Genomic DNA, 72089 nt, shown 5'->3' on the forward strand with positions numbered 1-72089 from the left:
ACGCTTCTCTCTATTTAGTGTTGGAAAGTATAATTAATTCTAATTAATCGGTTCATTCTGTCAGTACATTTTAATGAACCGATAAAATAAAAAAAAAACACTTATTTGAGTCCCTTTGCACATTTTGTGTGGTTTTAGTTATAGTCAAATGTTTTGTTAAAGCAGAACTAAGCAAGATTCGCGAAGCTCCCCCTACAGTTTCCTTCAGTGAATGACACTGTCATAAATACTCGCCAGCGCAGTAGTTTTGCAAATACAGTACAAGAACGAGGAGGTGGGTAATTTGCAAATACAGTACACTCGATGGAGGTGGGTAATTTTCGAAATTGTCTTATAAAGTCATAATATATACATTGTTTTTGAATTACCGTAAAGCATTTTGTCACTCTCACGTGAACGTGAACATGAGGCGAGATTGTGTCGGGTCGATGCTGCTCAACTTGCAAGTGCTGTATTCTGGCGTAGACGTGCCAGAGGGGGTTAGTGCACATCTCAAACACACCACTACAAGTCAATTAACCATTGTAAGGACTTAGAAAACTATTTATGAAGGTAAAAAAAGTTACTTAGTTCTGCTTTAAATGCTGCTGTTCATTACTGTTTTAGATTGGTTATATTTTTATCTAAATTTTTATCTAAAATTCATATATATATATATATATATATATATATATATATATATATATATATATATATATATATATATATATATATATATATATATATATATATATATATATATATATATATATATATATATATATATATATATATATATATATATATATATTTACACTGCAATATAATATATTTACACTGCATTAACTGATTTCTTAATGGGGTAGTTCACCCAAAAATGAAAATTCTGTCATCATTTACTCTCACTTATGTTGTTCTAAACCTGTATGAGTTTCTTCTGTTGAACTAAAAAGAAGATATATATACATATAGTCGACTGACTTATATGACTTATACATAAGTCATTGGCTACTGTCAACTGTCCAGTTACCAACATTCTTCAAAATATCTTCCTTTTAGTTTGACAGAAGAAACTCAAACAGGTTTGAAACAACATAAAGATGAGTAAATGATGACAAAATTTTCAGGAGTGAAATAACCCTTTAGTTTAATTAATCTTTTTGACTTGTTTTTCAGTGTAAAATATAAAATATAAAAATATAAATATAAAAAAAAAAGTAAAAAGATAAATTTATTAAGCAACATTGCATAACATTTTTTGATGTTTTAATGGGAATGTTGGACAAAATTACTCTTTTTTTTGCATCTTAAAGGTGCAGTGTGTACATTTTAGTGGTATCTAGTGGTGAGGTTGCAAATTGCAATATAGAGAAGCTACGGTGGCCAACATAGGACAAATATGTCATGGACATTATTGTGTCTGAGACAGCAGAGAGTAGCTAGTCAAGCAAACATGCTCTGTAGAGCAATTTGTCCATTTAGAGCTACTGTAGAAAGATGCCGGCACAAAATGGTGACTTAACATGTAAGGGGACCCGCGGTGTATGTAGATAGAATTGGCTCATTCTAAGGTAATAAAAACATAACGGTTCATTATGTAAAGTCTTTATACACCACTGAAAACATAGTTATGTATATTATATTGCATTTCTGTCAATAGATCCTCCTATAATTTACACATTGCACCTTTAAAGAAATATTTTTCCTTTTATAGCTTCAATTCATTTAGCTTTTTTGTTAGTTGCTTGTAGTGTAACCACAACTACTTTTTTAGTAAGTGTTTATAATTGTATATAGATAATGAAAATTTGTAAGTGTTCATTTAATATGTGCATGATATGAGCTGCATGCAGTTGTAGCTTGACAGAAGTTTAACTACTTCAATAGCCTGTTACTATAACTTCATTTTCAAAGTAGATTCCCTAACAGCCAGACTAAAATATTTGAAGGGTGTATGAGTCTAAACTCTCACAAATAAAGCTGGCTTCCTGTAGCTTGTGTCTGGTTATGGCTAGAAGAAATTGGCTGATGGGGAACGATGCGCACACTGCTGTCATCTGGGAAATCAGCTGGTGGATGCATGGATGTCAACAGCATGGGGACGCCTGACGAACCCAGAATGCTCCCGCTCCCACTGCTATTCCCTGTGAAGCACTGTGATTCGGTGAAGGAAAAAGTGTGAGAGAAAGGTGAGAGTACGAACAGATGGAGAAGGGTGATATGTGTTCTCAGGAAGACAGAGACCCTGAGAAAGAGAGATGTATATATACACACATATATACACACACACAGAATCCCTCACTGATTTTCTTGCATTTCAGTTGTATTATGTTCCACACATATCGGTGGACATAAATAGATAAGCATACTGGCTGGATACATGACATTATGGTGGGCGTTATATTAATGCACTTCCATAAAGTCTCTTATAAAGGTTTGGGAGTTCACATCTCATTCTGCTGCATTTCCCTTCACTACCCACCACATATATACATTTGCAGAAAAACAAACCCTGTACACCATTACCAAGAGCAGCTCTCTGTGGAGTTCACCTTGGGAAATATCCTATGCCTGTGTTCATCTCTGTTCTTCACATTGTACTTTTCCATTCAAGGCAGACCTGAAATTGATATCATTTTTGCCTTCTGACAGAAAAGAAAAAAAAAACATGCATTTGAATTTGATCAGCAGCTAGCCCTGATTTGAAATCTAGTGATTCTCACTCTGAAATGAGACCTAGATTAAAATCCCATGTCGACCAGGCATATCATCACAGATTCATGACTTATTGAGCACAGGCTGATGGGGGTTGATTTTCTCTCAGCAAAAAAAAAAAGCGTTCTTGATTCCTCTCTGGGGGTTCGAGCTCCCTGTCTCCACGGGTGCCTCTGTGTTGCCCCCCAAGAGAACTAAAGGTCAGTTTTTCACACGATGAGAGACACCATCTCATCTCTAATGAAATATGTTTTGAAGAGAATCACTCTTCATTTGAAATGTAACACATCTGGATTGAAAAATCAGATCTACTGGCTCTTTGTTCCATGTTTGTTTGACAAAAAGCTCCTGTTTGCACAAAACGCTGGATGCCGTTTAGTTTGGTAATTGCAGCTGGCTTGGTTGGATGTTCTTCTACCTGCAGTGCACGTGGGGGGAGGTGTTTGTGGGTAGTGCAGATGGAAAAGTAAATAACCTGACACTCTGAAAGGGAAGAATATTTACAGAAGCGTAGGGGAGCATGAAAAGCCAGAGGTTGCGGCACAGAGATGGTTTCACTTAGAAGAGACATTTAAAGTTTAAAAAAATGAGAGAACCAGCCTTGACTAAAACAACTCTTTTTGATTTTTTTTTTTCCCATAGTGAGGTTGGATTTTGGGGATTAAAGGTTGATTATGCTGATCACCGTACATAATCCCATCATCCACCATGTCATGCTCGTCGTCAAACACAAGGTCCTTCCTCCTTTATCCTCACTGTTAATTCTAATCTGAAATGTATGTTAATGCAGCTTGGGATATATCCCTTTCATCCAATCATTGGCTGCTCCAGTTTATAGTAAATGGTTTCTCTCTTTCTCTCTCTGTCTCTTTCTCCTCCTCGCTTCCCAGTGTGTGTGTGTGAGTTTGCGACTCAGCCTTGAGGCATCCCGTTTCAGCTCCTCAGCTTCCAGTCAGAGGGAGAAAGGGGAGGGGGGTGCATATAAGAGTGGTAGGTGGGAGTGGGGTCTGACCGCAAAGTGTCTACTGTTTAAAAGAAAGGGACTTCACCCTCCCTCCCTCTCTCTCTCTTTCACTCATTCCCTCTCTCAGCATCAGCAGACATACACAGGCTGGATGGCGCACTCTCACTGAGAGCAGAGAGACAGGAGGGAATGACAGGACTGTCATCTGTCTAAAGAAAATTAAAAAGAACTACAAGAGTTCCTGATGGTTTCAACCTTTCGTTTGGCGTCACATTGCAGTTCCTAGACAGAGGCACGTCTCTAAGCCTGTAGAGGAGGACTGGTCTCACTAAGGTAAGCTGTGATGCTCCAAGTCCATCTACCTGTTAGTGTGACAGATTTGCGAGTTAAATGACTCTGTACTCTTTATAAGGGTCTCTGTGTTGGATGTGTTTAATGCTAAATCTGCAGAATAAAAAAGCAGACTGTTAATAAGTCAGACTTTACACTTGTGTACAACAAACATTTACACAAATTGTACCTTTAGGTGTACAGCAGCTTGTCACTGAGGAAGAATCTTTGTACCTTATTTCCCTTTAAAAGGTTTAAGTAGTACCTTAAGGGTACATGTTACTACTCTAAGGTAATAATGTGCAAATTTAAGGGGTAAATAAGGTACAAAGTTGTCCCTTTAAGGGAACTGCTGTGACAAGCTGTTGTACCCCTTAAGGTACATTTTTTTTCTGACAGTGTAAATGTTAGCCAAGGACTTTCAAGGCTGCTAGTGATGCATTGACTTGCTTTAGGCTGCTCATTATGGTTTATAGGGGAAGTGGTCCACATTTGTTTTAAGCTCAGCAATTATTCCAGCTCCGCTTGAGGGGGGGAATACAGTAGCGTGCACTCTGATAGTTTGGCGTAACTCTACACGTGGTGGGCTTGTCTACAGCTGTAGGTCAGCCGGTGTCCGTTACCTGGCAGGCGGTGTCATCCCTCCCAGGATCTCTGTCCTCTCTCCAGCCAGGGAGAGCAGCAGCTGGTTTGTTTTAGCACTTCTCTCTTTAGTCTGGTGCTCCTCATGTTGCTCCGCTGTCAGCTGCCAGCTCTTTTCTCTCGCCTCATCTACGGTGAGGGGGGGGTGAATGTTTCTCGGATCAGTATGCTGTCCTTACTGATGGGTTGTATCCGTTTAGGAGAATGGAGAAGCTGAGGTGATGAGAAGATTTGCGTGTGTGTGGTGGTAGAGGGAGGGGTCTAGGCTGGGAATGCAGGGGCTGAGAGATGCCTTATGAGTGCGTATATATGGGGGGGAGGGGTCAATGACAGAGACCCCCTGGATCCAAGGGTGCTAAATAGGAGGGAGGTTCTGCTTCGAATGAAGTTGTTAGTTGTTAGTTGTTAGTTGTTAGTTGTTAGTTGTTAGTAATGAAAGGCAAAGCTAATGATTGCATAAAATATTGTTGACTAAGTTTTCTTCTCTTTAAGTTTTAACTTTTTTTAAGTGACTTCAGAATGTGAGTAAACACATTAAACATTTCTATTTCGTACTATCTATGATATATTGAAATTTTTTGTTGTGTGATAATGTAAATGCCTCCTGGGTGGTTAATATCTCCTCAGATATTTTGCCATCATTATCTTGAGGACATCAGAAGTGCCAACCACACATGGTTGTTGCCTAGATGGGGTGTTTAAATGTTTTATGATGCTATGTGCAGTGTATTCACTGACAGTGCCACTCAGAACAAAGCTGAGTGGGAAACTAGCCTTTGTTTGAACAGCTGTCAGCTCTGTTCCTGTCCTGGCAATGCACTTGAAACAGATATTGTACCCTCTGTGTTTTCCTGTGGCTGCTATCTATCTATCTGTCTATCTGTCTATCTATCTATCTATCTATCTATCTATCTATCTATCTATCTATCTATCTATCTATCTATCTATCTATCTATCTATCTATCTATCTATCTATCTATCTATCTATCTATCTATCTGTCTATCTGTCTATCTGTCTGTCTGTCTGTCTATCTATCTGTCTGTCTATCTGTCTGTCTATCTGCCTATCTGCCTATCTGCCTATCTGCCTATCTGTCTATCTGTCTATCTGCCTATCTGCCTATCTATCTATCTATCTATCTATCTATCTATCTGTCTATCTGTCTATCTGTCTATCTGTCTATCTATCTATCTATCTATCTATCTATCTATCTATCTATCTATCTATCTATCTATCTATCTATCTATCTATCTATCTGTCTGTCTGTCTATCTGCCTATCTGCCTATCTGCCTATCTGTCTATCTGTCTATCTGTCTATCTGCCTATCTATCTATCTATCTATCTATCTATCTATCTATCTATCTATCTATCTATCTATCTGTCTATCTGTCTGTCTGTCTGTCTGTCTGTCTGTCTGTCTGTCTGTCTGTCTGTCTGTCTGTCTGTCTATCTGCCTATCTGCCTATCTGTCTATCTGCCTATCTGCCTATCTGCCTATCTGTCTATCTGTCTATCTGCCTATCTATCTATCTATCTATCTATCTATCTATCTATCTATCTGTCTATCTGTCTGTCTGTCTGTCTGTCTGTCTGTCTGTCTGTCTATCTGCCTATCTGCCTATCTGTCTATCTGTCTATCTATCTATCTATCTATCTATCTATCTATCTATCTATCTATCTATCTATCTATCTATCTATCTATTTATCTGTCTGTCTGTCTGTCTGTCTGTCTGTCTGTCGGTCTATGGATCTGTCTGTCTGTTTTTGAAATATGCTTTATAAAAGGGTTTTTTTTCCTCCACACTTAAAATTGGCCACAGAGGCATTCAGAATGATTTGTTGGCATCAGTGAACAAAGATTTCCTCGGTAGACTTCAGTGTGTTAAAGTGTCGCAGCCCCAGATGGCTGTCTGATGCTAATGTAACATGGCTAGGAAAGCCATAGGCTCAGAGCACAGACAATGTCCCTACCGGTGGCAGCCAAGAGATGAGCACACGTGTCTTCCAGAGGAACTCTGGTTAGCTGACCCAGCATGCTAGAATGCATTTGTCACTATATATCTGGGATATGAAGAGTTTTAGGTCAGGTTAGGTTAGCAGAAGTTTTAAATTGGGACGTTGTAAATGGGAAATCCACAAAGCTCACATTATGACACTTCTGCCTCCAATTTGAACAGGGAAAATCTATCTTTTAATTTCCCAGTCAATTGTCTTGTATTTCAGTGAAAACTGATTTTTCTTTCCAGAAGGCGAAAAAATAAAATAAAAAATTCAATAGGGTCAATAAGTTGAAAGAGCTTGTTGCTCAATCCCAAAAGATCATATTGTGATGAAGCTAATTACTATAGGTATGTAGAGTAAGAAATTGGATCTGGCAGGGTCTTTTTTTAAAGAACAGCCTTAGTAAATCAACTATACACACTTGATCATGGCTTATCTTTCCTCAGTCAGCAAGAGGAAATACACAATTTCTTGTTGGTGGAGAAAAAGCAATTTCCAGTTATACACAAACAAGAAACATGGTAGCTTTTATTCTTTCTAGAATAGGAAAGAATGATCAATGGCTTGCGATTTGGGAAGGGAAAGATGCTTTGTGCTTGTAAAAATAAATGACCGCTGTGTTCAAATAAGTCTTTTTACTCTGTAGCAAATTGACTTTTGGATTAAAATATGGACTTCTATTCTTTGCAGTTCCTGCCAGACCACAATATCCTTAAGAAAAAAAGGTAATTTATTTTTTATTTTTGCTAAGACCAAGATGTGAAAGGGACTGTCTGCACTGAAAAGTGTTTGAACTTCAACAAATGGGAAGCTCAGTAGTTTGAACTTTTAAGGTCTGAACACATGAGGCTGCATTTTCTGGCTGTAACAGAGGTTAAGCTAATAAACACGGGGTCACCGGTGCTGGAAATGTAAAATGAGACGGCAAGTAACAAATGTTCCTTCTTCATTCCCTCCATCTGGTCTTTAAGAGAAAGCACACATGGAAGCTGAAGTCAGGAATTATTCAACTTCATTCCCAGTAGCCTTCTTCAGTGTCTCTGGTCTCAAATGTTGACTGACATGTCCTAAACTTTCCATTTCTCCTTAATCAGCATGATAGAGTTCACCTTTGGCAATGTCACCATAGCTCTATCATGTTCAGTTTGAGTGCTTCTTTGGTGAAAGTGCAGCAATGTCAGCGAACCGCAGGTCCATCAGCGCAGTGCAAACACCTCTATCTCTGCTCATACGCCAGACCGGCTTATCGCTCTCTTACACACACACACAAACCTCCTATCGGTGCAATCAGATCTCCCAGCATCATTAGAGCTCTGTAAATGGGCCTCGGCTGTCATGAAACCCAACTTTTTCATCATGAAAACAACCTGCATTGCCTTTCACTTATCAGTCGGCTTGTAATCTTATGCCTCTACTATATGGAGAGAAAATAGCTCACAGGAATGTAATGATCGGTAATAAAAACAGAAAATTATGCCATTTAGGGTTGATTTTAAAATTGTATTACAGAATAAATACCTTTAAGCGTTGACAATGAAATCAGATGCAATATTAATAATGACTTAATCTCATTATTATGAGAATGATGCAGCTTGAAATATAATATACAGTGCCGTGTGTCCTTAGGTTCTGGTTTCACACCTCACTGTCAATCCAGAGATGGGAGAAATGCCAAGAGAATGTGTTGGGTGAGAGATCACATTATGTGGCATTTGAGAGACCTTTAAGCTCACATTGCACATACAGCAGTGAGACAGCACGTCTGCGTGTTTATGATTGCCAGACATATTCATTTGTTTGAATCTGCTCGGTCAACCCAGCGCTAGCTGTGACTGACTTCCTTTTGAAGCACAGACATGCCAAGCAAAATAGAGTAGTGCGGCATAGACACTCATCAGCTCGTTTAAGGCCAGTGGACAGTCACAGTGCACATTCCGCATTCAGTTCACAGTATAAAAAGTAACAGGATGTCAGAGAGAGGAAAAATATTAGTGTAATAGAGAAGAAGAACTGCAGAACTATAGAAAGAAAGAACAGAATAAAATGGTAAGTGTAATGGTCAACTGAGCCACTCCTCCTAAATGAGCATTGCTCAGGAAGGCGATGACTTCTAAATCCATTTATGAAACAATAACAGTGGCTGTATACTTTGCCATCGATCCAAGCACACACCATTGAGCGACGTTATGAGCTAGTCTGGAAATCCATCTCCGTGTTGGATGATTATGAGCTGCTTCATGGTGCTGGTTTCAGCAGCCCTCTGTCTGATTATGACCTTGGAAACCATGCAATCAATAAGCATCTACTTCTCAATGAGAGTTTCACAGTGTACTCATATTTATAATGTTTTTTAATTATGATTTATCAGGGTTTATTTGATCTTCAACCCAGACCAGACACCTTTGAGCCCCTTTACACAAAATTAAGTATTTTCTCAACTTCATCATATTGATTTTTAATGAAGTTTGACATGCACCACTGGAGAAATGTTGCAGTGTGTATACAGCATACCACTGGGAGATATGTTTCTTGACTCCTTCCCAGTATTAAACAAACTGTCAGGGCATTTTTATAGCATCTATTAAGGTGAATAGAGTCGAGACAATACCAATTCATTCACCACGGCAGGCGACCCATATTAAGGCATCCCAGTCAAGGCAAGTGCTTTCTGTCATGGGTGACCTACAAAACTAAGTCTGCTTGATGATTTCATAGGAATAACTGAGGAAGAGTTCCCCTCTGTTCAACAGACTGTGGATAAATGTCATCTCTAATCACTGAATATGAAACTCAACTTTTAAAGCAACCACAGCATTTTTTACAGTTCAATAACCTGATGTATGCAGAAGTCAGTTAGATGCTATTTAGCAGATAATTTTCCATTAACGAGAATTCACCACACCATCGGCCCTTGGAAGACAGGAAGAAAAGATTTGACCTGATTTTATTTTATTTATTTTATTTTAAATTCTGCCCACTCAACAGTTGTCATCTAAATATAATGTGTTACTAATTCTCATCCAGTTTAGAATAATATGTTTTGTACTTTTTAATCTGTTTTTTTTTTTGGCATATTCCTTTTATTTTTTATGTCTTTGTAGTATACATTTAATTGCAGCCAAATATGCCTCATTCCCAAACCACTTACATGCTAATTACTCAATTATGTAAACAGCTACAAACTTCTAATTTAACAAATAGCAAGTAAGCTCATTTGTTTGTGGCACATTGGTGTGGTTGAAGAATCGTTTTAACCGTCACTATATAATTTATGACTTACAAAAGTATTCATTTGGTCTCTGTGTGAGGTATTCTTCCTTTCACATGCTCTAGTCAGCATTCAGCACTTAGTACAACACAGGACCAATTTAGATCACTGGCACTAAATATGTGTGCCAGCAGGTTCACTCCCCATTGAAATTCCTCTCACATTAGACACACGGAAGCCAACTGGCCCAGCCAGAGTCTGAGAAAGTAACAATGTATAAAAACTAGACCTGGCATGAGAAAGCAGCAGTCACATTGTGTCTGGTTTATCTGAAAGTGCCAGTAAGCAGCAGCATTAGCATACTGCTCTGAGCTCAGCACTGTATTGATGGAGCTCTAATAAAAGAGACTGGCTTTGTCTATTTCTTGTTGTTCAAAATGCAAAAAAAAAAAAAAAAAATGATTTCCAATCTAATGATAATTACTGCACATTTTTTTCTTAGTCAAGCATGTCCATCATTGCTGCCATGGAGCCAAGCTGTCATCATTAAATTACATATAAAAAAAAAAAAAAAGAAATAATTAATTTACAGTCCACCCTTCGCCAGGGGTTAAGGGCAAAATCTTACACAAAGACCAGCTTGGTCCTTCAGAGTCATTTTCTTTCTTCGATTCTTGTGGCAACAAGCCAGGCTTCAAAGTGAAAAAGCCAGCTACCCATCCAGAACTAAAACCGCAAAGCGACTCAAAGCAATTTTCTGCCTATTTTGCTGATTTAATACCAGGGTTTAGATGTGAGGAACAAGAAGCGGGGTAGGTCCCGTCACCCCCAAGGGTCCAGATCGGGAGTCTCCCATCATCGAGCCCCCCTTAAGCTCTCAATCACAGAAGCGTTCATCCCTGTCTGTCTAATCACGGATGTGCGGCGGCAGCCGTGGGATCCCTCTCGCTGGAGCTCATCTGTCAGTACCGCTAATCACATGTCAAAGCAAGCTCTCCACTCACTAAACAGATCCTGGCAAGATATTACCTGCTATTGACCTTGCAAGCTGTGGCTTTGGGTTAGCCCCCTGCAGCCATGACAAAATTATGATCTGTGCAACTACTTTGTATTGCTCTTTTTTTGTATGGGTTTGCCTTAAAGAGATATTTCACCCCCTCATGTTGTTCTAAACCAGCAAGACTTTCTGTATGAAGACAAAAATATATAAAGTATATAAAAATATAAAGAATCTTTTAAAAAATCAATTGAAAATTATTATTTAGTTAAAGGGATACATGTGATTGAATGATGAAAATGGCTAGATAAGGTGAAATCTGGAAAATGCACACATAAATGTTACAAATTTTATATAAATATTGGGTGTTTTATGGTATTGAAAAAGTCAGCACTTTTGGAAGGTGGTTATTTCCATCTTAAATGGATCCCATATGGTTTTCATAACATTCAGAAAAAAAACTGTATGGAAAATGAATCTGAAATCCTGTAATTGGCAAGTATGTGACCATATGACATGCACATCAGGACTCTTTAAACACAGACATCCTCAATCTCCATACTACAGCACAGTAACATGCTTGAAAAGGTTTTAGAGCTGTTTCCATTTTATTTTAATTAAATTTTTCACAGACCAATGCACTTAAGTTACAAGCCTCCTGGGCCCTCTAAAAACTATACTTTTAACTTCTTTTAATGAGAAAAGTATTGTGTTTTAAAACAAAACTCTGCTTCTGTCTGGAGAATGGTCAAAGATTGCTAACTTTTATGAGAAGTGTGAACTCCGAACACCCACGCTAGCGGAAGCGCTGCAGATGGTCTCCTCCGCGCTAGTATTAATCTGTCAGCATGGGCTGTGGGCAGAGCGTCAGAGAGGAGAGTGCGCTCCTCAGATTCAGGTGTTGCCTGCTGTGTGTCATGGCAGCCTGTCGTAGGAAACGCTGCTGGAGCCCTCTCTCCTGAGCTGAAGTTTGCCTTGCTTTTATTGGCCAGAGTTGATCTTTGTGGAAGCCAAGGCAACCAAAAACCGAGTTGTGCTTAGTGTCTATCTTCCCTGCAGTGTTGCTGACTGCCAAATTGGTTTGGAGTTTTTTTGGGGGGAAATTTTATTCTGAATACGAACACTGCCTGTTGTGATATGGTTTTCTTTATTTAAATATGATTCATTCTAGCTGGAAAGGGCGCACAAGTCAGTGTTAAAAAGTTAAAACATTTCCCTTTTCTTTATTTCTATTGTCTATTAGCAACAATTGCTGTGAGAAGTATATGATACAAACATATTTTTCTATATATTGTATCCATTATGATAACAACTTGCATTAATTGCTTTAATGAGCTCATTGTTTCTGCCTAAATGACTACATGATGTTATCTAACTGCATGATTTGTATTATCTAAGAACTGTACATTCTGACATATTGGACATTACTTTCACACAGTGACCGCTGTTTACAGATTACTGTACATTGTAATGTACAAGCATGCATTTTCTGTAAAGCTGCTTTGGAACGATATTTATTGTGAAAAGCGCTATACAATTATCTTTAATTAATATAAATTGCTTATTTTCTTCTTAATATATATATTTTATTATAAATAATGATTTACATTTATTTTGATATATTATTTAAACAAACATTTATTGTCTGTATATTTAAATTGTGCTTTAGAATTATCCATGCATGTTTTTAAAATTCCTTAAATAGCAGATTTTTTCATCATTGATGTAATTTGATTCATTTTCCATTTTGTATGGGTAAGTGCAATCAGATCTCTATCTGTTCACACTGGACATGCAGTGGAATGAAATGTGCACATGTAATCTGAGTGACTCTTCTAATTTTCTTCTAATTCTTTCAAATTTTTTCCTCCAGGTTTTTCTCCAGGTTATATCCAGTATCTTGAAACAATTTGAACATTCACACAAGTAAAAAGAGTCCTGTGAGATCAAATCATGGGGTTGCGAGGTCTGCTACTGGCCTCTGTGGCAGTAGCTGTTTTAGTTCATCTCTCTAGTGCTGGCCTGGTTAAAAGAGTAATAAGACACAGAAGAGAATCATTGTCACCAGCCACTGAGAACTTGACCCTCCCAAGTCCTGACCAGCCTGTGGTTTTCAACCATGTGTACAACATCAACGTTCCCTCTGGATCCCTCTGCTCGGTGGACATGGATTCACCAGGAACAACAGAAATGAAGCCAAAATCGGAACAATCTGACCAGCACATAGAACACACCATGGACGGGGAGAATCAGATTGTTTTTACACATAGGATTAACATTCCCAAGCAAGCTTGTGGTTGTGATAACCAGATGCCTGACATGAAGGACCTCCTGAACAGGCTGGAAATGCTGGAAGCAGAGGTATCCAGTCTAAGGGAGCAGTGCACCAGTGGAACAAGCTGCTGTGGTGCTCAGGTTGCAGGTGAGGTCAAATATAACAGATACTTTGGCAGTCCATTAGGAGGCTGAGTCTCATTACAAATGTATTTGAAAGAAACATAACAAAGCTGAATAACTTAAAGTGATAGTTCACTCCAAATAAGTCATCACTTACTCATCCTCATGTTGCTCCAAACCTGTATACGTTTCTTTCTTCTGCAGAACACAAAAGAAGATATTTTAAAGAATGTAGGTAACCAAACATTTGGGAGGCCTTTGACCCTTGCATATGCATATAATGGAAAAATATAGATTTTTACTTTTCTTTCATACATGGTAGCCCAAATGAGTTTTAATCATTACATTAATGTTAGAAGAGGCTGACAGCAAAAGGTTCCACTTACTTAACTGACCAGTTAAATTAATATTCAAATTTGCTTCCATCCAAAAAGCGGCTGAAAAAGGCACAAGTTTTCACATACATAACCAATAACTGTCAGAGGTAACAATTCAAGGCTTTCTGTATCACATTAGTCTGCTTATGGTGAAGAGAAACTTTCAAATTTAGCAAAAATGTAGATGAAATAAAAAAATAATTAAGTATCCCAAAACATGAGACTGAATGACAGGGCCATATTGATTAATAATCGAGACTTATTAAAGATATTAAGGGTATATCATTTATTGTTTGTATACATGAGCGTAATTATTACTAAACATAAAATTCAAACCTGCTGCAATCTATTATTGGTTTGAACTCTATTAATTTACATATCAGCCTCCCCAATAAATCCATCTATGACTGCATGGATATAGATATTTTGATTAATTTCATCCTCACAAGCGACTCGAGTCATTGCTTAGTCTTTTATCGTGACCTCAAAGCAAATCTGTATAAATGGATTTTTCAGAAGTGGTTTCATATACAAAATGTGTTCAAACCATAACAAACCAATTCTTTTTAGTGATTAGAAAGCATGCAGCTCAACCAGTCTACTGTACAATTCTCATCCCTACCTAAAAATGCATGAGTGTGTTTTTCAGCAGAAGCCAAAAATGACTAAAACTCTCTTTCTCAGGTGAAGTCACAACCAAACCCTACTGCAGTGGCCGTGGCAACTACAGCACTGAGACCTGCAGCTGTTTGTGTGAGCCCGGTTGGAAGGGAGTCAACTGCTCTGAGCCAGAGTGCCCAAACTTCTGCCAGGATCAAGGCCGTTGTGAGGATGGCAAGTGTGTCTGCTTTGAGGGCTTTGGCGGGGAGGACTGCAGTATAGAGCTGTGTCCTGTAGATTGTGGTGAGAATGGAGAGTGCATCGACGGGGCTTGCCTCTGTGAGGAGGGCTTCATCGGTGAAGACTGCAGTTTAACCAACTGCCTAAACAACTGCCTTGGCAGAGGGCGCTGTGTGGATGACGAATGTGTATGTGACGAGCCTTGGACGGGGTTTGACTGCTCCGAGCTCATCTGTCCTAACGACTGCTTCGACCGTGGACGCTGTGACAATGGAACATGCTATTGTGAGGAGGGCTTTACTGGGGAGGACTGTGGGGAGCTTACCTGCCCCAAAAACTGCAACCACCGTGGCAGGTGTGTCAATGGACAGTGTGTCTGCAATATCGGTTACAGCGGAGATGACTGCTCCAAGCTCACCTGTCTCAATGACTGCAATCAGAGAGGTCACTGCTTCAATGGGAAGTGCATATGTGACCCCGGGTTCGAGGGCGAGGACTGCAGCATTCTCTCCTGCCCGGATAACTGCAAAAAAGGACAGTGCATCAATGGTGAGTGTATTTGTGATGCTGGGTATGAAGGTGACGACTGCTCAGAGCTTTCCTGCCCCAATAACTGCCACGATCGTGGTCGATGCGTCAACGGGAAGTGCATTTGCAAAATAGGCTTTGCTGGAGAAGACTGCAGCATCAAGACCTGTCCCAATGACTGCCATGGACGTGGAGAGTGTGTAGATGGCAAGTGCATTTGCCATGATGGCTTTGCTGGAGAACATTGCGGTATCAAGACCTGCCCCCATCACTGCCATGGACGTGGACAATGTGTGGACGGCAAATGTGTTTGCCACAAAGGCTTTGCTGGAGAAGACTGCAGCATTAAAACCTGTCCCAATCACTGCCACGGACATGGACAGTGTGTGGACGGCGAGTGTATTTGCCATGATGGTTTTGCTGGAGAAGACTGCAGCATTAAAACCTGTCCCAATCACTGCCACGGACATGGACAGTGTGTGGACGGCAAGTGTATTTGCCATGATGGTTTTGCTGGAGAAGACTGCAGCGTCAAGACTTGCCCCAATGACTGCCACGGACATGGACAGTGTGTGGATGGCAAGTGTATTTGCCATGATGGTTTTGCTGGAGAAGACTGCAGCATCAAGACCTGCCCCAATGACTGCCATGACCATGGACAGTGTGTGGACGGCAAGTGTGTTTGCCACACTGGCTTTACAGGTCATGACTGCAGCGAGCTGACTTGCCCCAATGACTGCCATAACCGAGGACATTGTGTAAATGGCCAATGCGTGTGTAAAAGCGGGTTCACTGGAGAGGACTGTGGTACAAAGTTGTGTCCCAACAACTGTCTGGACCGTGGCTACTGTGAAGATGGAAAGTGTGTCTGCTTTGAGGGCTACACTGGTGTGGACTGCTCTGTTCTGACCTGCCCAGCAAACTGCAATGACCAAGGCCAATGCCTGAATGGAATGTGCATATGTGATTTAGGCTTCACTGGCGACGATTGCTCTGAAAGTAAGTCACTATAATTCATACAGAATATGTAACATTGCACATGTATAGCTTACACTTAGAGTTTTGGCTATTATACTTTCTCAAAGATAAAGCAGGCGTAAATATAAATGACTAAAAGGGTTAGTTCACCCAAAAATGAAAATTCTGTCATTTATTACTTACCCTCATGTTGTTCCACACCCGTAAGACCTTCGTTCATCTTCAGAACACAAATTAAGATATTTTATTTGAAATCCTGAAAGCCTTCATAGGGAGCAATGACACTTCTCTCTCAAGATCCATAAAGGTACTAAAAACATATTTAAAACAGTTCATGTGAGTACAGTGGTTCAATATTAATATTATAAAGCGACAAGAATATTTTTGGAGCGCCAAAAAAACCCAAAATAACGACTTATTTAGTGATGAAAGACATGTAATTTCAGCCGTTGGCAGTTTGACACGCGATCTGAATCATGATTCGATACACTGATTCATTTGTGCTCCGATGCTTCATGAAGCAGTGTTTTGAAATCATCCATCACTAAATAAGTCGTTATTTTGTTTTTTTTTGGTGCACCAAAAATATTCTTGTCACTTTATAATATTAATATTGAACCACTGTGCTCACATGAACTGATTTAAATGTTTTAGTACCTTTATTGATCTTGAGAGAGGAAATTTCATTGCTCCCTATGAAGGCCTCATGGAGCCATTGGATTTCAACTAAAATATCGTAATTTTTGGCATGAGGGTAAGTAATAAATGACAGAATTTAAATTTTTGGGTGAACTAACCCTTTAAGGTGTATGTGTATTAAGATTACAATGTAAGTGACATTAACAAAAAAGACAGTTCTTTGCAATTATATGACAGTTCATCTTCAGAGAGTCACAACACTAGCATGATTAGCGTCACCAGACAAAATTTGCACCAATAACATTTTTCAAACAGGTTTCCCGGACACTCCTCCCTATCTGCCATTGGTCAGACAAACCCATAGTTCCTCCCCAAACTCAGATAATTGTTTGAGCAAGTGAGTTAGGCATTAGGCAATGTTTACACATTTAAGGAAATCAATCTATGAATGGCTTAGTCGTCTCTGCACATTAAACTGTCATTGGATAAAGCATTTATCTTAACATTTCTCTTTCCCACAAACTGTGGCACAATATCAAGTTGTCGTTTTCCAAGTTCTACGTGTTATCTTTTGAGTCAGAGGTTATATAATTAAATAATTTGATATGTTTCAATCAACAGTCTCCCCACCCAGAGACCTTACAGTGACTGAAGTCGACCCAGAAACAGTGGACCTCACCTGGGTAAATGAGATGCTTGTGACGGAGTATCTTATCACCTATGTGCCTACTGCTCCTGGTGGTTTAGAGATGGAAATGAGAGTCTCTGGTGAAAAGAAGACAGCCACTATTAGGGAGCTTGAGCCTGGCATAGAGTACCTAATCAGTGTCTTTGCTGTCCTGAACAGCAAGATGAGTGTCCCTGTCAGTGCCAGAATAGCCACACGTAAGTCACACATCATCTAATTCTTGGGAAAATTGCTTATTATTTTGTCCTGAGTATATTCTGCTAAGCTGCTCTATCTTACAAACAGATCTCCCTGAACCCGAGGGTCTGAAATTCAAATCGGTTAGAGAGACTTCAGTAGAGGTTGAGTGGGACCCTTTGAACATCCCGTTTGATAGCTGGAACCTTATCTTCAGAAACACAGTAAGTGTCCTGGCATCACTCATAGGGCTATGATCCAAATGTGTATCATTGCCCTCCTTAAAGTTGTAATATAAAAGGACTGTTCTGTTTGCAAGTCATAGTTTAAAATAAGAAGCTCCAAAGGCGTCCAGGGAAAAATAGCTGAGTGGTTCCACTAAGCAAAAAGCTACTGTCAAGAAGTCTGCGGTTTTGCAAGACAATACCCTCTAAGAAGCTCCTGGCAACAGCATGAGTGACCATGTGCCACAGAACTGTTATTGTCTCTGTAATGCTTTTTTTTTTTTTTTTTTTCTCAAGGGCTTTTGCAAACTCTAAAAAACAGCACCATTAGAACATGCAAACCTCCCCTACATCCCTCTTTCAAAACACAGCTTGGCAGTCTCATTCACACATCAAGTTTAGAGATGTCAATGCCAAAATAACTCTCACTGTGAAGTGAAACACTCATCCAAGTAGAATCAGCTAAAAGACCGAAGTGTTTACTCTCAGGACACCCTCTCATAACCCTTTAGCTCATAGGAGCTTGACTTTGTTTTCCTGAGGTTGCTTTTTTGATGATTTGTGGTGTTCTTTTATTAACAGAACCTTTGATCAGCGATCTGTTTTCAGATTTAATATATTCACCAATTCAATTCACTAAAAAAAATGTTTTTGAATGGCAGAAAGAAGAGGATGGAGAGATTTTGAATTCTCTCACCCCTCCTGAGACCACCTTTGAGCAGTCTGGTCTAGGACCTGGACAAGAGTATGAAGTTAAGCTTGAGGTTGTAAAGAACAACACCCGTGGACCCCCAGCCAGCAAGAACGTTGTCACAAGTAAGCAGCTGTCGACAGTAATTAACAGGCGGCCATGACCAAGCTGCTGTTTTTCAGGTTTTTTTTTTTTTTTTACATTTTGAAAAGACAGCACGTCTTCCCTTACCTTGAGAGCTAGAGCGACTGGCAATGTAAGTGTTAGTTCCTTGAGACCTTATTTTGCAAGATGATGGCACTTGCCATCTGCCTAACTACACCAGATCAACTAAAATATATACACTACCATTATAAAGTTTGGGATTAGTAAGATTTTTATTTGTTTGTTTTTAAAGAAATTCCATATTTTATTCAGCAAGGATGCATTAAATTGATCAAAAGTGACAGTTAAGCTTTATATTTCAAACAAATGCTGTTCTGTTCATCTTTCTGTTCAAAGAATCTTGTGTCACAGTTTCCACAAAAACATTAAGCGGCTCAATCATTTTTAATTGTGATAATAATAAATGTCTTAAGACCCAAATCAGCATATGATTTCTAAAGGGTAATGTGAAGACCGGAGTAAAGGCTGCTGAAAATTCAGCTTTGCCATCACAGAAATATATTTCATTGTAAAATACATTAAAGTCAAGAGTTATTTTGTAATAATATTTCAAAATGTTACTGTTTTCACTATATTTCTTAATTTAAAAAAAAATAATAATAATAATACAGCATTGGTGAGTATAAGAGACTTCTTTCAAAAACATGAAAATCTTAATTTATTACAGGGTCTGAAGTATTTTTCATCCTTAAATTTTACAACTGAGACTTAGAACAGGCTTAAACAAATTAAGTAACAGTGTCATGTCATACATTTTAAGGTCTTAGTAATGATATTGAATAATATATTTTTATTTGATCATTTGTTTTATAGCTTTTGTGATATACTGTCATATTCCTACTGTACATGAAACTCATATTCCATATTCCTAAATGAAACTTAAGTATCATTCTAAACAATATTAACAATTTTTATTGCGCCACATTTCTGAGCTCCAGTTAAAGGGACATTACATGCTTTTTCATCCTCTTTGACTGGATGATTTGCTTTTAAATGATTGTAGGATCAAATGTTATACTACTTGTTACCATTTTGACATTTCCCAAACATCCTCTCTCTTTTATCAATAGCTTCTTTTAGAACACCCTACAGATTATTGCCCTATTGGGAAAATATGTGCAGTTATAACATTGGCCTCTTATGCTGTCAGTACAAGAAACCAGAATTTCCCTTCACAACAAGCCGATTTTGCTGTCTTACAAATGTCTAAAAAAATCTCCCAGCATGCCTCTAATGCTCCATCTACTCCATTTCTTCGACTTGTGCCACATAGGATTTGCATTAAAGGAGGACTAATTGCTCAAAGTGAGTTCTCTCCCTCACTCTCAGTGTGTGGGAGGCACCACTCAGCAACATGAGAGGCTGTCCTCCCGTGAGATAACTGGTGCATTGGAGCATCTCACATGCACAAATCTGCTCTAAGCTGCATGCAGTTCCTCTATATTATCTTACGCTCACATAAGTATGTGCTCTCAATACACTTCCTAATGTGGAAAACTGATTTTACCATGAAAATAAAGACATAAATAGCTATTTTACTATCCTCTTTTTAGTCTTGGAGAAGGTGTACAGGTAAAATACCCAGGTCCTATCCTTGGGATATTGGTATGAATGCATTTGTATAATAGCAAATAAGGTCTTATCCTTGGGATATAGATATGAATGCATCTGTATAATAGCAAATAGTATATTTTTTTACAAACAGGACCCCCTGGGGATTTTATTTGCATTTAATTTACTATTATTTACCATTTTAATAATTTCTTTCGGTTTAAGCACTGTAAAAATATGAAACACAATTAATTAATTAAAATTAAATGAATAATGACAGTTTATATTTTTCTTACATAGTATAAATGGGTCTTTTTAATTAAAAATGTGTAGCTGGCATTATATTTTATGTGGGCGATCACCATATTTGATGTGCCTTGATATCAAAAAGTGTATAGATTGTTTGTATAAATTTTCCTATTCTGTAGCTTTTTTCCAAGATGTCACAGACCTCTCCTCTCATCCGCAGTGATTGATGCTCCTAGCCAGGTGGATGTGCGTGATGTGACGGACACCACAGCTCTCATCACCTGGTTTCAGCCTGTCGCTCAGGTGGATGGGATCTCCGTGTCCTATGCCCCAAGCACAGATTTGGACAAGAACACAGTCGAGCTTTCCTCCATGGATACCCAGTACCATCTGGCTGAACTATATCCTGACACTGAGTATGAGGTCTCTCTCATGGCCCGCAGGGGAGAGATGACCAGCTTTCCTGTCTATCAGACCTTCACCACAGGTACAAACTCCTTTCAACATCTAGAAATCCTTTCAGAACATCATAAAGTGAAAATTGTCTGCTTTAGCAGGTCTACTGATAATTGTGGTGTACTTAGACCTGCATTGAAGCAATTGTGTTTGTCATGCCTTGGAGGATAACCGTACGTTTACAAGGAGCCTATTCTTTCATCCACATGTTAATGTGTTTCAGACCTGGATGCCCCAAAGCACCTGAAGGCAGTTGAACAGACAGATGAGAGTATAACTCTGGAATGGAAAAACAGCATAGCCGACGTCCTCAATTACCGTGTTAAATACGGCCCACTTTCTGGAGGGGAGCACGGAGAACTGGTCTTCCCCAGCGGCCCGAAAGACACCACTCGGGCTAAAATCACTGGTGAGAGGCCAGTTTGAATTACACAGTAATTCCTCTCCAGAGATTACAAACCACATCAATTACAAACAGATCATAAAGATTAAAAACTATGTGTGAAAACAAAAAGAGGGGAAAACAATTAGGCTCAGCTGCAGTGCGCACCAGAAACTGGAGTAGTTTTCAGTAAACCCATTTTATTTGATTACTTGAAAATGACCCATATGCATGTCCAAACCATTTGTATCCAAACTTAGTTCTCAGATGTTGAAGTGGTGGAAGTCATATATTCACAAAGCATCCTCAAAAAGGATTTAAAACAATTATAAAGCTACTGTAGGTCTTTTTACTCCATACTTGTACTATTTAACCCTTATTTCCAAATGAGTGCCTTTGTTTTAGTGGCGTTAAATGTTTACATGACTAAAGGAGAATGAGATGCTACCCTTTTTGTTGATAATGCCTTATTCATGCTTTAAATGAAGTAACACTGGTGCTTCAATGTGAAAATCCCAGTCAAAAAGGAAAGTGGAGGCTTTCTTCGTCGCAGCAGCACTTCTATTATACACTTGCGCTTTGAGGCAATCTCCTGTGCTAATTCTTATTCTCTACAACCGTGTGTTACCGCAAGCAGGGATTATCATGGCTGGGAGAAAAAAAATATATTCAAAATGGATAATAGATTCTTTGTCTGGTTTGCTCCTTTGTCCTTGGGAGGCCTGTTCCCTGTAAATAAAGCAGACGATCTGTTCGACTAATAACGCAGAGCCTCTCTCTCTCTCTCTCTCTCTCACACACACACACACACATCTCACTAGTTGTCTCTTTCACACAGTTATTATCTGTAATTGCCGTCACGCCTGTGATTTTATTGATAATGAGCTTCCTCTGCATTAGGCGTAATTTCATGCTGGAGGACTCCTGCACAGTGACCTCTGCAGGAGCCAATACAGACATTAAGTGTGGGATTTGGGCTAAGGGCTCTTATGAACAGGGGCTGTGGGGATCAGAGAATCTCTTGTATGATGGTAAATATTGTTTCTGGCCTGTGGAGAAGCTCTTTGATGCGGCCACTGAAAGGCATTAGATTGATATGGCGCACAGATGAAACTGAAACCGTGCTGTCGCTAGTACGAAAACAATTGCCTACCATGGAGGTTCCAAAAACAACCAATGTGAGAGATTAATGGTTTCGTTTTGTCTGATGTTTTGAGAGAAGTTATTTTTGTTGGGTTTTCTCTTAGGCCTTAGGCCCGGGACTGAGTATGGAATGGGTGTGACGTCCATTAAGGAAGAGCGTGAGAGTTTGCCTGCAACGACCAATGCTGTGACTGGTAAGACTTAACAAAATGGTCATTAACTCACAGGTGCTTTATGTACATTTATTAAAGCTGAGTGAGTTGAAAGTTTATGTGAGATCTACTGTCATAATAAAGCTCGTTGTAGGATATATAATTCTGAAATAGTTCAATAGCTGGAATAGTTCAGAAAACAAACAATTTACTCACTCTCATGTCAAAAGTGAAAGGAGGACTGGGGCTGTCAAGTACCAAAATGACAAAAAGCACAATATCAAAGTGCTCATGTATCATAAAAATGCTCCATATTGCCACTGTGCCTTCTGCAACCTTTGTGTGACAAACTGACAAATAATGTAACTTGTGATTAAGTGAAAATGTATCTTTTCCATTTGTTCATGTCTCATTGTTTTGAATTTGAACTGAACTCCCATTCATTGTAATTGCATGTGAATAAGCGACCAGTTTCTTCAATCCAGTTTCTTCTCCTATTGTATTCAATGGAAGAAACTCATGCAGGTTTGGGACAAAATGATGACAGAATTGTCATTTTTTATGAAACAATCCTTTAATGTAATGTCCCTGTCCTCTTAGATCTTGATGCTCCCAAAGACCTTCAAGTAAGTGAGACCACAGAGACCACACTGACACTTGTTTGGAGGAGGCCGGTCGCTAAAATCGACACCTATGAGCTAGTGTTAGCCTCTGCGGATGGCGAGAGAACTGAATTGGAGGTACCTGGTGCTGTCAGTACCTACATTCTGAGTAACCTGAACCCTGGCATGCTGTACACCATCAGCCTGACTGCCAAAAGAGGAAGAAAGATGAGTGTGCCAGCCACCCTGTCAGCATCCACAGGTTAGAATGCATCATTACATTTTCATTGATATATTTAGAACGCATCTTCACATCCCCTTTTCTCTTGCTTCTAGAATGACAAAAGCAATATTGGTTTGGATCATGTAATCAGCTTTAAAAAATATATGATTTAAATCTAATTCGTATAATCCAAAACATTTATTCAGCAGGCCACTGAGGATCTGAAGGCAACTCTGGAATTTATTATCTTCACTATTTTCCTCTATAAATGTCAATATTTCTTTTGGAGTTTAAAGATACTGCAGTCGTTGTTCTTTGAATTTGAATTTAATATTTTGTAGCTCCTTATCTTGAGAAGACTTCTATAAAAATCTCAAAATATTTGTCAGTATGCCACCATGCGCTGGAAATTGAAGCCTAATATCCCAATTCTCTGCCCTCATTTATGACATGTGGGTTTATTTAATTTTTTTATAGAAAAACCAATGAAATGCAAAATCACTGTGGTCAGGATGCCATTTACTTAACTTCCAGAACTTTGTTACCAAAATGTTCTTGCTTATATAACATTGTAATCATTAACTAAAACCAAGGAGCTTCAAAATATAGCATCAGTTGTTTGCTTTGGTCGCCAAGGCAAGACAACAGATATAGTGTTTCTCAAGATCCCAAACACACACACACACACAAACTCTCACACACGCACAGAAAGCTCATTCATGTGATAATCATCAGAGTGAGCCCACTCCCCTTTTGGATTTGCGTGATTTGACCACAATGAACTGTGGGGCGGACTGATAAATAGGACACATGCTGAGCCGCCTGTTAAAATGTTGTCTCTGAAATCACCAGCACTATAATCCCAATGCATTTATTTCAGCAGCCATTATCGGTCTTAGACACAGCACACAAACATGGGCATACACTTCCCTCAGACCCAAAGGATTGGGGAAGGTGGGGGGCAGGGAGAGCTCTAGGTCTGGCTTTCTTCTGTTCACTAAATGCTTCCCTGGCATTATTATAAGAGTTTCAGCTTGTAACATGGAAATGTGGATATCTGATGACTGAGATCTCAAAGGAAACATATGAGGACATAACCAGGCCAAAAAGGAAAGCGCAATGCATGCACATAGTAGTTACACTATCTTGTGTTAAGGTGCGGTCACATTAGCGAAATGTAAAAAATAGTCTAGTGATGTATGAAGCACAGCTCAGACAGAAGTCACTTTCAAACCAGGCAGTTGGTCAGTGTGGCGAATATGCGTAACCAACATAAACCTGTTGCATTATCTGCAGTGGAAAAACTTTCGCCCTCATGCGAAATACCTAATTGCATGGATTCCTATTGAAATGATTGGATTTCACTTGTGACAACGGTAAATGTGATCGCAACATTATGGTGTAAAGAACATGCATGTCTTAAAGCTTATACAGTGTAGAGCAAAAAGGGTTGTGCATGCGTCCAACAATGGCTTTATCCAAACGCCCTTGAGGTGTTTGTGGCCTAAGGATCTCACAGCAATAAAGCCATTATTTTATTCTACCTCCTTCCATTCCTGTTTGCATGCAGTGAGGGCCACTCCTCAGACTCGCGTGGGCCGCTTTTCACTGGAAAGAACTGAGTGTGGAAAATGAAACAATTTGACCAAATTTCACTTCCCATGAATGGCGCAAGATGATCAATGAGTTGTTTTGCTGTTTGACAGCTTCGTATTGTTTCATTTCCTGGTTTCAAAAGCGACAAGCGGCCCTAATGCCTGGGAAGGTCATTCACTTCATCTCCATTGTCTCTCACCCTATTTGCACGCCACGTTTCTCCCCTCTTGAATGTGCATAGACAGGATAATAGTTAGCCCACCGTGCATCTCCTAGCTATCTGCCCCCACTTTGCCTGCGAATGCTGACAATGCACAATGATGTTCAATTATAGGTTGCACTGCGCCGAGCTGCATGGCTGCCTCCCATGTTTGAAGTGTTCAGCGTACCTCTGCTCAGGCAGGCTAGGCAGGACCTTCAAAAATTAATGGCTTTTCTCAGGGCCATTAATACCAAAGCTGTCTCAGCAAGCTGGTGCTTGGATGTTAATAGGTTGTAAGAGAAATGACTGCAAATTTGTTTGTTTGTCACTACAACTTTCTGAAAGTTATTACTTGTGTGTTTTTTTTTTTTTTTTTCACTGCATGGGCAGATATTCCTGTTCTCTTTGGAACAGATGGAGATGATTTTGTTAGGAGTAACAAATTAAGTGGTTTATTGTTGCTCGACTTGCTCATAACATGGGTTTTTACTCTTTAATTGTTAGATGCTTTTCCTTTTTTTGAATTATGTGAAACTTGATGCACTGTGGATTTTTTAAATGTCTTGTTTTTAGCTTTCAGGCCTTTTTGTTTTTACGTCAATACAATTGACTCCAAGCAACAAAAACGACCATCCCTACAATTACCCATGATGCTCTTCTCCGAAATGTACTTTTTCCTGCCAAAATAATTATCTTCTGATCTGTTTGTCATCCAGATGATGAGAAGCCTCAGGTGGGAAACATCACCATCTCTGATGTGTCCTGGGATAGCTTCAGTGTGTCCTGGGAACTGGAGAAAGGAGAGGTTGAGGGCTTTCTGATTGAAGTGTCTGACCCAGATGGCTTATCTGAGGGCCAGAACCACACACTATCCAGCCAGGAGTTTAGCCTGGCTGTCACTGACCTCTCCCCTAGTACTTTCTACAGGGTCACACTGTATGGGCTGTTCAAGGGAGATCTCTTAGATCCTGTCTTTGCTGAAGCCATCACAGGTATCAACAAGTTTTGGACCAGCTTGGTTTTCTTTTTGGCATCTTTTCTTTTCCAGTCTTTGGATCAAATGCTGTGCCTCAAGCAGCAATACAGACTAACCTCTTGTCTTTTTTAATGAGCAATTCTTTTATCACATCACATGTTGAATTGATACTAACACATTTTTATTTTATTTTAGCCAGCTTTTTGTAGCCTTCTTAGTGTTTTCATCTCTCCATCTATCATCTATCATCTAGTTTCCAACTAGTATTTATTTTATTTTCCACTATTAATATAGAATGTTAAGTAACTATTTGGGTTCTGTCAACTAAATAAGAAATATAATGCAACATCATCAAAAATGAATAATTCCAGAAGAAATCCCAGTCTGAATATGCCTACATCCCTACTACACTACCGTTTAAAAGTCTGGAATCAGTAAGATTATTATTATTATTATTATTATTTTTTTTTTTTAAAGAAACTACTACTTGTATTCGACAAGGATACATTAAATTGATCAAAAGTTACAGTACAGATATTTATTATGTTACATAATTATTATTAATTTATTGTTATTTGTTAATTGTTTTATTTAAATAATTGATGTTCTTTTGAACTCTCTAGTCAAGTTCTGTTTCCAGAAAAATATTCAAAAAAAATCTCAGCCCAACTGTGCACAAAACAAATGTTTCTTGAGCACCAAATCAGCATATTAGAATGATTTCTGAAGGATCACGTGACACTGAAGAATGGAATAAATTACATTTTTATGAAAACAGGTATTTTGAATTGTAATATTTCACAATATTACTGTTTTTGGTAGACACTTTTTCAAAAACATTAAAAAATCTGACCCCAAACTATTGAATGGTAGTGTAATGCAGCTGGTTCTACTTGCACCACTCCGATCAAGATTTGAACCCGCGTTTCTGGCAAGGGAGGCAGGTGCACTAACAAAGATACTAAACACTCAGCCTCTAGCATCAGTTGATAGTGCACCTTTTTAGGACAGGGGACTGGGGTTTACTTGCACAGCTCTTGCTAGCTAGGCCTCCGTTTCACAGCCTCATCCATGACTGATTCCAGAATAAGTTCCAGCATTGGATTATGCCTACTTCCCTATGTAGTATGTGAAAAGCAATACATACAATGTAATATGTCAAAATAAACCGTATTCATAAGACATATGATCCGCAGGGCATCATACAATGATGTTTTATTAACAAAGTTCGGGGAGAACACATTTGAATGATCTATCCAATCAGCATGAGAGGAGGCCTATATATATATATATATATATATATATATATATATATATATATATATATATATATATATAATATATATATATATATATATATATATATTTGTAAGTGTAAACTTGTGAATATCCATAAGTAACAGGGAGCAGCGGCTGATGTCATAAGTCACATGACAATACCAAGATTGCTGATATAGTCAAGATTTTATACATTCTACACACACACACGTACTTGTAGAACAAACTTTATTAATGGCCATTCTTAAATGCAGTACATACTCTTACAGTATGTGATTTCAGATGCAGATAATCTCTCAAATTTGCAAAGCGCTACAAAAAAAAAACCCACAAAGCCTCTTTCAAGTCAGCTGCAGATTCTGTGAAATGTCGACACTCTTCCCGTCTGCTGAATTATGTTGAAGTATGCTGACATTCAGAGCACACCTGCACAGCATCATAATGCTACACCACACATTCACGTCTGCATAATCACAAGCACAGCCTGCAGGTGCAGTAAATGACCTCTGTCTGTCATCGCTGATACATTTGTGTGTAATAGGCTATACAAAGTTAGACTAATGATGGCTTTTTCATTCTAATTGACTGCAGCATTCAATTCACACTGTTGGTGAGTCAACTTAAATCATTTGGTTTGTGGCATTTATAGTCTACCAGCAAACTAAACGGGTTGTATTGTAACAAACATACATTTATTAGGCGCATACCAAAGTTTTGCCCCCCCTCAGAGAGTCAGCGAATAGAGCGGGTGACTAGGCTGGGGTGTACTGCCATGGAAGTGATCCTGAGGAGTTTTTGTCGCTTCTTGTGAAGGATCTTTTCAGTATGCACGCCCAGTTTCTGACCCTGCGCTACTTCTCATTCTTATGCCTCACTTTCACACATTTTCTTGGCGTTTATCAGCCAGTGGCTGCAGGGGCCACAGTTGTAGCAGTCTCTCAAGTCTGCATGCAAATAGGCAGAGGAGAAGGGGAACTGATTGGATTTCTGTTAACCTCCTCTCTATTCATGTCACATGACCCATGAACTCTTGCCTCACTCTGTTCTACTGAGTAATACAAGCTTTTAAAATCAGAAAAAGTACAATATTTACAGAAAGTTCTGTAGTTTTCACTTTAGAGTTGGTGAGCTTTTCCCTGCTGTAATATTTAGCTGTGTCAACACAGATATCCCCCTCAGAGGTTTAAGCTGCCTGCTGTAAAATTACTGCTTCCAGACCTTGTTTCTGTAGGTTAGCTGGCGCCTTTTCCACCTCCACAAACAGATGCCTCTTTGTCAAATCAGAGGGACTTAGAAGCCAGTCAGATGAAAGTGATCCTTGGAGAGCACATGTTAGTACTCTTGAAATGCCTCAAACACTGCTGACACTCTTAAACAAGTGAACAGTGCTAATGAAGAGGGACAGCTCCACGGGATTTGTCCTCGCTGGTTTTCATTTCCAACACTTTTCCACATTCAACAAATGTCTTTTCTGTTTCACATCATCCAGAGCTTTAGAGGAAGAAGAGGTTCAGTCTGGTCAAGGGTCTTTTTTCTTTCTTTCTTTTCTTTTAAAAGTTTAGTTTAGGACAACAAGACTCTGTTAAGGCTTTGTTGTTTTGGATCAATATTACATTGTTTTTTGAACATTTATGATCTCAAAATTCAGTATAATAATTTTACTGAATTTCCAATCCATTTCCATAATTAGTAACATGACCATATATAACGATCAGATTAATATAATCAGTCATAGCTATTTTCTTGACCCCATCCCCCCTTTTTAATATAAACTATATATTTATTTCTTTTAAATTTTTTATTTTAATGTTTGCAGTTGTTTTCCTTTTTCTTGAGTCCCATCTGCATTTGTAAATAAATTATACAGCAAGAGCCTGGCTGCTGGATTGTTGGACATCTTTGATTCTGACTTTCTGACCTGCCTATAGAAATTAGACTGTGCAGAGTTAAAAGTTACAATGTCAAATTAAGGACAGCCTTATGTGCATTAACATATTTAATTAGGTCAAGTTATTATAACAAATTAGCATGTTCCCCCTCCTCCTTCAGATCAAGTAAAAAAAAAAGAAAAATCTTAAACAACTGAATTTATGGTGCTATAATCTACTTCTAAAGTAAAGTCAAGAAATATGCGTAAGGCAGTAACTGGTTCTTGGTACACGATGAAGAGCAAACCACAGAATATTAAAACTGGACCATATTCTGGCACAAACAAGGCTATTGTTGAAAATACAATACATTGTCTATGTGGTCAAGACATCCCTGAGGCTTTAGGGTTTTTTTTTTTTTAGTTTTACATATCCTTACCACAACAATTGCTTCTCTAGAGATGAATATCGTTCATTGTCAGTGGACTTTTTGCAAGTTCAGGTAAAAAAGAGACAAAAAAAATGCATTTCCAGGATGAGCCCTTCTGTCAATTTGATTATTATGGATATGTCATTGTCCTGTCTCTGTCTTGAACTCTGCATGACTGCTATTATATGACAATACAATTATGATGGTGGAACCTAATATAATGGTGGAAAATTCATCAATGTCAATTTTTTTTCTACTAACCAACAGATCTCATTCCATATTCTAATCCAAATATGTAAATTAAATTTACTGGCTCACTGATTTCAGCTTCACCTGCCAAAGATATAGGAACAACTGATAGATGACTGAACAATTGGCTATTTTCATGCATGAATAACATAATCGCTGTATTGTCTCTAACAAACACCACAAAGAAGAAAAATGGGTTTTGGGACCCACATTTGCACTTCTTGGTCATTTAATATCTTCTAAGTACATTTCACAGAGTTTACAGACGAAGAACAACTTTATTATTTTGTCAACCAGAAGCTGATCCTGAAGTGGAACATCTTTTGGTCTCGGACATCACACCGCACAGCTTTAAACTGACATGGACAGCACCTGAGGGCGTCTTTGATACATTCGCCCTCAAAGTCGTCGATTCTAATGGACTGGGCCAACCACAGCAGATTAGTGTATCTGGAGACAAGCGAACAGAAGCAGTGACAGGTCTCATTGAAGATACAGAGTATGAAATCGAGCTCTTTGGGATCATTTTGGGACGGAAATTCCAGCCCATTTTGGCTGTAGCTCGAACAGGTATTGGATTTTTAAGAGACACTGGTGGAAGAACCACTAACTCTTTTCTTCTTTTTCATTGTTTTAATGTTCACTCAACCAGTAGATTGGTTTGGTCAAAACTTATAACATGAAAAATGGAAACTTGCCACCACAGCAAACCTTTTGAAGTCTTTTTTTCATTTTTCCATTACAGACTTTCCCATAATTAACAAAATTTCATCCCTCATTATTTTCTTTATTATTGTGTCTACAGAGTAGCTCAAGAGTCTTTCATTAACAACACGGGTTCATCAAAGTCTTCTCTCATTCACCAGTCTTACTTTTTCTGTCTCTATTTGAGTGTGATCGAGGGTTTTATTTACAGAGCAAGACCAACTATTTTGTGTATTTATCCTTGTTGCATGCCTGTCTCTGGCAATTTTTCTTCTTACTAGTGAGCTTCATTTTGCACTTGTGTCTGATGTTGGCATGTCACACTATTGTGTCCCTGTACTGGGGCCAAGTTATTCTTCTTGCATGTGTCACGCGAGAATCTGAGGTTCAACGTTGAGAAAGAGCTTTAAGGCCAGGGCCTTTGTCTGTGTGTCCTTTATTTGTAACCACATAGTTGGTTGTCCTCACATCCTGAATGTTTATTTTCATGCATCTATTTGTTCAACAGGATAAATGGGGTAGTTCAAGAAGCTTCTACATACAACCATATTTTTTTCTCTTACGTTCTGAAATTACTTGGAATTAATTTCTGGGAAAAGTTTTTTTTTTTTTTAACTCCTATTTGTTAAATGCATGAACACATTTTTTTTAACGTTTCATTCTTGTGCTTCTTGTGTGTGTGTGTCATTTCTACCAAGGTCTAGGTACACCCAAGGGGATACGCTTTTCTGATGTGACTGATACATCGGCAACTGTTCACTGGACTATGCCCCGTACCCATGTAGACAGCTATCGGGTCACCTATGTACCTGTTCAGGGTGGTAAGTAACATGTGGTCATTATGGTTTTAGTATTGTTACTTTATAATTATAAACTATGCATTACTACTCAAAAGTTTGTAGTTGGTAATTTTTTACCAACCAAATGTTTTTGAAAGAAGCCTCTTATGCTCTCCGAAGTCCTCATTTATTTGATCAAAAATATTATTACAATTTAAAATAACTGGTTTATATTACTTTAATATATTGTAAAATGTAATTTATTTCTGTGATGGTAAAGCTGAATTTTCAGCAGCCATTACTCCAGTCTTCAGAGTCACATGATCCTTCAAAAATCATGCTAATATGCTAATTATTGAAAACAGTAGTACTGCGTAATATTTCTGTGGAAACCGTGATACTTTTTTCAGGATTCTTTGCTGAATAGAAAGTTAAAAAAAAAACACATTAATATGAAATAGAAATATTTGTGACATTATAAATGTCTTTAATGTGTCCTTTCTGAATAAAATAAATTTCATTTTTTTTTTTAAAGTACAACCTTAGTACTGTTTAAAGCACATTTGGCACTTTTGGTCTGGAAATAAAAGTAAAGCATTCTCCTTCCTAGTCACCGTGTTGACACACAGGCCATCTTCAGAAAGTGAGACTTTACCATGTTGTTTTCTAGGCATTCGGATGGCTGCCTGTTGGCAAATCATATTATTATTTGTACTTCTTTAGTTTATGGTTTGTCATAAATTATGTCTTGCATAATATATTGCATAAGTCGAGGAGGAAATTCTCTTAGACTGCCTTCTTGGCATAATAAATTGATTGAATTCAAAAGATGTCCCCCTAAAGTCCTATATTGTCCTTTTGGCCTCTCAGTGATGTGTGCAGGTTTTTAGATCAAGCCATCTTCAGTTATGTGAATCTATCCGTGCATATCATCAATCAAGCCACACTGTTTTATCTATCAGCAGAGTATTTTTGCACATCACCATGCCAATCAATCACAGACAATGCTGCCCTCTAGTGAAAAAAAGCTATTTCTAGTTTATTCCAGTGTTCTGTCTCCCTCTGCAGGCAGCCCTATGACACTGAGTGTAGATGGAGGAGAGTCTCAAGCCATGCTGCCTAATCTGACCCCTGGAGTGACCTACCAGGTCACTGTCTTTGCTGTGAAGGGCTTGGAGGAGAGCGAACCAGGATCTGAGAGGGTCACAACAGGTACGTCTCACTCTAATAATCTCATGAGCATCATCATTTATAGTTTGTGGAACAAGAAAGCTCTCACCAAAAGTAGTGAATAAGAATTTTTAATTATTATATAATTGTTCATGCAAATAAAATAATTTCATTTAATATAATTCATTGATTATAAATAGTTTAAATTGTGAATAATTATTCATTTAATTTAATTGATTATAAACTAATTAATAACCAGTCAGCAACATAGTCTGGCCCAGATCCAGCCCACATCTGGTACACGTGGATGCACACTGTGTTGCTGTCAGAGTATATTACAAAATAACTAATAATTGATTAAATCATTTTGTAATTTTTTAGCACCTCATATTCATAGTTGATTAGACCTCATAGTCGACCTCTTCTTAGTCTGTACAGTAAGCCTATTAGAAAGTCTTTTGCTTTTCTGTCTGCCTGGCAGAAGCCTAGTAATCGACTCCAAGTTGTGAGTTTTTGATTCTCTCATGTCTCTTGTGTATCTTTTGGCCCTCAGCCCTGGATAAGCCACGCGGTCTGAGAGCAGTCAACATCACCGACACCGAAGCCCTGCTGCTGTGGCAGCCGTCCATCGCTACTGTGGACGGATATGTCATCACTTACAGTGCAGACAGTGGTAACTCAACTCAGACTGTCATTCATTATCCTTGAGGGAAAGCTGGTTCAGGCACTACAGACTAAAACAATAGAGCAGTGAGTCTCATTTGTGTATTTTGTTCTTTGTCAGTGGCTCCAGTGATGGAAAGGGTGTCTGGGAACACTGTGGAGTTTGAAATAAGCTCCCTTACACCCGCCACCTTATACACCGTTAAAGTCTATGCAGTCCGAGATGCGGCCAAGAGTGCTGCAACCACCACAGAGTTCACCACAGGTAAGGTGAACGCTCACTCACCTGTGCACACAAACACCACAAGACGTCTGTGTTGTAGGGGAATTTTACAGTTAAAGACCCAAAAGACCAGATATGTTGAATAAAGGGTTAGTTTGCAGTTTCATCAGCAGAAGCCAGCTTCATGTCTCACAAGCAGTTCGTAGGCCACTCACATTTCCACAATAATTATACTCTAACAAGAGTCTACTAACTATGTCATTATTTCAGGTTGAATGATTCTGATTGGCTAAGAAAAATAGACAAATTTGGTAATCTTCCACACATGGACAGATAGTCAGAAGCATATCTCCATTTGTCACGATGCTGACGAGGGAACTCTGGATTTAGGTACTGGATGTCCTTTTGGGGTCATGACATGGCATCTGCTGGTCTCAAGCAGAGTGCCAGTTGTCCACCAGTTCAAAGGACCTGCACAGAACATTTAGCGCACATACACAGATACACGTTTCACAGCTTCTTCAAGGTTGAAGTTCATCTGAGCTCTGCTCTGAGCAGGAAACTTTCCCAAAACATACTGATAACATGTTCTTTTCTCTCAGTGAGAGGTACAGACCATATAAAAAATTATTTTCTAGTGTTTGAAAAGGAAAAGAAATGCTTTAACATATGTTGAAGAAGTCATTCAAATAATTTAACAGAAAGATAAATGTTGGTTAATAACATAAAATTCCAGAATCCACCCCTTCAGTATACTCATAGAAGAAAATATTTTATTGGTGTAAAGTAAAACAGCACAGCTTCTGACATATCTTCCTACTGGGCAAAAACACATGAGCACTATATACATGGTGACCACTTTAAAAAGAAAAAAAAATCCCCTACAATACCTTTCTTTTCCCTCCACTGAAAATGTCCAACTACTACAGTACATGCATCATGGATGAATTTTGTCATTTATTTTCTTATTCCACCACACTGTCATTTCCATTACATTTTTTGTCTAATGGCTTTATGTGGTAGAGATTACATTTTAAACATTTTTGGAATAAAAAGGCCACATTATCTTGCTAATTTCATAGCTAGCATGTCGAATAATTAAATTTTAAAAATAAATAATTACATTAATATTTAAACATAATCATACAATTAAATAATATTTACACTTCACAGAATCTGCTTGATTGTCAATGATAAAAAAATATTCAGTTCATAATAATATTTCACCTTTCATGAGAATTTAATTTTTTCATTCAATAACCATTGAAATATTTATTTTACTTATTAATAGTTTTTAAATATAGTAAATAATTCATATTTTTTATGATGGAATGTGAAAGTCTGGGTTTTGAAAAAGGGGTAAAACAAAAACTGCATCTATACATAATGTGACCTTCATATAACAAAACAAAAACTAAACAAATAAAAGATAAAAGCTCTTAGTTTTAATAAATATCAACCCTTTAAGAAATATCCATACACATTGTCAGCATCAAGAGATAATGACATAATCTTAATATGACAATGCCTAGCACATAGTGGGGATGGCCAGTTATCAGTATATGCTCATTTGTATTGCATTAACCATGAATGCCAGGCAAATAACAAAATACCCTTTGTCACAGATGTTGATGCCCCTCAGAATCTGGCTGCCAGTAATATTCAAACAGAAACCGCCATGTTGACATGGAAGCCACCAAAAGCAGACATCAGCGGGTATATCCTTAGCTTTGAGTCTGCTGATGGTGTTGTCAAGGTGAGTGGCCCACAAAATAGATAACTACACATTAATCATGATGATTTACAGCAGTTTATTTGGGCCTAAATAAGGGGCATAGTTTATTTGGGATGATTTACAGCAGTTTATTTAAAGCTTAATCACTTTTCCGGTCTACAGTGATTATACATGCACTGTCTAATCCTGCTGTACTGATAGTTGTATGTTCCTGGTTTTCTTCTCTTGGCTCAGGAGGTTGTCCTAAGCCCCACAGCAACGTATTACAGCATGTCTCAGCTGACTGCCTCCACAGAATACACAGTCAAACTGCAGGCCATCGCTGGGCCAAAGAGAAGCAGAATCATCTCTACAGTCTTCACCACCAGTGAGCCAAAAACTTTATATTATTGTGTCAGTGCTGAAATGCAGCTTCACTGCAGATTATGGACTCTTGGTTGTGAAGACACTGAATGAAATAATCTTGCCCTTGGTCAAACACTTGTCTTTTTTTTATCACAGTTGGAGTTCTGTACAAGCATCCTAAAGACTGCTCGCAGGCTCTGTTGAATGGAGACACAGCCTCAGGCTTGTACACTATTTACCTGCGTGGAGATGAGAATCAGCCCCTGCAGGTCTACTGCGATATGACCACTGATGGAGGCGGCTGGATTGTGAGTAATTTTTTTCTCAAATTACATGCAGGATAGAAAGATTTGCTGTTCTGATCCTAGAGATGCTTTTTAATGGGATAGTTCACTCTAAAATGAAAACATTTAATCCCACATGTCATTCCAAATGCGTATCTCCTATAGTGTTCCATACAAGAATGAAAGTCATGCAGGGTTTGGAATAACATGAGGGCGAATAAATGATGACTGAATTTGAATTTTCATTTAAAGTAAAGTCTCATCAAACCCAGGCTCTCATACACAAGAGTCATATTGTGGTACCTCCATGCAGGTTTTTGTGAGACGGCAGAGTGGTAAAGTGGAGTTTTTCAGAAACTGGAAGAACTACACTGCAGGCTTTGGTGACCTGAACGATGAATTCTGGCTGGGTATGTGCTGACATGTCAAACTGCTAATATTGCCCTAAGCATAGAGGCCCAAAGGTATTATGATATGGTGAAATTTTGAGCATATTGGACTACAAATTGCATTGCTTGTGTCTGCAGGTCTCTCTAACCTCCACAAGATCACCTCCTCTGGGCAGTATGAGCTGCGTGTGGACCTCAGAGATAAGGGAGAGTCTGCATATGCGCAATATGACAAGTTTTCAGTCTCTGAACCACGCACTCGCTACAAAGTCCATGTTGGAGGATACAGTGGCACTGCAGGTAAAGTCTTTGTTCCCCCTCTCATTTTTTGCCTAGTATGTTATATATAAAAATGGTGTGTGTGTGTGTGTGTGTGTGTGTGTGTACTCATAAATGAGTACACCCCCTCTGACACTTCTGAAAGTCAGCAATTACTCAATTATGTTAAACATGTTAGGGTTCTTTAGAGATATAATGTTCCAGTAAGTCTGCTTTGTGTTGTGTAGCAAAAATGAGTACACCCTCCTAAAAGTTACTAAACAAAACAAAATAAAAAATTTCTGGTGCAAGTTTAAGGCAATGTTTGATCAAATGTTTGAACCAAAACATTTAAAGAAAAGTAATTTCTTGACAATTAAAAGTGTTATATAGCCCACTGAATCATTCTCAGACTTAATGCTGACAACAGTGGAACCACTTGGGAGAGTCAGGAGACTTATTTCCTAGCAAAAAAGAGCACAGTGACACAAGAGGATTACCAAATCATTGTTTTAAATGTGAAAATATAGCAAAAGTAACACAGAAATTCAAAAACAATGGACTTGTGACAAGGCCCCTGAAATAATCAGGCCTTCGTTTTAAGCTTTCATTTAGTGATGAGGGATTTTTTTACTAGACAAAGAGCAGGAGAAATACCAAACGAGTGTCTCAGAGCCAGCAAAAGCTATGAAAAGTGTAACTGTTTATCTCACAGAGTAAGATGCAGCCTGTAGAAATGACATGCATGGTTGTTGTTCTCACTGGAACTACCTACTGTCGCCAAAGCACAATAAAATCAGTTAGCCATTTCCAAAGCCAATATTTACAAAATATAGATTCTGGGAATCAATACTCTTGTCTAATGAGACCAAATCAATCATTTTGGATCTAACAGCATCCAAAATGTTGTGGTGTTGCTAGAGGAGGAGTACAGTGAGAAGTGCCTGGTTCCCACAGTAAAGTACAGTGGTAGTAAAGCTCTTATATAGGGATGTATGAGTGCTGAAGGTATGAGTGAGTTGTGCTTTATCAATGCTGTCATGAATTCCCACACCACTGTGTAATTTAATACACAAACTTGAAACAGAAGATGTTACCCTTTCCTCATTCCCTGCATTGTTGGGCATTTTTTCAACATGACAGTGAGGGTATGCATTCTCCCAAAGTGAAAAACCTTCTGTGGACCTGTATTGCACTCAATCTAAACACTCTTGAGCATCTGTGGGGGATTCTGTAGAGACGAGTTGAGCAACACTCCCCATTAAAGATCAGGGCATTTAAGGAGCTCATCATCCAGGAGTTAAACAGGACAGATGTGACAATTTGTCATGAACTTGTACACTCCGTGCCAAGAAGGGTCAGAGCAGTATATTCAAAATTATGAAGGGCATACTAGGTGTTAATCTAGGGTGTGCTCATTTCTGCAATCCTTAATTTAAACAACATTGGCTAATTTACTTATTTTATGGCTATTAATATATTTCTCAGTTTTTATTATGTATATGTTTAATACATTTTAGTTTTGCCATCTTTCCATGAATTGAATTAGTGATCATAAAGAAAATACATCTTTTGTATTTGTTCAGAGGGGGTGTACTCATTTATGCTGTGCACTATATATATTCAAAAACAATGCTATACTATATATATGTATAGAAAGAGAGAGAGAATGTACTTATTTGATTATTTTTGTCTAATATATTTCTTATAATATACTACCATTCAAAAAGATTTTTTTTATGTTTTTGAAAGAATTATTCAATTATTATTCTCATCAAGGCTGCATTTATTTGATACAGTAAAAATGTGTGAAATATTAATCAAATGTAAATATGTTTTCTATTTTAATGTTTTAAAATATAATTTATTCCTGTGATGACAAAGCTGAATTTTCAGCAGCCTTCACTCCATTCTTTAGTGTCACGTGATCCTTCAGAAATAATTCAATATGCTGATTTGGAGCTCAAGTGACATAATTATCAAATTTGAAAACAGATGATTAACAGTAGTTTGTATGTGTCTGTGTGTGTTTATATTATACTCAAAAGTAAACATACAACATATTTCAAAAATGACTGATTTTGTGATGATGCACTTTTTTAAAGGTGACTCAATGACCTATCATCACAGCCGTCCATTCTCAACCTACGATCATGACAACGATATAGCTGTCACCAACTGTGCGTTGTCTTATAAGGGAGCTTTCTGGTATAAAAACTGTCATCGAGTCAATATAATGGGCCGATACGGAGACAACAGTCACAGCAAGGTATGTGTTTTTTCACCTGTCTTATAGTAGAGACAGATTTACATTTTTGATTGAGTTCATGTGAATATGAAAGAGATACATACTATATGTCACAATCATTTAATTTGTTTTTTGTTTTTTTTTCTCCAGGGTGTAAACTGGTTCCACTGGAAGGGTCATGAGCACTCCATCGAGTTTGCAGAGATGAAGATCAGGCCCGCCAACTTCAGGAACTTTGAGGGAAGGAGAAAGCGATCGTAAACCAGTGCACTCCGGCTCCATCCAACCTACCCTTCTCTGCTGCCCAGTCTCCCTTTGTTCCTCCTGCATCATCTCATCCCCTTCATCTACCAAAGCCACTGCCAGGAGCCCAGCCTGCTCTCAACGCTCTCCTATTCATGGAGAACAAGAACAAAAAAAGTCTTCAAAGCTCCATACACAGCTGTGTGTGTACCACTTCTGTTCATCAGTAAACCAATAGACTCATAGTGAAGTGTTTAACATTACACACTGTGCCTGTACATCATAAGCACACCAAAGACAGACACTCCAGTAACATCTATATAATACAATACCGACGGAGGGGAGATTTTGAGTTTGGCTTGGTGCTTTCCAGTAAAAAAATAAAAATAATTATAATATTCTTTCTGTATATCACATACAGTTACAGTGGAGAGAGTTGAATGTTTGTGTGTGGTATTTTTATTTTTTTTCATTGGAGCCTCTTCCCTAGGCTGTGGTTAGCCACGAGAATACTGTATCCTTTAAGTTATCAGTTAGATTTAGAAGTTAAATGGCACATGATAACTCAGCATTTAATATGCGGGACTGTATAAAACTATCTAGCGAGGAGGCTCAGAGATCTTTTCATCTCTTTCTAGCCTGTCTGTGATAAGTACCCATGCTCTCTCTCAGTCTTCTCTCTCCCACAACTCATGCTCATCAGTTCTGAAGTCGAGTGGCACGTTTCTCAAACCAGTAACTTTTACAGTACTGCTAAGTGTTCATTTATATGCACCTTTTGTCGTGTTTCCTGTACCCTATAACTACATTGGCATTCAGTCACAGAGCATAAGAATCTTGATTTTGTTGCTTGTTGTTCTCTAAAAGATTTAAATGAAACAAAGGTTGAGGCAGGACCTATGTTCAATCTTTGGATTAAGTGATACTTTGTTCACCAGTTATGAGCTTGTATAATGTTCATGAATCATAAAGAAAAAGTAATGGCCAGGACAGGTTATTGGAATTATTATAAACATAGCCTTATATGAAAGTTCTGTTCGAAAAAAAAAAAAAATAATAATAATATACAGAATAAGTCTTCGTGTTTGCCCCTCCCCTGCTATCCACTAAACCACTGACCCATACAAGACCTGTGTAAATTATGTCTCGTTTTGGTATTTGAATATTTTTGTTTGTTTGTTTGTTTGTTTATTAAATGGGTGTACAACAGGTGTTTCTTTGTAACCCCTCTTACAATAAAACAGATTTTGTTTAATAAATCACGTTTGCAACATGCTTATTTGGACATTTTCACATTTAGTAAAAACATAAATTTCCTAAGTGCAACCCATAAACAAAATAGCTGCTGCTGCGTTTTTAACTTTTTTTCAAGTGTAAGCGCGACCACGCAATCTGATTGGCTGACCGACCGTTTTATCATCATTGTACCAATCCGCAGCTGCCTGGTAGACCGGTAAAGTTGGAAGGTAATGGGCTGGGCTGGTGGGGGATCTACTTTTTGACGAATGGGATTGGGATCGTAGATAATGAAAACTATATTTTTGAAATTATGTGTTGTTTAATTATAAAAATCGACATAACACTGATAGAAAACGTTCAATGGTTTCTTTAGTCTACTTTAAAAGTAACGTTAGGTCGGCAGTTGATTCTTATCACAGGTTATGAGCGCGTGTGAAGGGTTGGTCGTTACTGCTACACAATGACTTGCTCCTTCCGCAAAACCTGATAGTCTAGTATTGTAACTTCCTTGCAGTGTGTGGGCGATGAAGTTTTTATTTTGTTTAAATATGCGGAAGCGATCGCGCTTTAAATGTTTAACATACCTTGCTGTCGCTGGATTAATAACACTTTTAGTTATTTTCGCTTTCAACCGCACAGTACTTTGGTCGTCTCTTCCGAAGAAGACTCCAACCCCTAAAAACCTCCATGATGTGATCTCACCGTCAACATACAGATTCATTCTGAACCAGCCAAAACTGTGTGAGAACAAGAGTCCTTTCCTGGTTCTTATGATCCCAGTGACTATCAACGGTGCAGAGGCGAGGACTGCTATTAGAAAGACATGGGGTCAATATGGCTTGATTCCCGGTGTGAATATTTTGCATTTGTTTATCATTGGTCAGACCGCACAAAGCGACCCAGTTCTGCAGGAACACCTTGAAAGGGAGAGCAAGGCTTATGGTGACATTATTCAAATGGATTTTGTGGACAGTTACCATAATCTCACAATAAAGACAATGATGATAATGAACTGGATAGCCACCTACTGCCAGGCTGCCTGGTATACCATGAAGATCGATGCAGATGTCTTTCTCAATGTGCGTCACCTGGTGGACTACCTGCATGACCAGGGCGAGTCCTCAAGGAAAGACTACATCACTGGATCCGTCATCTCAGATGCTGTTCCTCACAGGGAGAGCTTCAACAAATGGTATATCCCAGAGGATCTTTACCCAGGCACATGGTATCCTCCATACGTGTCTGGAGCTGCGTATGTCTTTTCCACTGACCTGGCCAGAAAAATATCATGGGCCTCTAGATTTGTGCGGCCAATTCCATTCGAAGATGTCTATGTGGGGATGTGCCTGCATGTCCTGGGTGTAAAACCCTTTTACGCAACAAGATTTCTGGGCCTTAGGAATCTTTTTGAGGTGCGCAGACTTGACTATGAAAGGTGCACTTTTTCCAAGCGTATAGTAGTGAATGGCTTTAAACCACAGAATCTTGTCCATATTTGGCATGACTTTCAGAAGTCTGAATTTACATGTTGATACAGACTGCCTTCATCAGACTGAAATCCTAAAATTATATTAGCAGTACCTTGAAGCTGTTTATGAGCCTACACTCCATTCCTTTAACAAGGTTCACATCACTGTGATTCAGTACCCCTTCATGTTCAAGAGAGAACAAAATAAAGAACAGTTACAAAAAAGGGGGAATGTATAAGAAAAAAATAATAATTTAAAAATAGCCAATATAAATTATAAACAAATAATCAATATGTGATGTGATACAATTCTTTAAATAACAGACACAATTACAAAGACTTTTTTTTTTTCGCCAAATGCTGCTATCATCCTCCAAAGCAAAAGAGTAAAAACACTAGGAGAAATGTGTGAAATGGGTAATACATGAAGATGGAGGATGGGACTTTTAAAAGGCAGCTGATTTAAATAGTCATAGCGGCCTTTATAAATATAGGCTATCAGCAGTTTATTTATTTTTTTATTCAGATTGCACAGTTACATTTATTAAAACTGACTATGCTTGTTCTTCTTGTTCTGTCTGTCATGAAACATACATAGCAAATCTGATTATAAAAGAGTTATTGGTCACCAATGCACTTTAAACAATAAAAGTATTATTTATTTTATGATAATATTTGTGATTATTGTCCCTGTTTCTCCTGTGTAGCTTTTTGAGCTGTTTGCTAAATCACAAAGATTCTCCCTGCTGAAAAAACAGCATATGCTGTATGTTTTGAAGCATGGAAGCTGGTTTATGCTAGTTCTTAGCTGGTTTGAGCTGGTCAAATGCTGGTCCTAAGCAACTAGCTCCAGCTCTGGACCAGCTTATACCAGCTAAGAACTAGCATAAACTAGCTCAAACCAGCTAAGGACCAACATAAACCACCTCAAACCAGCTTTCATGCTTCAAAACATACCTAAACAGAATATGCTGGGGTTTTTTCAAACAGTTGGTACGTAATTTAAACAGACGGGGGCGCTATTTACTTAATAATAGCGAGCGGAGGAAACGTAGTGATTTTCTGGCAAGACATTATTTATTGAAATATTTGCTTAATATATTTACAATCCAAATATTAATTTGCTATAGGGTCATTTCCAGTAAATTTACCGCTCAGTACACAGAGCTAGATTTTATTTGTATAATGAAATAGAAATGATTAACACTTTCCTTTTGCATTTACAGCCTGAGGCGATGCCTGGAAATCGGCTGTTCAAACAAAACCATAATAAACAAATCATTTAGCGGCTTATTTCTTTAAAAAAAATAAATAAATAACACACCATGGAAAAGTAAATTCGGACTGTTTAATTAGATTTGCGGGTGAATTATAGCAAAACGCTGAATTGTGTTTGTTGCTGTTATGTTAGTATTATCTGAGTTTATCACAGCTGCTAATTCTAAAAACGTAGTGTAGTTCCTACATAGAAAACAACGCTCATCATGCGTGTTCTGCTGTTTCGTTCGTGATCGTGAGCAAATCTGACTTCTTGAATCGGATCTCTTGAGTGAACGAATTGAAAGAAACTAATTGCACAAGTCACCTTTTTCTAGTTTAATTAAATTAATACCCACTGAATAAAAAAAATGAAAACAATGTTGACAAGCTTGATGCTTTGTCGATTTGTATACGCGCAATGGTCACTAAATGAATCTTTTAGGTGAAGAGATTCAAAAGATTCGAATCAATGAATCAAAATCACATCACCACTAATTCTGAAAGCAGCTCACTTGGTTTTAAAGCAACATGGACCTACAGGTGGGCGGAGTTAATCGTAACAATTATGACGTCATGGCAACTGGCTCCCACTACACACAACCCATTAAACATGTATTTATCATCTAGGTTAGACTGCTTTAAACCCCGTCGAGTAGCTGTAAGTCTGAAGGAGGGCGGTTTCGCTGTATTTGAGGATTGTCGGGTTGAGTGACGGTAAATGGACTCATCCAAGAAGCGCAAGCGATGCCACCGGTTCGTCTCTCAATAGAACTTATTTGGGGTTTGTTGTAGTCGATTTTATTTGATCGCTGAGCAATCAATAAGCAACAGCGGAGGTGAAGACGCGGGGGTGCTTTTTGCTGTGAGTAAGCGATTGATTGTTTATTTTTTTTATTTCTTTACAGGGTGCTAGGATGTTAGACACAACCTTGATTATTTTCCTACTAATTTTATGTGTGCGAAATTATTATAAACTAGGCTACACGTGCAAATGTTATGTTTAAAACATTTCTGCTTGTTAACAACCGCATCTTGCTCCATGCATCCACCCACTCATCCGTCTGTCATTTTTATGTTCTCATTTACAATTTTGACTGATATGATGCGATAACTATGTGCACCAAATAGGCTATATGTACTATTTCAGAGCTCTCTCTCTCTCTCTCTCTCTCTCTCTCTCTCTCTCTCTCTCTCTCTCTCTCTCTCTCTCTCTCTCATTGAGCAATGTGATTTTACACTTTATCAGAGTTTGTTGCATTTAAAATGTCATGTCGGTTCAATGTGCTGTTTCTGAGTCCTTGCTGATTCTGTTACATTTCTGTGTTTTGTGTCTCTGTTCATTTGCTTCTATGTGTGTCCTTTTTCTTATAGCTTCTGTCATACTTCCCAGCTTGTCTGTGTTTTGAGCTCAGGCGGACCGCCTCTCCACCCACCTCAAGATGCACATGAATAGCTTATTAAACCAGTGCAGTAAGTAACAATGCTTAGGAATTAATCAATGTTTTGAGAAAAATACTGTACATGTAACATCTAGTTGAAACATGACATGCTGCTACTGTGTATACCTGCATTGTGTCATGAAGAACAGGTTTTCTAGCTCAGGTGATATTAGAATCAACTCCGAGATGTCTGGCTCATTAGAGAAGGTCTGATAATCTGCACTTGACCTTTCTCATTTCACTATGGCTGGGAATAAGTTAGTGGATTCACAATGAGAATGACATGAAGAGAATCCTTTAAAATAGATGTTCACAGATCATTGCTCTACCGCAGAGATGAAATCTTGAACTTGTGGCCATGTCAGTGTCCCGTTACTCAGTGTCTCATACAAGGCCGCTGTTTGTGTGTGTGTGTGTGTGTGTGTGTGTGTGTGTACATATACACCACCATAAGGGACATAACTTTAAAAATATTTGTTTTAATATATATTTATATAACAAAGTATGTCCATCTCATATAGTGAAGCATCATTTTTCCAATAGAGTACATGCCTACGTGGTTAAAATATAGTTACTGTCTTTGGTATTATGTTGTCTCCTTGTGTGTTGTACTCCACTATTTTTCATTTTTGAGTTTATATCTTTCAGTCTGTGCCCTACTTTTGACATAGCAGAAGCAGATCCTCCCTGTCCTTTGGTGTGAGACAGGAAAACATAGCTTTCCTCCCTCCAGCTCCTTCCAAAAGTACACTGCCCAGTCCTGTCTCTCTCATATAAAACAGCAAAGCAATGTTCCAACTAAGATGTTCTAAAAAATAATATCCTCAAAACTACTTCCTTCTATTTCCACGCTGTATACTGTCTTGCTTGTCTTTGCTATTTCACAAGTGCAGCATAGATGTATGTAGATGTTGAAATGGGATGCTGTAAGAGTCAAAAGTCGAAGTTGAGGGTAGACTAACAAAAAGAAGCAAACCTCAGAAGATAAGATGATTCAAGGAAGTGCGTGATGTTTGTTGATCGAACATTGAGCTGTGCTTGGAAACAAGTAGCATCTATTACATAAGAAGTATCTGTGATTAATGACTGAATCCTTCTGATTAAATCAAACTGGTGCTCGCTCAACCGGATATACAAAGGATGATGTGTAGTATACAAACAACAGCAATTACAAATATTATATATTATTGTTCAAATGTTTGGAGTCAGTAAGTTGTTGTTGTTTTTTTTTAAAGAAATAATTTTATTCAGGGAGGACAGATTAAATTGATCAAAATTGACAGTTAAAGACTTTTACTCTGTAACAAAAAAATATATTTTATATAAATTAAGTTCTTTTGAACTTTCTATTCATCAAAGAATCCGAAAAAAAAAAGGATTTGCTAAAAAGGTTTCCTCAAAAATATTAAGCATCACAACTGTTTTCAACATTAATAATAAAAAGAAAAATTTCTTGAGCACCAAATCAGCATATTAGAATTATTTCTAAAGGATCACGTGACACTAAGGGTGGATTAGTGGCTGCTGAAAATTAAGCTTTGCCATCACAGGAAAATATTTAAAATATTTACAATTAAATTGTAATAATATTTCACAATGTTGTGTTTTTATTAATATCATTATTAATATTATTATTTTATCAAATAAATGCTTTGGTGAGTGAGCATAAGAGTTTTCTTTTAAAAACAAAACATTTATTTGCCAGACCCAAACTTTTGAACAATAGTGTAGGTATGATAGGATTCAGAATATCTAATTATTTAGGCCTAGTTTTTTTTTTACAGAAGCCGAGCCTTTCTATGCTTTAGCTTATATACCGTGTATCTCTGATACTGTATATGAGTTCAGCAGATATACATTTCACTGGACCACAGCACTGTTTACAAGTGCAACTTATTAGGCAGCAAATCATTGTGACAAAGCAGTTTCTGTTCAGAGTCATTACCAGGAAACTAGATTTCTCTTGCTGTTCATTTGATTGATTTTTCCCAGACAGGTGGGCTCCAGTCTTAACAAAATCTTTACAACTAGTCATCACACCTAATTGCTTATAAAACTGAGTTTGTACATGCACAAATGTGAGTTTGATCAAGTTGATGTGCTGCGTTTGGACATGCAGAAAAAAACAGACAGACAGAAAATAGAAAGACATCAGTAAGACTTTTGACATTTTTGATGTTTGGTATGCCACTGTGCTGAATGTTGTTTTGTATAGAGAAAGAGAGTGGGAGAGAATGTGAGGGGGAGATCTCTGGAGTGATGCCAAAGCTCTCTCTTCTCCAACAGATCCAGTCTGGAACAGACTACAGCTACTGCCCCTGCAGTTCACACCAATCCCAGCAGCCACATGAGAAACCGTGTGCGGAGAGAGGGAGAGCTTGTCGTGATGTGGATAAAAAGAATGCAAAATGACAAAAACAAATGCATGGCATGTTGTGCGTAGACGCTTATTATGGTGCTGGTGGAAACGGTTTACTTGGTGTGAATTTCATGACTTGATCATGTGACGTCCTCATATGTTCTTATCACGGTCTCATCTCTGTTCTGGTCTGGAGTTTTCTGACCATGTTCAGGACTTTGTATCATCCCATTTCTCATGTTACTGCTGATTCTGACCTTTTCTTACCGCATATTCTATCCTCATTCTTTTATTTTTTTAATAAATATTTTAAAAATAAGATCAGTGTAAAAATTAAAGGTAGTTTTCGTTAATTGAACTAGCTGAAATACAATAATATATAAATATTAGATGAAAACCTAAACAAAAATAAGCAAACTAAGGGAAACAATATCATTTTAAGTATTAAATTACTAAAACTAAGACTGAAATTAAAGATAAATAGAAATATTTTTTAAAAATACTATAAGGTATTAAAATATTACTTAAAAACACTGGAATGAGATCACAAATATTTTTATTAATCCAATATCTGACTAATTAAGAAATCTAACTGCACGCAAAGTGATACTAACATCTAAATTCCGACGTGCATTATTTTTTCCTCTTTCAAGGTTGAAAACACACCGCATGCTTCCTGTTCTGGTGTTGATCAGACAAACAACTATGTTCACCTGATGTCAAGAGCAGATCTGTTTTAATGTTTTCTAAGAGATATGAATTATTTTGTAACATTTTTTTTTTTAAATTAGATGTACTTTATAATATTTCAAATTTCCATTGCCCTTTACAGTTTCTACTTTACTAATTTCGACATATGTAAGTTCTTCATGCTGAAGCATCATTCTTCCTGTAAAAACCTAAGTTGAGGGTCGATTTCCTCTCGTGTGCATGTGAAGTCAGGTTGCGGGACTCATGACGGCATCCTCTGACGTGCTGCATACTGTGTAAACTTTGAGTCAATGCCTCCTTTTGACCCGCACATTTCGGAAACCCTGAGTCTCCTGTACGAGGGCAGACGTTAGCTGCCACTTAGATAGCGGCTGTTTCCTCCCAGAGTAAATGGGAGTTTGAATCCACTTCCTTTGGTGAATTTTATCACTGCAGTGTTAACATGTAGTTTGTCTAAATGTAAATGAGCTTGCATGCTTGAACTTAAGTTGAGATGTCAGTTATAAATCAGTCTGTAGTAGGATAATTCTTCAACTTGCTCCTTGGTGCAATAACATGCCTTCCACCGGAAGTTATGTTTATTTATTTATTCTTTTTTTTTTTCAAAATGTATCATGTACTCAAGCTTCAATGGAGGTCTAATGTCAAAAAGTAGAGAGTCAGTTAGCATTCACAAAAGCTTTAGATGAACCTCCAAATGTCTGAAGTCACTCTTGGAGTCTTTTATTTATCATTCTGACATTAAAATGCAGAAAACAGTGGATGAAAGAGACTTTGAGTTAAACAGACAGTCAGAGACTAGTTAGGATTGCACTCTAAGCATTTTGTTGTTTAGTGAGGCTGTAAAACTGAAAGGGCTGTGATTGTGTGTCTGCTGCTGGAAACACAAAGACTGCATGTGTGCGCTGTACCCTTGATGAATACTGCTAGATGATTCCCGCTTAAGTGACAAAGCCCGACGGGTTGTGTAAGCGTGCCACTCCGTGCTGTTCCCCGGCAGCATCATTGGGCCGCGATGACACTCCCCATTGACTTCAGCGCCCCACTTTATTCTCAGTGTCTCCCCAACATGGAAATACTGATGCATTAAGTTGCAAACACAGGTCTAGACCACAGGAACCAAGAGTGAACTGACACTATAACCTAGTGCTGTTGATTGTGTTTTTAGATATTACAGGTAACATACCGAATCAAGTTGAAAACTTTTTACTAGAATTATGCTGTATGATCTGTTTTTCTTCATTAAATATTTTCTCTGAATTTGCTCAACCTCTCAAGAAAACCACAGTAATGTGTGACCATGTCTGTTTCATGTTGCAAATATCCTGTGTGAGGGTACATTCAGACTACAGTATACAATAAATTAGTGTCCTATATGCGCTTCAAGGCTGCATTTATTTAAAAACAGTGATCTTGTGAAAGAGCATTACAAATAATTGTTTTCTATTTTCTATTTTCTGAGTTTTCAGCAGCCATTACACATAACACATTAGTGTTACATGTTACATTCAAAAATCATTCTAATATGCTAATTTGGTGCTCCAGAAATTTTTTTTTTGTTGTTATTATTGCAGTTGTGCTGCTTAATTTTTTTTTTTTTTTTTTTAGGATTATTTGGTGAATAGAGTTCAATTATTTGAAATGGTAACATTATGTCTTTACTTTTGATCAATTTATTGCATCCTTGCCGAATAAAAGTATTAATTTCACTGATATCACTGACCCCAAATTTTGAACGGTAGTACATTTCATTGTTTAAAAGCCTGTTAGCATTTATAGGCTGTTAAAGTGAAAATTTAAAATTCTGTTGTTCTAAACCTTTGCTCAGTTTAACTGTAGCATTTCTCTTTTGCATACAGAGTCATTGTGCTCCAAAAAGGACATGAAACACAGTACATCCTTTTTGGTCACACTGTATGCTTTCACTCTATGGAAAAGATCCAACTGAACATTCTTCTAAATATCTCTTTTTCCGTTTTACGGATGAAAGAAAGAAAGTCATATGAGTTTGTAATTACAGGAAGATGAGTAAATCATGAATCATGACAGAATTTTCACTTTTAAATGTATCTCAATGAGTCTCAACAATAAAATGCAGTCTTACTCTTTAATTGTTTGTGAGTTGTTGATGTCTCGTGTTTTTTTCGATGAAGAACAGTTCGTCTTTCACCTGCATGAATCTTTCTCTGCATGCAGTCCACGGCTATTTTTAAGACATCGTTACTCTGTCAGTTTTATACCCTGCCGCAGCAGATGAGAGCCTTCCTACTCAATGAGCTAATCAAGTACTTACTGTATGAGCTTCACTTTCATCCACTTCATTCCTTTAGAAACCAGCTACTGATTTTTTTTTTTGGCAGTTTGTGCTTGATAAATATTTTTAAATAGTTATTTTAAAATGTTAGACTTTTTTTAACATTGTATTCTAATGCTGAATTGCTTTTAAGCGCTCCTTGTAGAAAGCTTTGGTGTTTCTCTCAACACTTTCTGTGTGTGTTCGGTTCTCAGCGGAGATCGCCAGGATGTGTGAGGTGGACGTTTCGTCTGAGCCCACCAGCCCGACGCTGTATAGAGAGTCTTCTGATACATACTGCCATGTGGACCGCTGGCAGAAGCTACGCACAGCCGTCCGCAAGCTAGAATTCTGGGAAAACTTTACACATGAGCTGGTTGGCAGTGGCTTCTTCTCAAAGGTTTACAAGGTAACACTCAACATATCTTGAATCTGATGACATGAATCTGTCTGTGATTTAATAATATATTTACTGAAAAATTTGGGCAGATTTGTCTCCTTTAAACACATTGTCTGTTGAGAATTTTTCGCAGCAAATAAAGCAGTGTACAGTTTTGACTACTTGCATATTGATTTTATTTTGTAACTCATTTTTAATAAATAATATTTTACTGAATCAAATGTTTTATAGTGAAGTCCATCATACAGCAAGAATGAAGAAGAGTGATAAATTCATTCTAAATGGAAATGACTTGTGATCATCCTATTGTACTGCAGAAGTTCTCCTGGTGTGTGGTATACGTGTGTATATCTTAATGGCACTCATACAGTGCCGTATTGTAGTCCTACTAATTAGGACATATTTGTAAGCTAAGCCCAGTTTGAGGTGACCCTCATGCCCGAGTACACCATAACCATTAATGGGTTCCCGATGAGTCCCTGTTGTGTAAATTACATAAGCGATGATTACACAGCTCAATTGTCCCAGCAGTTCTGTCCTGAGAGAAAGGAATGTTTTAATACCTCTTTAGGATTCATTCCCTTCCTCGCTCTATTTTATTGTCATTTTACTTCATTTATTTTCAGGTGATCCACAACACCTCACGGAAGGTGATGGTAGTGAAGATCTATAAGAATGATGTTGATCAGGACAGCATTGTAAGAGAAATCAGCCTTCTGCAGAAACTCTCACACCCCAACATAGTGAGGTATGTTTTATTAATGCTATTATAACTATAACGAATATAATAACGTGCCATGTACTGTAACTCTTTTTATTTATATATTCATTAATAATCTATTTTTTTTATTATATTAAATATAAGTATCGCATATAACTCTATAGCATCTAGCTCATCTAAATACCTAATAGACCTTAGTCAGGTTAGACGCCATATTGAATGTAACACAGATGAAAAGGAGGCTGTGAGGAATAGATGTACAGTCTTTACAATGGCCTTCACTGTATAAATGTCCTAGATCACATAATTTCCACAATTCGCAACTTTTATGGAATTTTTTTTTTTTTTTTTGAAAGATGTTTTGTCAGCTGAACAATTGGATTGTTTGTTATTCTATTCTCATTATATAAATACAAAAGTTTGGACACTGAACTGATTTATTTTATCTTAAAACCTTTTAATCTAAGGCATTTTGCTTTAAGGCTTGCAATTAATTAATTAAATTGACCCAGAATTGTCTAATGTGTTTAAAATGCATCACAGGATGCGCCTCCTGAAGCCGGTTAGTGTGCAGTGCTGTAATTTAGACAAATGAGGGCTACTATGAAGAAGCTAAAAAATAAAATAGTTTTGATTTGTGTTTTGGCCATTTCCATAATTCCATTAGTGTTATTTCAGTGTTCTTTTGTTTGTTTGTTTTGCCTTTACTATTATTCTGAAATTGTTGAGTAGGTGTTTCCAAACATTTAACTGGTAATGTATGTGTACATACATTGTCATTAAAGCACAAGATATTAGATTTTGAAGAATTCTGATAACCCTGTTACAGGTTACAAGTCACGCCAAGCCCTGTCCAGCACAGCTCTTTTATACTGCTATTAATCTTGCACTATGACATTTGTTTGTCTAAGCAATCTCAGAATGGCTTTTTTCCAGTGCGTTATGGAAGGACAAAGCCATATTCGAAACGTCTGGAAAGTTGAGATAAATTAACACTGCACAGTTACTGCCAGCTGTCTTCACCTCATTACAGATGACAGTCATGTTGACCAATGAACAGAACTGTTGAATGTGACAGAAACCAAATGAGGTCACCATGACAGTGAAATATTACATTTATCCAAATTCATTGCTTCACTGATTCATGGTTCTCTAATATATTAGACATGACAAATGAAAGCTTGAACATCACTTTTTAACTCAAAGTAACTTTCCATTTCTGTACAATTGTTGTGTATTAGACAACTTTTAACTTGCTCAACATTGCAGATTTAGGGAATGCGTCGTTCTGATGGCTTGTAACCTTCTTCCTAAAATCTTTTTCAGGTATCTGGGTATTTGTGTCAAAGAGGACAAGTTGTACCCAATACTGGAGGTGAGATCTCCATCTTCTCAGCCTTGAAATGAAATAGTTTTTCACAGGTTGAATTTATTTTATGCATTTTATTGAGCTTTAATGTCCCAAAGACCTGATGCTTTAAACTGCACATGTGATTTGCAGTCGTTAATCAGGGCTCAACAATATGGATTTTTTTTCTGCCTTCTCTATACTGCCACCGTATGTATATTTCAGAAAATATTTATTTTACATTTTAGCTATTTACTAACAATAATTAATTACATGTGCATATGTTATATACGTATTAGATACAGACAATATATGTTAGATATTGGAAAATTAATATACTGTTCATACTGCAACATGTAATTATTAAATATTAAATCAGCTGTCATTATATGAGCAGCAAAGTTCTACAAATGAAACAAATAGAGCTAAGGAGTAAAAAAATTATGAGCCTATACCAATACTTTGTCATTTCATATAAAGGCTACCTTTGTTTTAACCATTTTGTTTTATTTTTGTATTACTTTACATTACACTAGCCCTAGAGACTTCCTTATTGTTGTGCCCTACACATAAAAATAATAAAGAATAAGAGTGAAAGTGTTTGTTTGTTTTTTGTTTTCTTCACTTCTCTTGACAGTATGTTAGTGGAGGATGTTTAGAGGAGCTGTTGGCCAGGAAAGATGTGCCTCTGTGCTGGAGAGAGAAAGTTGACCTGGCCTCTGACATCACCAGAGGGATGATTTACCTCCACTACAAGAACATCTATCACAGAGATCTGAACTCTAAGGTACAGCAGGACTCTCAATCACACTCGTCTTTAGTGACGAAAAGATCTCGTTGAAGAAGCGCAGCAAAATATGGTTAATATAGAGATCCCGTGAGCAATCATCAGATCTCAGAGAAGGTCTAGTCTTTACATGGAATTCTCCCCTGAGAAATACAGACATGGATGTTTGCGTGAGAGTGTCATTAGTTGCCAGGATTCACACAAGTGCTCACCAAACCTGGGGTGAAGGGCGAGGCAACAAGGCTAGTCCATTGTGATGATAATAAACTCTCCCACTCAGTCTTTCTCTCTGTCGCATACACCCTCTCTCCCCAAACCTTCCCATCTCAATTGAAAATGCAAAATGCACAAACAGTGTATAGGCTCGCAGATCCCCTCCTTTTTCGTTGTGTTTTTTTTTTTTTAACCCTCGTCTCATCTCTGTGCCGCTGCCTATTTGTCAGCCATTCAGATATGAACAATGAGCAAACAAAAATGCCAGCCACACGATTTACACAACTGTGACATCTAGCACGCCGGTTAGTGGGATCATCGATTGGTTTCCATTGCGCTGCAGTTGGCATTTGACCTAGAATTTGGTATGACTGTGGGAAGTTGTCTGAAAATAGAAGCTAAAGTTGACTGCTTCCCTAAAGCTGGTGTTTTTAAGAACTGTGTGGAACATTAATTTAGAGGAGGTGAAAGGGTTCAAGCTGAATGGCACAAAGTGTTACAGAGCTACAAGATTTAAATACGAGGTCAAACATTTGCATAGAGTTTCATATGCATATTTGTTAGAGATACATGTATACATGTTAGATATTAAAACACTTAATATATGTTAATGTATATGAAATTAACTCTCTAAAATCTGTAATAGAAAATGACTGATATATTTAAAAAAAGGTTGGTCAACAAAAAAACAGAACTTTTTCTAACTGCAGCATTATGAGCATATACCAGTATTGTCTTTAAGACAGTAACTTTTTATTGTTTATATATAAAATATTAATAATAATAATAATAATAATATTTTAGGGTTGTCAAAAGTACCAACTTCGGTACCAAATCGGTACTGAAATTTTAAAGATGTGATGTGATGTGATGTGATGACATACCAGCATTTCCCCCTAGCATTTTGAGTGCTTTTGAGCGTATTCTTCAACACCTCTGATTGGCCATTGTGTTCACGTGGTCAACAGATATGTCTGTGATTAACTACAATGATCAATGCTTCAAAAAAACTCAACAGCGCTTCAAATGCTAGGAGGAAATGCTGGTATCATGACATTTTAAAATTTCAGTACCGACTTGGTACGGAGTCGGTATTTTTGACAGCTCTACAATATATAAGAATTTTATCTCTTTATTTTTTTTATTTTTTTTCCCTTTTATATTGAATCAAGCAACCTCTGTGCTCTTCTTTCAAACCCACCCATTAGATGCACAGCCAGAGGGTGTTGCAACACTTGGCATATGCATGAGTTACTGTTCTAAATTTGGAGGCTTCTAGGCTCAGAGCTGTGCTTGGAGTTTTCTTAGTCCTATAATCATAGGTCAATTTTTGGGATGGAAGCTTAGCTGTGGTTTTTAATGCGATCCAGATGCAGAAATGACTGTTTTATCCATCAGCACTTTCTGCTCCAAGATTCCCACTGGTCTTATGTAATGTCTCGGTTGTACCTGGAGTCCCCTTACTCTGGTCAGCTTCAGTGTCTCCTCATTTGCCTGTCATTTAAAATAACAGCCCATTTTTATTATACCCAAAACATATATTTTTTTAAACTGATTTTCAGACTACGTGATATGCTTGTAGCTATGACACATCATCACTAGAGACCATTCAAACTGAAAGCGAGGTTTAACATTGCATATTGGTACCTTACGGGTGTTAGAGAGATGGAGGAGAGAATTGTAGGTGGTCCAGACCCTTTGGCGAGGTACAGGGTCAGCTGAATAATTCATTAAACAGAGATGGTGATGATGAGGAACGTCTTTCATTTGAGCCTGGGAGTTTTGCCTCAGCCGCAAGGCACATTGTCTCCAAAGGCCCATTAACATGCTACAGATACTAAAGAACACAATGGCAGTAATGTATTTTATTTATGTTTTTATGTATCTTTTATCTTGTAAATGCATTTTATCTTTATTACATTTAGATGCCATTTAGCTTATGTATTTACACAGTTTACTTTCACACTTAAAGTCCGCAGACAAGTCAGGTTCAAACTTTTAGTTTGTGTTTATTCAGAAACTGTATTTTAAATGTCTGCTATATAAAGGTGTTATTTTAATTGGCATTCAGATTTTGTAAATGCTACGTGTAAGAGTTTTTGGAGGAGATTGTAATGAATCGTGAAACTTTATGCTAGTTTTTGCTGCCCCCTTTTGGCAGTGAAGAAAAGCACACTCACTTAAAGTAATTCTGCAACCCAAGATGCTTGTTTAAAAATGTTGTTTTGCCTTACTATATCTGGTATATTTTATTTTAAATAATTTAATGTCAAATATGACCTCATTATTTAAAGAGAAGTTGTTGATTCACAACATACACTACTGTTTAAAAGTTTGAGATCTTTACAGAAATGAATACTTTTACTCAGCCAGGTTGCATTAAATTGATCAAAAGTGATAGTAAATATATATTTATAATGTTACAGAATATTCTATTTTAAATAAATTCTGTTTTGTTTTGTTTTTTGTAATGAAAAAAATCTAAAAATCTTTTGTCCTGAAAAAAAATATGTAAAACAATAACCGGTATTATGGTTTCCATAAAAATATTACGCAGCACAACTGTTTACAACTTTGATAAGAAATGTTTCTTGAGCATCAAATCAGCATATTAGAATGATTTCTGAAGGATCACGTGAGGTAATGATGCTGAAAATTCAGATCATGCCATCACAGGAATAAATTAAATTTTAATATATATTTAAATAGAAAACTGTTGTTTTAAATTGTAATATTTTACAATATTTACTATAGTATACTTTTACTGTATTAAATCCTAACAAATCCTACTGTATTTACAATCCTAAAAGTGAAAATAAATTAGTAGTAAAAGACTAAAAAGAGCCTGAAAACTGAAAAATACTAAAAAAGTGTGTGTTTGTGTCTCCCAAAGAATTGTCTAATAAGGGTGACCGCGAGGGGCAGAGAAGCTCTGGTGACTGATTTTGGTTTAGCTCGAGAGGTAGTGGAACTTCCTGCAAAGGACAGGAAGCTTTCACTTGTGGGCTCTGCGTTCTGGATGGCCCCCGAGATGCTGCGCGGGGAGCCTTACGACCGCAAGGTGATGACTTAAATATGCCAGAGCAAAATGTGAAATTGTTCTCTTGTGAACACAATGTTCTAAAGCATTGGTTGTTCTGACCTGCTTATTTTGCTTTATGTAATGTTAGGTGGATGTGTTCTCTTTTGGAATTGTTCTGTGTGAAATTCTGGCTAGGATCCCAGCAGACCCAGAAATCCTTCCAAGAACACAGGTGAATATAAATAGCATTATTGAAGCAATTGAATGCCACATCCAGTATCAGAATCCAGTAAGCACATTGCATTTGATTTTGTGTGTTGCAGGATTATGGCCTGGATGTGTCGGCATTCAGGAAAATGGTCAGCGGGTGTCCTCAGCGTCTTTTGGAGCTGGCAGCCAGCTGCTGTCTGGTAAGTGAACTTGTTACCTTTTGTGTATATAAAAATGGACACATTTCCTCTATTAGTTATGCTAAAAACTAACAAACCCTGTTCCCTGGAAAAGGATGTTACTATCTGAAAGTCTGTTCTGTCTCATGCAGATAGAGGCTTTCCGAAGACCCTCTTTCACAGAGCTTCAAGATGAGTTGGGTGAAATTTCGGAGACTTTGGAGACTCCTGGCCCTGATCTCACCACAGGCTGACCTGCGGCACATCCTCTGGTAGCCCATCAGCCCTGCAAATGGACTTAGACTCTTAAGCACAATGACAAATGCAGCAGAACTGCAGAATTCTCTCTGGGCTGTTTTGCATTGAAAGAGCAAATCAAGGAAAAGGTCATTATTTATTATGAACGTTCTGCAAGTAACAGATGGCCTACAGTTCAACTCAGCACAGCTGTACATGGTATACTATTATTATATATTGCACAGCATATACTAAGAGAAATGTTGTATCAGGTTCCAGCTAAAGTGTTTAGCTGTTTGCAGTGTCATTTACAAAGCTACAGATTTTCAAACAAATTGCCATTTCTGTTTTGCATATTTTTTTTATATTTAAAAAACAACCCTAAATTAGGTTCCGAGGCTTAAAATAACCAATAATGAAAGGACTAATTTGAGGGTCACAAGTTTTAAATAACCAAATAATATTTTCATAGGCTTCAGTAAATCTATACATGATCCGTTTAAATTAAATTGTACATGAGAAAGTGATTTTATAAGTATTTTGGTACCAGTTGCCCTAAAAGAAAAAAGGTGCATTTGTATTGCTGACTTATAAAGAAAGTTACATGCTTCACTAATCAGATATATCGCTTTTATAAGCAAATTATACAGAAGAAAGCACTCATCACTTGTGGTTTTTTTGCCTCCACTGTGAGCTGAGCAACTGATCTTTGGAAATTCTCCATTGAACTCACCAGCCACCACAGGATGAGGCCCATTTCCTGCCTTAAAGGACTTCTGTGTTGCTGCTCTCGTTTGGGCCGAGTGTTTGAAGAACCTTATCGTTTTTTTCAAACAAAGCTTGTGTTCATTTTAGTTTGCTTATTTGCCATGTGTTGTGAATTTCAGTCCTCAGAATTGTGAGATGGCACTAAGCCAGCTCCAATTAACGGTGATACCAAAGACTTGAGATTTCTCTTAAATCAAGTCTCTGAACATAATGGTCATATGGGCTGTAACTAAATAAGTAATGTTTGATCAAATCTTTCCCAAGACCATCCAGATTGTGCACAATTAAAAAAAACAACTTGTGCATGAAGAAAAAAACACACTTTGAAATTAATATACCTAACAAACTTGGCACTGTTATTGTTTTGGTTCATATTTTTCTTGGTATGTGTTTTTAATATTTATATATAAGTTCTGCTTAGCTGATATTTCAGTTTTTACTCATACTTTAGGTGCCCGTGATTTGCCTCTTAAGCATTGTCCAAGTTAACTTTAACAAGATCTACAGTCTGTGCCTCATAAAGGAAGCTTGAGTTCTTGAGAATCTTGTGGCGAGAACCATGTCATGCTAAACTCATATCTCTTATGTCTGTATAGTCGGAATCTTTCTTGTTTTCTTGTTTTTTGTAATACATGGTGTATAAAGAGGAAAGGAAGCATACGTGAATGGTGTGTATTTTTCAAATAAAGCCATTGAAAATCTACTGGTCTTGTCTTATGATAAATACATAGTTCAGTCATAAAACTCTAGATGGCGCACGCTGATGATAATTACAGCATTGACTCCTTTTCCATGTCACTTCTGCAGCCAATGAGCTTGTTGCTCACACATTTAAATTGCTGGTTACATTCACTATAGCCGTTTGCAGTGTGTTTCAGTGTTCCTCTAAAACCCTTCACCTTCCCCAGCTCCACCTGTATAGATCTGCTATATGGGTTATTGATATATGCTATTTGTGCAGCTGCACTATGTCTTTCTCACAGCAGTGTATTGGCACTAGCAAGTTCCTGTACTTGCTCTGCAGCAGCAGCAGCAATTCATCAGCGGTGTAGCTGATCTATCCCACCAAGACCAGATACATTTACATTACCATGCTAAAAATCTTCCAAGAGTTGTCATGATTTAAAAATATAGTCAAGTTGCACAGTATGCAAAAAACTTGCTATATAATTAGCATCACAATTTTAAAAGAGCTAATTAAACGATTCCTTAAAAGACTAGAAACAAAGTTGGACTGGCCTTCTCTGCCTGACTGAAGTTGATTTATGATAGAAACATTTGTGTAACTATTATTTTTTAGACAAAATGCACTTTGCTTTCATGTCTGGTTACCTGGCAACTTTGTCTACTGTGTGGACTTAAGATACCCAATGGTAATGGGGCTTCTTTGTGGCACCTGCTATCAAACAACTCAATGCTAATTATTTGAATAATCATGAATGACAATCAGTGTATCAAGGGATTAATCTCTTTTATGTGATGCTGGGCTATTGAATTAATAATTTGGGTGACAGGCTTAAAACCTCCATGGACTTTATCTACATTCGATTAAACAAACCTGAGAGTCTGAAGAGACATTATTATAATAGAATTGTCTTGAGTCATTTTCAGAGCTCTCTGTAGTCGTGATCCTCGAGTTTCTTTAGAAATAAAGTGGCACAGAATCTCTCTGTTTGAATGTCATGTCATTGCCTCTTTTTTTGCAGGCATTAATTTTATGCACTTCATTTTGTCCTCACTTGACCTGAAAACAAAATGGAACAAATTAACTGGTGCTTTTGGTGTTTATAGAACGGCCTGTGTTTGTTTCCAGCTGTACCAAAACACTAAAAAGATGTGGATGAATAATTAAATTGGCTTTTTTCAGGTTTCTGGTGGTGGGCTTTAAGATAGAGCATGTTTCTTTCCCTTCCTGTTTTATCAAGCTTTATAGAGGTGATTTATAACTAGAACAAACATTTACAAGCTATTTACACCATTTAATGTTTTTAAATCTATTGTACTGTCATAGGGTGATTAGAATGTTAATGTTAATAATAAGATATTTTTTTTCTGGATGTCCATCCTGTGTTTATTTAACTGTGGTGTACCTGTTTTTCTGCCAAGCCATGATCATTTGTGTCAGTTTCTTTTGGCTGAATCTACTATGTGACTATTACACACGGAATCATCCTGAACAAACATTATCCAGAAAAAAACATAAGAATCCAAATACAGATACACCTTGCTCCTTCTGTATACAGAACACAATCCCATAATGCACAGCAACAAGCTAAGTGAAAAGAAAGAAAGAAAAACAAAAAACATGATCCAAGCTATTCAAAGCACTATTTGTGCTGTGAATGGAGTTTCTGCCTATGTAGATAATTTCATATCAGACATTAATGAGATACAGTACTATGACAGTTTTAGTGAGCAGTGATCTTTAGGCAGCAGGCAGTGAGGCAGCTCCTCAAGTTTAGGAACAGAGCTTAAATCAATCTGAATTACGTCTCTCCAAAGATATATTGTTTATATTTTTGTTCATCTTGTCCAGAAAGACAGAGAGGGAGGGAGACATCAATAACAATAATAAATCGTTCAAAACTAGAGATACTAATTTACAAATTAGGTTCTGGCACCATTTCGCTAAGAACTGTAGTGACAAAATCTGTCCGTTAGATGGCAGTGTCTTGTCTTGGCAAAGCCTGGCACTTTAAAAAGCGTTTAGGTTTCTACATATGGTTTCTACACAAATATTGATCAGTAGCTACAACTGTTTTCAACATTGATAATAATGTTTCTCCTTAAGTATCATGTGACACCGAAGTCTGGAGTAGGCCTGATGGTTGCTTGCTTTGTTATCTCATGAATAAATTACATTTTATAATATATTAAAACAGAAAACAGTTATTTTAAATTGTAATATTTCACAACATTTATTGTATTGTTTTTATCAAATAAATGCAGTGTTGATGAGCATAAGATACTAAAAAAAAAAAAAAAAAATTATATATATATGTATATATATATATATATATATATATATATATATATATATATATATATATATATATATATATATATATATATATATATATATATATATATATATATATATATATATATATATATATATATATATATATATATATATATATATATATATATATATATATATATATATATATATATATATATATATATATATATATATATATATATATATATATATATATATATATATATATATATATATATATATATATATATATATATATATATATATATGTATATATATATATATATATATATATATATATATATATATATATATATATATATATATATATATATATATATATATATATATATATATATATATATATATATATATATATATATATATATATATATATATATATATATATATATATATATATATATATATATATATATATATATGTATATATATATATATGTATATATATATATATGTATATATATATATATATATATATATATATATATATATATATATATATATATATATATATATATATATATATATATATATATATATATATATATATATATATATATATGTATATATATATATATATATATATATGTATATATATATATATATATGTATGTATATATATATATATATATGTCTGTATATATATATATATATATGTATGTATATATATATATATATATATATATATATATATATATGTATGTATATATATATATATATATATATATATATATATATATATATATATATACATACACATTACAGTTAAAAAACATTTCAAAATTTTCCCTTTTAACAGTTTGAAAACACCTGATCCTTTTCATTCAAAGTTACAGTGCATTAAATTCAGGGAACATCTCTTTCTATGGGGCTGAATGTCTTACTCGATTGGTGTAATGCTCTGTTTACTGGGTTACTTTTACCTGACACAGAAAAACCATAAAGAACTGTGTTAACAGCCCAGATATTGCACCAGTTGAACTATTATTATTAACAATAACAGTAACAATAAACACTTTAATTATTTTGAATTGTCATCCTCAAGACACTTTCTACTTATTAATTTTCATCTGTTATTGATAACTGATATTTTTACTGTATTAATATTCAGTAGCAGAATTATCATTATTGCATTATATAAGTAGGTTAGTACTTAGTACAAATCTTTCATATGGGACACACTCATACTTTCCCAGAAATGCTGTAAGTCCTTGAAGAACAGAAGGCAATAATCAAGAATTTGATGAGACATCTTCCCTTCAGCACCATCAAGTCTGGCTACTCATCATCTATGGGTTTAATGTTGTGTGTCCACCTGGAGCAATAGCAGCCAGACGTTTATTCGGCCCTGCTGCCTCCGACCTTCATACAACCCCACACCCGAATAAACACGTCAACAGAACATTGGATCCTGTGGTGTTCATGCGCTTCCCACACCCAGTTATGAGAGTCCTGATCGATTGAAACCATTCAAATGTCAGAGCTCCTGCCATAAGAAGAGTAATGCAACATAACACAACATGACACGCAAACATATGAAATAAATGTTCTTTTAAGGCAGCACAGAGAGTAGTTTATGGGATATGAGTAATATACACTTTAATGTCCAACCGTTAAACGGTTTATTGTGCTTGGTTTCATATGCCGTGGTATTACTGCTTCAGCAAGGTGCAGCTAACATATTCTCAGTAGAATAAAATGAATTTATATGGCTAATGGAGTGTGAAATGTAGAACAGAGGAGTGACTAAAGGACAGGTCACATGGATGCACACGCACACACACACACACACACACACCATATAATAGCCACATATACAGTATGGGTCCACAGTACTGGAAGCCACCTTTTCAGTGTATTTTTGCAAAATATTACTTCCAAGTTCAGGTATAAACTTACTCATAAAAATGAGTAAGTATAATCCATTAGGCTATAGGAAAGTGAAATAAAAAAGGACATATGGAACCATTTTATCACTATGGGATGTTTACAAGGCTATATAAAGAGTGGTAAAATTCATATCATCGATCAGCATGAGTGTTCACTGCATACTATAATGCATATTTCACACACAATCTGATTGGCTGCAGATCCAATACGCACATAAACACATATATAAAACAAACTGTGGGTGGATTCTTAACATGTTAATCAGTCTCTTCCTGTCTAAGAGGGCGAACATTGGCCACCATAAGCTTCAAATAGATCAGATCTAATTCTGTAGTAAAAACCATGGCGAGTGAGACTAGCATCAGTATAACCTAGTTTTCATTTCCATTAGGAATACATTTTGCTTTTCAATGGTCTTCTGTTCAGAAAGCATCATCCTTAACAAATTGTGCAATTTGTATTCTCAAGCCCTTGGGAAAAGATTAATTTGTTCACTTTAATCTGACCTCTAATTTGCTGACCACATAAAGTGGAGGTCTCGTTGTATCGCTGGACCTCAGTGAACAGTAATTTGTTTTCCTGGGAAGGGTTGGCACTTTATGTGGGTGTAAATGAGGCTGTGCATTACTGTTGTTTTCTGTAATTGAAGTGCTGAAATGACAGTGGATATACAGATTTGCCAATAGCAGGTGTTGGGAGATAGATCGGAGCTGGCAAACCACAGCATTATATTCTAGCTTAAATGACAGACAGGGTCATTTGTTATCTCTTGACTACAGGTAGCTGTGCTCAAAAGAGTTTTGAAATAAAATGTGAACAAAGTGGGTTAGTACTTCGGAATAATTTAGGGAGAAACTACTGTCAAAAAAAAAAAAAAAAACATATCTTTTTAATGACTTCCCAACATGCTTAAACACTATATTCAAGCAATGCAACCTTGACCCGGAAAAGCCGTGAACAAGTCAAGGCAGTTATTTGTAGCCCTGTGATCAATACTAATATAACAGTGTGAGGAGAAAGAGAACAGGAATCTGGGTCAATGATAAGGAAATGGACAGAGATGCAGGATGGTGCAGGAACGGAGCACTAATGCAAGGAAAACCTGACAGGTCAAGATTAAGGAGGGTCGAGGGAAGGACGCAGAAATAGATCGGCACAGAATCATGGCTGTTAGACTGAATGCTCTTGTTTATAGGGTGAGGATGGAGCAGGCCAAGGCTGTAGCTAAAATAACCAGTGGCCTCCAGAGGGAGTGTGCTGAAGAGTGGCACAGTAATTTGTCTTAACATGAAAATACGAAAGTACCATTTTTCAGAGAAACATAATTCTAAAAGATAAGGGGTCTCATTCATGAAACATTCGTAAATATACGAGTAAATATGTGAGTGATTTGCGCGTAACGAGATCTTCCCGAAAACTCTGCTCCTGATTCACAAATACTTCGTAAAGGTCAGAAGTGATAGTGAAATGTGTGTGTGTGTTAATGAATTCCAATCAGTCGTAAATGGGACGCGCGTGCACGCTCATTCTCAATTACCATAAATCCCGCCCATTAAATCCGACTGACAACTATATATGGGCATCATATTATGACACCAAACGAAGGATTTTGGACATTTTTTAGGAAACAATTTCCATTACAATTAAGGGGCCATTAGTTTGCCCAGCCCTATTGAAATCAATTAATTATCTGATTAAAGTGCTCCGTTTGCAGATGCTATTACTGGCTCTCACAATAAAAGTAAAAAGAAAAAACGTATGTAATTACTATATATAATATTTTTTCAAAATGCTGTGTAAATATGTACCTTATTAAGGTGAATTAAAATGCAGCCTTATTAATGAGCGAAACGTTCGGATGTTAAACGTACTATTTACGCGTGGCTGGAAGCAGGTGTAGATTTCTTTCGTACCAACTAACATTTGGAAAATACGAACATTTTAATGAATCCGAAAATGCACGCCAGAACCACTTTACACACGATTTACACAAAAATTCATTCTGCTCGTGTTTCATGAATGAGACCCAATGTTTTAGACAGACATGTATATTTTTGCTGTGGTCAATAACTGACAAGTGCGGTCTATCAATACCAGGTGGTATTTTGTACAAATGCAGATCGAGTTCAGTATAATTTCACAATTATTTTTTTTTTTGATCCATTACTTTTTATTGGGTAAGACAATATAAATGAATCACTAAGTAGGTCAACTCTAATGGCTATAAAATGAAGGGATGGTGCCATTTTTGATGTTCTGTTTTATGTATAATTATGCATTATACTAATTATATTGTAGGGTGTGATGAGAAACTACCTATACAGGAGCTGTATGAGACATCTATTCTAAGACAAGCTAAGAAAATTTCTGCTGATGAAAAACACATTTTACATGAGGATTTTAAGATGTTACCCTCAGGGAGGCGACTGAGGATTTTGATGTGCAAATCAAATCGCTTAAATAGTTAAACTGCAGTTAAACTATTTAATAGGGAATTGCCTAAATGATAGAAAAGGTAAGGTACTGTTGTTTTATCTGGTTTGTGGTTAATTTATTATGTTTTGTATTGTTAACGTGAGTTTAATGATGTACTGGCTATGTCATGGATTTCCCAGCAGTGGGACAATAAAGTATATTCAATATTCAATGTGTTCTGCCTAATGATTTATACATCAAATTCTCAGTGTTCACCATGGGGTGAATGAAATGTGAAAAGTGTTTTTGATGATTTGGTTGCAGCAGTTTTATACAGTGTTACACCTTCCCATAATATAGACTATATTTTAGGGCTGAACGATTTATCGCACAATACGAGAAATAACATTAAACTTAAACGCGATTCTTAGTGCGATTAAGGCAGCGATTATTTTTTTATGCACAGCATGTCATTGAAGTATGGCTCCAAATGCTAATCCATCTTTAAGCACTGCGAGTTTGAGTCGCTTATAATGTACATTTGAAAAAGCATCACGCGTCAAACATCTTTCCAGAAATGAGAAGCATTTAACATCTTGTCCAACGAAAACCAACATTTAATAACATGTTTTTACTCCAAGCTCACTTCATAATGAGTTGAGCATCCTTCTGTGAGATGATGTGGCTTCTTACACAGAATAAGGCAGTTGTGTGTTTATTAGTTATGTTTAACCAATCAAAGTGTTTCAATGTTCTGTTTATTCAGATATAGCGAAATGACGCATGTTATCTTCTTCTGCGGCAAGGCATATTTGGAGTTTCTGCGCAAGAGCACCCTCTGGCTTACAGCTCTGACAAGCTGCGCATAAAATAATTGCAGCCTTTGCCAAATCGTGTGCAGTTTAATTGCGATAAATCGTGCAGCCTTGTCCCTATTACACATCTACATGTACTTACTGTAATAGAAACCGTAAATCATGCATAATTAAAAAGCAACTAATCCTAAACCAAATCCTAACCCTGATCATTTATATAGTATTAATCAGTACTTATTTGAATAATTACACTGTCACAAAGGCACCTTAAAATAAAGCGTACCTTATATATAGTTATTATATTTAATGGATGGAAACTAATAGGGATTCAAATAAAGAATAACATAGGCAATTACTATAAACCAGCTGCATGACTGGGAATGCTGTAATATGGTAGTGTATGCTGAGGACAGTATCCATATACTGTGTGCCGGTGAGTGATTTTGTTGCTTCAGGGTGCATAGAAAGTAAGCAAGGTGGAAGGATGGATAATGAAAATAGAAGGGAGTGGTGTAAATGACAAAAGAGATGATGAAGAAACTCAACCTCAGGGCAGAAGATTATGATCAGAGGAGAAGGGTGAGATGAAGTTAAAGATGACAGAGGGAGTGAATGTGAGAAAATGAGAACAATGCAAAGATGATAAATTAAAGACAAGATTGAGGTAACGTGAGCTATATGTTCAGTTCACGTGCACACAAACTGTCGAGAGATGCGGTGTATAGAGAGGGAGGTGGAATTCATAGTTGCTGTATTTGCTGAAGTGTGTGTGTGTGTGTGTGTGTGTGTGTGTGTGTGTGTGTGTGTGTGTGTGTGTGTGTGTGTATAAATGAGCTGTAGAGCAGAACAGATATCAGAGCCTTTCATCATCCAGGAAACTTAAGCATAAAATAGAAGCAAAAAAAGAAAACAGAAACAGAGGCCAAGAGAAAACAAAGATGGGGGGGTATTATGGACGGCAGTTTCTGCCTCAAATAAATAAATAAAATGGGTAATTGTGACTTTATGCCATAAAATTGTAATGATCTCGCAATGTAAACCAGCAAATGTAATATAAAATTAACGTCACAATTGTGAATTATTTTCCTCATACTTGCAACTTTAAGTCATTTGTGATTTTCTTCTGCTTTATGTTCATTTAATTTTGGCTTTTTTTGGTTTTAATTGTATCCCTTTTTTTTACTCTGAGACACTCATTTTTTTCAAGGGGGGGGGGGGGGATACTGAGTAAGATCAAAACAGGCAGAAAGACAGAATGAGAAAGGTCAAGATGGAGCATATCAGCAGACAATACTGTGAAGAATGCATGTGCTTCAATAAACAGCTTCAGTGAACAACGTTGTCAGAAACTCTGAAATCCATGAGGAATTACCCAGAGTTCAATTACACTTCAAATGAAATGTCTGATATATAATACCAGCTGCCACCAAACCTCCCAGTCCTCAAAGGAATGAAACAATGTGTCACCACCCGAATGACTCATGAAGCTCAGTCTGCCAGTAAAGTGCAGACAACCTTAAAGTCTTTACGATACTGCGCTGTGACCTTTCAGCAGAAAACCAGGAGAGTTTTGTCCTGAGGTACTATTACCCTTAACTTTAAAATAACCGCTGTCACTGTCATGTTTTATTAGTGTCCTTATATTAAAAAACACTTCAGGCATACAGGAACCTATAGATTTTATGACACCATCAAACATCTACTTTTTGTTCCTATCTGCTAATTAAAGCACTAAGTTGTGGCGAGAAATGAAATCTGCTGGTACAGATGTGAGCACTCACTGCCTTCTCTCGTCTGATGCCTTCGCCCATGAAGATTCATATTATCTTCCTTGAGCTAACTGAGAACCATCAAAACAACAAATCAGGTCATCTCTAACACCACAACCCATTTCATGTAAATGCAAGTCTAAAGCACTTTGAGTGCATGGGTTACCCTTCATCTGTGATAGGCAATGAGAAAAAAGTCTGATGCACTAATGAACAAGCATTTATTGGTGCCAGACAGCTTTGATGGAGACTAAGATCTGACGGATCATTTTCTAATTGCCTAAGTCTTATCAACACCACAGAGGCCCAGTGCATAGATGGGAAAAACCTGTTGATAAGAAATGAAAAACTAAAGAGGGAGGGAGTATGAGAGAGAAAGAGATTGAGAGAATAGGCCTAACTTTTGAGAAAGGGCACATCATCTGGGTGAAAATTGTACTTGTATTCGTACAGACAGGCACAGACTTTCAGCCTTTTTGACAGGGCATGTCTGGGTCCAGAACTCTAGGCCTCTCTCATCCTGACATTCAGAGGAACGCCTGCCACTAGCAATCACAACTATGACCGAGACGGCAACACTTTCAGGCATAAAGGCAATGTTCATGCCATAAAGTGGTTTGTCTGCACTACCTGAATCTCTCAGGAGTGAATTTGAATTGTGTATTATATATATATATATATATATATATATATATATATATATATATATATATATATATATATATATATATATATATATATATATATATATATATATATATATATATATACAGTATATATTGCAAAACGAGATAACTCCGTTTTTAACATTTTTGTCAAAACATGTTTATAATTATGCTATCATGTTATTATATTGTTTTATGGTGCTACTTAGCTGTATTTTTTAAGTTATGAAGGTTTAAATCAAAACAAACCAACTGCAGTTGAATTGATATTGGAATGCACAACCAAAAAACAAGATTTTTGAAAAATTAAAAAAACAGAGTTATCTCGTTTTGCAACGAAACTCTTCATATATATATAAAGAATAATTTGGGGTTGGTAAGAGGTTTTTTTTTTTTGTTATGTTTGTAAAGAAGCCTCTTATGCTCACCAAGTCTGAATTTGATCAAAAACATAAGAACTCTAATATATAATGACAATAATATTGTGAAATATTGCGAAAAAAAATCAGTTTTGAAAAATGTTAATTATTATTCCTGTGATGGCAAAGCTGAATTTTCAGCATCATTACTCCAGTCTTCAGTGACACATTATACTTCAGAAATCACTCTCATTTGCTGATTTGGTGCTCAACAAACATTTCTTCTTATTAATAATGCTGAAAACAGATGTGCTGCTTTTTGTTTTGTAGTTTTTTGATTACAAAAAAATCCAGGAAACTTTGATAAATGCTGTAACAACAATCTTTTGTAACATTATAAATGTCTTTACTGTCAATTTTGATGAATTTAATGCATCTAAATAAAGTATTGATTTATTTCAGAAAATAACTGAACCAAACCCCTCTGGAAAAAAATCTTACTTATGAATAAACAGATTAAAACTGAATTTAAAAAAAAATGAAGTGTTTATACAGTAGTTAGTTTCTTTCAATTTTAATCTTTAATTGTTGTATTGCATAAGAAAGTCAACAAGCGTGGACAATACTGTGTGTAAATGGCTAAATGTTTGTATTATTTGTCATTTATATGAATTTTGTCTTCCTAAATAACCAAAACTTTATTTTTTTATTTAAAGCTTTATTGGAACATGTTCAAAATAAACTAAGTAATAGATATTCAGCTTTCTACCAAAAGCTACCTCACACTCTTTCAAATGATGAGATTTTCAGAAAACCTTCATCTTTGGACAGTCAGCTACTCACATAACAGCCACTCTCAGCAATAAAACTGCAAATAAACACTCTCAGCAGTTGCTAGCGCTCTGTCAGGGTGGCCTGATGTGGAAAGACACGGCACTCACGCTGAGACAAGAGCAGAAGCACGAAGAGTCAGGACATGACGTCTCTGCTGGTCAAGGCTAGCGGTAAAAATGCTCTGTGTCAGGCACATACACGTGTATTAGCACGGGGCCAAAATGTGTTACTCAACTTGCTGAATGACTGGGTTGAAAATAAGTACATGCGCTGCGGGAACACAAAATAGTACAACCACTGTTATTTAGCTTAAATATCACTTATGTAACATACCGTGCCAATGCCACAGGTGTGCTTTTATTCAGCCGTTCATATCCATTAAGACTCACTCATATTATAGTCGCCGTCAACATGTGTTTTCACCTCTAGTGAGTAGCAGGCCTTGAAAACATGTTAATTAATAATGCTGATTTTGTATTATGTATGTAATGCACAACAGTTTGACAAAGTGCTCTTTGCTAGCAAAGTCCTGTTGTGGAGTTTGGTAGACCTACATTTGATATGTTCAACACTCAAGAGGAACATGATGTGCCGAGGACACTTTGATGTTGAGACGGTATTCACAGATAAATGAGAAGACAGCCTCTTGTAATTATGAGCCATTACTGCAGTCTGATTAGGTAAATTAGGCCAATCAGTAGCATGATAGCATCAGCTGGTGTCGAAAAAGAAGCACATCGTGGATAAACGAGCAAACCTTAGGGGGGTGCGAGTCAGTTAGAAGTCTGATTCTTTTTCTGATTAATATCGACAACTAGGTTAATAACTGAACCACTTGCTGTGTAATCCATTTTAGTAAAACAATAACAACAACAACAACTGTCTAGACATCTGAAATGGTGTTTTGAGGTAAAACACTGAAGGTAAAGCTGTGATTATTTTTTAAATACCACGCATAAAATGTCACTACAACCTGACAAATATCACTGACACAGATATCCTGAGAAATAACACTCAGTAACAGCCTGAAGCTCTTGAGTCAGTAAACAGCATAAAAGAATCTGACAGCAGCCTGTGCGTAATTGTCACTCAAAAAATATGGTGTGAGTTTGGGGCAGCCTGTGGAGAAACAATCTGGGAACATCACTATTTTTGCCATTTCATTTGGTGCTGCTAGCAGCCAAATCGTTTACACCAGCTTGAAATCAAAATTGACAATTATTGTTTTTTATGGTATATTAAAGTATTTATTATAAATCATTTATATGTGCATATTATTTTTAAAAATTCATGTACACTCATAATTTTTAATCAAAATATCTTCCCCTCCCACTTGCAGAGACATCTCTTCTCTGACAACGTTTTTCGCCTTTTCTTTTCGTACCCTTCAAAATCATGAAAACCGCTCAACACATTCTCAGCTTCTGTATTCCATATATGGGCTGAGCCAATGATGAAACTGATTTAAATCAAAGACAAGAATAACACAAGACGTGTCACTCGTATTGTTTTGAATGGGAGAAGTGTAAAGGCTAATTCACACCGCACCGACAAACGCCAACGAACAAGTTGGCCGCTGGATTTAGAATTCTACGAGAAAAAACGTCTCGGGTTACAGATGTAACCCTGGTTCCCTGAGTAGGGAACGAGACGCTGCGTGACAACGCATTGGGAACCTTCTGCGTGATGTCGTCACTGAAGCACTCATGTATCTAACCAATCGCGTAGCGAGACGTCAGAGACGGGTGACGTCACGGACCAGGAAACTATAAAGCACACCCGGATGCAGAGCACGGTAGCTTCTGGATAAGTCTGAAGCAAGCACTCACAAGTGTGCAGGGGTACGGCAAGAGACGCAGCGTCTCGTTCCCTACTCAGGGAACCAGGGTTACATCTGTAACCCGAGACGTTCCCTTTCGTGGGAACTATCGACGCTGCGTGACAACGCATTGGGAACGTAATCCCAACTGAGCCGTAGCTCAAACACTTGTCAAAGTTATCTTGACAACCCGGAGGACCCTAGGGTGGAGCCGATATCAAAGTTATAATACTTAATAAATGTGTGCTGGTATGACCATCCAGCTGCATCACATATATCACCCATGGAAACTCCTGACATCAAAGCTTTTGATGCCGCCATACCCCTAGTTGAATGGGCGCGAACATTCAAAGGAGAAGGCTGTCCGGCCGCTTCATAGGCAAGTGAGATGGCCTCGACCACCCACTTGCTCATTCTCTGCTTCGATGCTGGGCCGCCTTTTTTTTTAGGGGACCAATAACAGACAAACAATTGATCTGACTTACGCCACAGGGCAGCTCTGTGGACATAAGCATCCAAAGCCCTTTCTGGGCACAGCAGATTAAATTTTTCCTGATCCGCAGTTTCAAATGGAGGAGGATAGAAGGCCTGAAGCACAATGGGGCCTGGGACATTGGTAGGGACCTTTGGGACATATCCCGGTCTAGGATACGGGAATGCTTTCACCATTCCCGGAGCAAATTCAAGAAAAGAAGGAGCAACAGAAAGTGCTTGTAAGTCTCCTATCCGCTTCAGAGAAGTGATAGCCAAAAAAAAGAATCGTTTTGAGTGAGGAACCTCTCAGGAACCTCCTCTAGTGGTTCAAAGGGAGCCTCAGCTAACCCCTGTAAGACCACGGCCAAGTCCCAGGCCGGAACCCTTGTGCGCACTGGAGGCCTCAACCTCAATGTGCCACGGAGGAAGCAT

The 72089-nt window shown here is 37.2% G+C and overlaps 3 protein-coding genes across 4 annotated transcripts; all 3 read left to right on the forward strand.

The window, feature by feature from the left end:
• The first annotated feature begins 3872 nt into the window (after positions 1-3872).
• tncb (tenascin Cb) lies at positions 3873-40052 on the forward strand. The gene is made up of 24 exons (XM_067406003.1): positions 3873-3991; positions 12712-13260; positions 14297-15448; positions 15542-15979; positions 17219-17482; positions 17571-17686; positions 18349-18502; positions 20563-20829; positions 21022-21207; positions 22428-22517; positions 23076-23339; positions 25815-26090; positions 30197-30469; positions 31303-31425; positions 32452-32595; positions 33107-33226; positions 33338-33481; positions 35065-35195; positions 35409-35541; positions 35676-35827; positions 36117-36213; positions 36331-36492; positions 38556-38719; positions 38849-40052. Exons 2-24 carry the CDS (start codon positions 12792-12794, stop codon positions 38957-38959), a joined length of 5430 nt encoding a protein of 1809 aa, XP_067262104.1. The 5' UTR covers positions 3873-3991; positions 12712-12791; the 3' UTR covers positions 38960-40052.
• Positions 40053-40414: 362 nt separating this feature from the next.
• b3galt8 (beta-1,3-galactosyltransferase 8) lies at positions 40415-42277 on the forward strand. The gene has a single exon (XM_067406004.1). It carries the CDS (start codon positions 40705-40707, stop codon positions 41710-41712), a length of 1008 nt encoding a protein of 335 aa, XP_067262105.1. The 5' UTR covers positions 40415-40704; the 3' UTR covers positions 41713-42277.
• A 1231-nt stretch (positions 42278-43508) lies between these two features.
• zgc:162952 (PKc_LIMK_like_unk domain-containing protein) lies at positions 43509-58284 on the forward strand. Of its 2 annotated transcripts, XM_067407946.1 has the most exons (10): positions 43509-43770; positions 44280-44378; positions 49926-50119; positions 50737-50858; positions 52158-52206; positions 52817-52966; positions 56073-56240; positions 56350-56433; positions 56525-56611; positions 56743-58284. In XM_067407946.1, the coding sequence occupies exons 2-10, from the start codon at positions 44348-44350 to the stop codon at positions 56842-56844; spliced, it is 987 nt and encodes a 328-aa protein (XP_067264047.1). In that variant the 5' UTR covers positions 43509-43770; positions 44280-44347; the 3' UTR covers positions 56845-58284. The 2 variants fall into 2 exon arrangements, with proteins under 2 accessions (XP_067264047.1, XP_067264048.1); XM_067407947.1 differs by lacking the exon at positions 44280-44378.
• Positions 58285-72089: the final 13805 nt, after the last annotated feature.

This window comes from Chanodichthys erythropterus, chromosome 13 (genome assembly GCF_024489055.1).
Source record: "Chanodichthys erythropterus isolate Z2021 chromosome 13, ASM2448905v1, whole genome shotgun sequence".
Classification (NCBI taxonomy): Eukaryota; Metazoa; Chordata; class Actinopteri; order Cypriniformes; family Xenocyprididae; genus Chanodichthys; species Chanodichthys erythropterus.

Excerpts from the sequence above, each read along its gene's own strand:
- tncb (XM_067406003.1), top strand. The coding sequence starts at position 12,792 with ATGGGGTTGCGAGGTCTGCTACTGGCCTCTGTGGCAGTAGCTGTTTTA. Across the intron at positions 22,518-23,075 it reads AACGACCAATGCTGTGACTG|ATCTTGATGCTCCCAAAGAC; the intron begins GTAAGACTTAAC and ends CTGTCCTCTTAG. Across the intron at positions 31,426-32,451 it reads CTATGTACCTGTTCAGGGTG|GCAGCCCTATGACACTGAGT; the intron begins GTAAGTAACATG and ends CTCCCTCTGCAG.
- zgc:162952 (XM_067407946.1), top strand. The coding sequence starts at position 44,348 with ATGCACATGAATAGCTTATTAAACCAGTGCA. Across the intron at positions 44,379-49,925 it reads TAGCTTATTAAACCAGTGCA|CGGAGATCGCCAGGATGTGT; the intron begins GTAAGTAACAAT and ends TTCGGTTCTCAG. Across the intron at positions 56,434-56,524 it reads AAATCCTTCCAAGAACACAG|GATTATGGCCTGGATGTGTC; the intron begins GTGAATATAAAT and ends TGTGTGTTGCAG.
- b3galt8 (XM_067406004.1), top strand. The coding sequence starts at position 40,705 with ATGAAGTTTTTATTTTGTTTAAATATGCGGAAGCGATCGCGCTTTAAA.